Here is a 72089-nt window from a genome sequence, read left to right as displayed (position 1 = left end):
AATTATGTATATATCTATTAGTTTATGATTAAGCGTGTTTCTTTAAAGCAACACACCTAATCTAAGAAGGTGAAAAAGGAAATTATACTAAAATAAATCGTGGAGTTTGTCAATCAAAGTTGGTGTAGATTTTACATTGATAAGATTTTACAAGATATTGCAAGCCTGGTGCAGAGATTAAATAAACTGCATGGCTTGCACATAATTTTTTATTTGGCTTATTCGTGATAGGATAAAATTGGAATCTTTTGGAATGTGAGCTCTTCTGAAACTACTGCAAATATAAAAGAATGACTAATCCTTTTGGTGGTGTCAACTACGAAGATTTTATGTTTGAGGAATTACTTAATAGTATCTTTCATTTTATGCACATTCACACACAAAAAAGGTTCTGTCTAGTATAGGATTTATTTCAAGAGATTCTATATACATGTTTGTCCTAATCCGCAAGATGTGACGTCATGGGATTTAACCAAGCAGTTTATGAGAATTGCAGTGAGCATTGTGAAGAAAAATAAATTGGGAGGGAACTAGGCTTTTTGACCCTTTTGCTCCTCATTAATTAATTAATAACCAATTTGTCCCTCCCCCAGAACTATCCATCATCCTGCTCCCCTTTAGTCGATTAAGATGAATTTTTAATCGATTAAATGGTCAAAATACAGAAAAAATGATGACCAAAATTTAATCGACTAAAAATCCCTTTTAGTCGATTAAATTTCTGGGAGGTTTAATCGACTACAATTGTTATTTAGTCGATTAAATCGCGACAGAAACCCTATATTTTTCCCTTTCTCGGTCTCATTTCAAATATTAACGTTTTGTAAACCAATATCTCTCTTGTTTGTCATCTGTGATCCTTCCAATCACGATTACATTTCATCCTACCATCTCTAAAGCCTTAATATTGTGAAATCATTGTCATTCCACTTATATTCTCATTTGTTGCCCCCAAAATCCGAACCCAAACCCACAAAATCCAAACCCCACCCCCAAACTCGTGTGAAAGATGAGCTCAAGTCCAAACATGTATGTTACAATGATCTATTATGATGGAAAGCATTATGAAGGCCCCAATGGTGTTCAATTTGAAGGAAAAACGAAAATGTTGAAAATCAAACGAGGCACTACATACAATGAGCTGAAGGGGAGAATTCACCAAACGGGGCACGTTTGCAAACGTTGGTTTAGGCTAACCAAAACTTGGTGAAATCATTTTAAAGACCTATTAGTGATTGTTCTGAGTTGCTATGGACGATTGTGACCTGTTGTGCTATTATTTGAACCAAATTGATCAAGTTCATACAAAAGTACAATTTATCTCATTTGTTCAACATTGAAAAGGGCATAATTAATGATAAATAAATCCGATAACGAAACAACAACTTCATTACATCAAATAGTTCGGGAACCAAAGGAAATACAAACCCTAAACCCTACATCAAATAGGAAATAAAGGAAATACATGACATCAATACAAAAAAACATGAACTAAAAACCTAAACCCTAAATCTAATCCTCATCCTCTTCGAACTCTGTCTCCTCGTCTTCCTCATCTGACACATGAGGATCCTCCTCTGCTGCCTCTTCAACCTCCTGTCCTCGTGCAAGCTCCAGACGAGCAAGCCTATCTTCCACACCCTTGAACCTTCCCTGTATGTGTCTAAACCTTTCATTTCCTTTCTGGATGTGACTCTTCCTCCATTTTTTATGTTTCAGCGCCATCTTTCCTATCTTCTTCAGTGTGGCGTTTATGCCCTTCATGACATCACGCAATGAAAACCCACCCTCAGGCTCAGCTATATCCTGCAAGTCAGCCTCATCATCGTTCTCATCATCATCCTCCACCTCGGGCTCAACCATGGGTGCATCTGGGCCAACATCAGGAACCTCAACCTCAACCGTACCTGAGAACTGCCACACACCCGCCCTGTTCTTTGAGATCTTGCACTGCTCCAGTAGACGCTTTCCGAATTTGCAATTATAGCCTGTGGTCTTCTTCAACTGCTCAGTGTCCATGGGAACATCAAAGTGAACCAATATCCTCTGTACCAGACAGGCGAATGGAAGTGCACCCTTATGTTTGGCCTTATACATCATCCAACAGATATAGTGTCTCCAGTTTACCATAACACTATGTCAGATAGCCCACATGATAGGAATGTCATGTTCCAGCACCCTGGAATGATTGAAAGCTCGCAGAAACAGTATGTGGGTGATGACATAGTGTAATATACGGGCCTTTACACTAAGCAACCCCACCGTGTAGTGAATGGTCCGCCCACGTCCGATATGAGGCCTCCTCCACAACATCAACTCGGGCATATCCAGGAAGTGATACACCGCTATCTGCGTCATACTCCACAGTCTGCTCAGCATCAAAGTCATAGCCCAGTATCTCCAACCATACCAGAGTCGTCATGATGATGTCCACACCGCAGACCCTCGACCTCAACTCACCCTGTACGTAGCTGAGGTTATGGTAGAAGGCCTGCACCATCAGCTCTGAATACGGACACAGCATCTCAGCCAACACCCTCAGATGTGCTGCCTCCAACATTGCCACAATCTGAAATCCCTCCGTATTCGAGTTCTTGGGAGAAGCCATAGATGAGAGAAAGAGAGAAAGAAGAAAGAGAGAGACTGTGAGAATTGTATTATGTAATCTGATTGTACAATATGCACTCTATCACTATATATAGAGTGATGATCTAACTAACTGAATACAATGATAACTGACAGCTAACAGATCTGTAACAGACTTGATAGGAAAAGGATCTGATACATGCAAGCACATTTAAAGAAACTACAGCTACATATCTAATACACCCCCGCAAACTCAGGGGTCTTGAGTCACTGAATCAAGAACACTGAGTTTGGCTCTTAAATTTGCAAAATGGCCAGAAGGAGGAGGCTTGGTCAGAGTATCTGCCAGCTGATCTGAGGCAGGAATATGATTGATAATAATCTCATGTGCAAGAACTCTATCTCGAACAAAAAATATGTCTAGTTCCATGTGCTTTGTGCGGGCATGCAGAACAGGATTATGAGAGAGAGCCACAGTGCTAAGGTTATCACAGAAAACATGTGGAGTATCAAATGCGACTTGTAATTCGCAAAGAAGAGACTTAATCCACAAGATTTCAGCACAAGTAAGTGCTAAACTTCTATATTCAGCTTTAGTTGTGGACCTTGCTACAAGAGTTTGCTTTTTGGACCACCAAGAGACAAGATTAGGACCCAAGAAGAGAGCTGCTCCTGAAGTAGAACGCCTGTCATCAGGGTCACTTGCCCAATCTGCATCACAATATGCAGTGAGAGTAAGAGGAAGCTGAGGATTTGCCTTTTGAAGAACAAGGCCGAAGGTAATAGTCCCTTTTAAGTATCTTAAAATTCTCTTCATAATTTTCCAGTGGTCATCTAAAGGCTGGCCTATGAATTGGCAAAACTTATTGACAGCATAACTAATTTCAGGGCGAGTGATGGTTGCATATTGAAGAGCACCCACAACTGATCTGTAGAAATGAGGATCAGAAAAATAGTGTGAACCAAACCTTGAGAGTTTACAGTGAGAAGGCATGGGAGAAGAAATTCCTTTTGCATCAAACATATCAGCTCTAGTAAGCAAATCACGTATATATTTGGATTGGGACAGCACCAAGCCACCAGAAAAATGAGGCTTAACCTCAACACCAAGAAAGTAATCAAGATTGCCAAGATCCTTTAGTGCAAACTGAGAATGAAGCTGCTGAATCAGTTGCTGAATATAAGAAGCATTAGTACCAGTCACAATGATGTCATCAACATATACAAGAATGTAAGTGCAGTGAGAAGATGTTTTGGAAATGAACAAGGAAGGGTCACAACAGCTTGATTGGAAGCCAAACTGTACTAAAGCACCCTTTAGTTTGTCAAACCATGCTCTAGGAGCCTGTTTAAGCCCATACAATGCTTTATTGAGCTTGCAAACTAAGCTCTTATCAGAATTTTCAAACCCAGGGGGCTGTGACATGTAGACATCTTCTTGTAAATCACCATTGAGAAATGCATTATTAATATCCAACTGTCGAATTCACCAGGAGTGAGTGAGAGCAAGAGTGAGCTTTATTCGAATGGTGACAAGTCTGACTACAGGTGAAAAGGTTTCATTGTAGTCAAATCCTTCTTGTCGATGAAATCCCTTAGCCACAAGTCTAGCCTTGTATTCATTCACAGAACCATCAGGATTTTCTTTAACTCTAAATACCCATTTGCAGCCAATTGACTTCCTGTTGGGAGGCAGAGACACAAGAGTCCATGTATTGTTAGTCATTAAAGCATTATACTCAGCTTGCATGGCCTCAAACCAAGAGGGACTGGTTAGTGCTTGTTTCACAGTAGATGGTTCAATATGAGCAAGGAGAGCAATGGATCTGGTTGTTGTCTTTGATCTGGTCTGAATAGAGTGTGTAGGTGAAATTACTTGTAAGGAGTTTGGGGGAATATATTCAGAGACTGAGGAAGAAGAAGAAGAAGAAGTGGAGGAGGGATCAGAAGAGGACTGCACTGTTTGTGCAGAAAGAGGGTTGTGAAAAGAAGAAGAGGAATCAGATTGAGAGTGGAACTGCAAAGGAGAGCTCGGTAAAGATGACTGAGACTGTACAGGTGACAAAGTATGAGTACTAGTAGAAGAATGAGGAGACACAAGAGGAATTTGAGCAGAAACTGGAATGATTGGAGGAGTGGGATTAATTTTGGTGTCAGTCCAAGAATGATAAGGAAATTTATATTCATTGAATAATACATCCTTGGAGATATAGACTCTGCCTTCTTTACTTAAACAGATATAACCTTTGTGATTTGTGGAGTAGCCAAGAAACAAGCATTCTTGAGAACGAAACTCAAGTTTGTATCTGTTGTAAGGCCTCAAAAAGGGAAAACATGCACACCCAAAGGTTTTAAGAAACTGATAGTCTGGTTTTTGCTATACAATTTTGTGCAAGGAACATCAAAATGTAAAGATGCAGTGGGTAGTCTGTTTATTAGATATACTGCTGAAAGAAAGGCATAATCCCAGAATTTTAGTGGTAAGGAGGCATGAGACAATAATGTCAGGCCCGTTTCAACAATATGACGATGTTTACGCTCAACAACACCATTTTGGTGATGAGTGTGTGGACATGCAACTCTATGAGTAATGCCATTGAGTTTAAGATAATGAGAAAAGGATCTGAATTCCCCACCCCAATCTGTTTGTAAAGCCTTAATAGGTAGCTGAAATTGAGTTGTTACCAATGAGTGAAATTGTTTAAATGTAGGAAAAGCATCAGACTTTTGTTTCAGTAAATAAATCCAAGTGTATCTGGTATGGGCATCAACAATTGACAGGTAATAAGTGTATCCCATGGTTGATGTAAAAGGAGCTGGTCCCCAAAGGTCACTATAAAGTAGAGCAAAGGGGGTATCATATTCAGACAAAGAGGGATATGAGGGGAGTCTATGTGCCTTACCAAGACAACAAGATGAACAAAATTCACTGACAATTTTATTTGAAGCAAGAATGTTACAAGAGTGAAGCACCTTTGTCAAAGTTACATGATTAGAATTTCCTAGACGGCAATGCCATAAGAAAAATGCAGAATCTGAAGGCATACATGATTGTCTATCACTATTACAAGACTGATCAGTATGATTGACAGTTTTATTGACACTATGAACATGATTACATTGTGAAATAGCACCAGAAGAAGGGTTGTCTGAGCTAGAAGTTGTGGATGGCAGAGTGCAAGGAGCAGATTTCAAAGGAAGTGAGATGTCTGAGAACTTGTACAGACCATCATCTCCAAGCACTCCTCGAAGAAGGATGTTATGAGATACCTGTGATTTGACAAAACAAACATTGGGATGAAATTCAAAGTAAACACAATTATCTTTGGCAAATTGACTAACATTCATAAGGTTTTTCATGATGGAAGGAACTAACAAAAGGTTTTTAAGATGCAATCTTGTATTAGAGTCACAAGGTGACATAAAACTTGAAGAACCAATTGCTTTAATGTTCAAACCTTGCCTATTACCAATGATGACCTGATCAGAACCACTTAGTTGTTGACTCTAAATCAAGTTCATTGGGTTTGCAGTAACATGATGTGAAGCACCTGAGTCTGGATACCACTCAATAGCTGGAGAAGAGACTGGAGTTGGAAGCAATCCTGGTTGTACAGTCGTCATAGCTTGAGGTACAGTAGTAACAGGTCGAACATACTGATAATTTCGCCGCTGGACTTGTGGAGTATGATTTTGAGCAAAGAATTGACCATTTGACGAACTCTGTGGAGGTGGAAGTGTGGGTATGAAGTCTTCATCAAAACGATGCCAGTAAGATCTCACATCGTGACCGTATCTGTAACAGAGCTGACAATGAACGTTTTGTCTATTCCCACGGCCTCTAACTCTATTGTTTCTTCCAATATATCGTCATCGTCCTCTGTTGAAGTCATTAGAACGAAGAGTATTTACAAAACCAATCTGTTCAGGGACCTTACCAGTGCTCTGTTCCTGATTCGCTAAAATAGGGGCAAACAGAGGAGTTGTCTCAGCAGTGTTGCTCTGTTTTTGAGCTACATTCACAGTGACAGAGTCAAGAAGGGATTCACTCTGTTTCAACAACATTTGTTCATGTGTCATCAACTCTATAGCCAGATCCTCAATGGAGTAAGGATTTTCTCTTCCATGAACGGTGGTTACAAAAGCTTTGTACTTGACTGGAAGTCCTTCTAGTATGTAATCTGTTCTATCTTCATTTGTGACTGGATTTCCTATAGCCTTCAACGAATCACATAGGCTTTTGATTCGAGACAAGTATTCTTTTGCAGATCTGTTACCTTTTCTGATGGTTCTTAGTTCTGAGCGCAATTGACGAGATCTAGATTTCATCACTCCATGAAAGAGCTCGTGTATTTTATCCCAAGCTTCGTATGCATATTTGACTCCAAGAATTTCGTTGACAACAGATTCTGAGATTGTTGATAGGAGCCAAGACAACAACATTGAATCTTGTGTAATCCATTGCACATACTCTGGATTTTGGATCTCGTTCTCACGATCTTCTTCAGATGCGAACTGTATTGGAATCTTTGGATTCACCAGATGACGATGAAGTTGGTGTGAAGTGATAATAGGTTCGATTATTTGATTCCAGAATAGATAGTTGTTTTCGGTGAGCTTCACAGTGATTTGATGATTGAATAGAAGTGGTGCACGATTCTCCATTTGTGTTGAATCTTTGTTCGACCTAGAAGATGCTGGAATGCTATTTTCTGTTGAAGCGTTGTTGCTGATGTTCGATGCGTAAGACATAGTGGAGCACGAAAATGGATCAGGCCCTCAGAAAGAGAGCTCTGATACCATATTTGAGTTCTTGAGAGAAGCCATAGATGAGAGAAAGAGAGAGAGAGAAGAAAGAGAGAGAATGTGAGAATTGTATTATGTAATCTGATTGTACTATATGCACTCTATCACTATATATAGAGTGATGATCTAACTAACTGAATACAATGATAACTGACAGCTAACAGATCTGTAACAGACTTGATAGGAAAAGGATTTGATACATGCAAGCACATTTAAAGAAGCTATAGCTACATATCTAATACTCCGCCATAAAAAATGCCTTATCAAATGATTTTGGAAGACATAAGGGTCGGTTCAGATGGTCACGTACAAATGCAGCGTGAACCGAGGGGTCATCCTCAAACAAGTATCCAAATGGGAGGTCGACAGTATCAGGCTCTTCGTCTTGTGGCCTTGATGAAGAAGGCCGGTCTTGTCATTGCTTCGTGCGTCTCTCACCTTCGGCATTGCTTGATCTTCTACGGCCAGCCATTTTAACAAGCTTACCTACAATGCAAGTGGAAACAATATCAATAAACAATATCAATAACTCAATATCAATAACTCAAAAATCAAAAGCATTAAAAGGGCAAAAAATTTCGAATCCCTATTGTTTATCTTGATGAAACAATATCAATAACTCAAGACAAAAAAAATAAAACAACGTTCTACCATAAAACAGAAAAAAAAAAAAAACAGAAACAATATTATTTAAAGGAAAAAAAAAAAAAAAAAACATAAAACAGAATGCAAGTGCCAAAACGTTACCTACCCACACAGTTTCACAAGGTGCAGCGATTTGATGGTGCAATCGACAGGCCAGGGGGAGGGGTTTGGGTCGGTTCTGGATGAGGTGAGAATTTGGGGGTTTGGAGCTACCCTTAATCGACTAGGGTTTGAAATAACCCCCTCTGTGAAATGGGTTTTTTTTTTTTAAATTATTTTGTCGCAATTTAATCGACTAAATAACAATTGTAGTCGATTAAACCACCCCGAAATTTAATCGACTAAGAGGGATTTTTAGTCGATTAAATTTCAATCATCATTTTTTCTGTATTTTGACCATTTAGTCGATTAAAAATTTATCTTAATCGACTAAAGGGGTGCAGGATGGTGGATAGTTTGGGGGTAGGGGCAAATTGGTTATTAATTAATTAATGAGGAGCAAAAGGGTCAAAAGGCCGAGGGAACTAACCTTGGATATTTTCAACGAAATAATGCTTAATATGTGAGTGTGATAGTCGATTAACAGTTGATTGACTTCTGTGTGTCTGAATGTAATATTTTTGGATCAAAGAATTCATGATAGTCAGGTTTTACCTCACCGTTGTTATCTGTTGTGTTTCTTTTTCTTTTTTCTTTTTATCTCTCTCCACTTTTTCCACTCATTAAAATCTGAAACTGCACGATTCATACAATTTCTAATTATTTGGATTTCTGCAATTAGTCAATTTTGAATATAGTTGGCTGGTATGGTCTCATTGTCAACCTTTAGAAAATGGTTTCCATTTGGTTCTAAGAATATTGTTTGCGCCTGTCATTGTTTGATTGATGATTGATCTTAGCAGAGTCTTCTCTGTTGGCTTGTTTTGTGTAAAGCATAAAAGTAAGTTTTCATTCTTCCAATTAAGCTTCCTGAAAATTCCTGTTCTCACCTAGTGGAACTGAATTATGAGCAAAATATTTAAAAATATTGCTGTTTAAGACAGAATATTTTTCCGTTCTTCAACATGTTTTGCAACTATGCTTACCTGCTTTGTGATCTTATTTAGTGCGTGCAATGGCATGTCAACTGCAACTACATTGCTACTGGCTCCAGTGACAAAACAGTTCGACTATGGGATGTGCAGAGTGGGAAGTGTGTCCGGGTTTTCGTAGGTCACAGGGGTATGATTTTGGCTTTGGCAATGTCTCCTGATGGTCGCTATATGGCATCTGGTGATGAAGATGGCACAATCATGATGTGGGACCTCTCTAGTGGCCGCTGTCTCACACCTTTGATTGGTCACACGTCATGTGTCTGGTCACTCGGTTTCAGGTGATCTCCCCCAGCAGTCGAAAATCAAAATATAGCTTAATTCATCATAAGGAAATTAAAGGTCTTTGAGGTTGCCTATCACCGTCTTAACACTACTTATTTATTATTGTTGGATGTATCAGCTGTGAAGGTTCTGTTCTAGCATCTGGATCTGCAGATTGCACTGTAAAATTATGGGATGTGAATACGAGCATTAAAGTTCCAAGGACTGAAGAAAAGTAAGTTTTTCTAATATGACAATACATAATTGTCTCTACAGGAATTTCTGTTCATATGGTAGGACTGACTGAATAACTTTTTACTTCGTTAGCAGAAGTGGGAATACTAACAGACTCAGATCGCTGAAAACCCTGCCAACCAAGTCTACACCAGTTTACTCTTTGCGGGTAAGTTCTCTGATTCTTTAGTGCGTGGTTACTTGTTTGTCATGGATAATGTAGATATATCTCTGAGTATTCAATCATATTATGTGATACTTGTATTCTGTTCTTGGAAGCAGTTTTCTCGAAGGAATCTTCTTTTTGCAGCTGGAGCTCTTGCAAAAAGTGGCTAATTTATTCTGAGTATGTCTACAAATATTAGATCGAAGTCTGAGGGCCTAAAAAACAATGTGCACCATCTCTATCAAAACTATGTACATGTTATTTACACAGGCCTGTAAATTTTGCTATAGTAAAATTACCGAACTGGAGAATTACGATCGTATTGACTTTGTTTCTTCTCCATTATTTTTGGATCCCAACAGATTTTCTGTATGAGTTTTTTTATTGCCGCAGTTATAAATATTAAAACGCCCATGTGCGTGTCATGTAATATTTGATTGTAAGAAAAAAAATTTTTATATAAAAGCAGGCCCTGCCGTGATTGGTTGCAATAATAACATTGGGAGGTTAAGAAGTTTGGAAATAAACCATAAATTCAAACCAGTTTCTTATACCTCTTCTCGATCTGTATGATGATGACATGGATACCATACTGTCTTAACTCACGATGATCGGTATATTTCTTGATTGTTAAATGTAGCAGAATGGTAGAGCTGTTAAAAAGGATTATGGTGTATAGGTTATGAAGCACCGACACTTCAAAAATCTCTCTGTGTCATGTTTGACACTTTTCGACACTCCTCGGCATTTCAACGCGCGTTGTAAAAACTCGACAAAAGGTTGTGTTGTGTTGTGTTGCATTTTTAGTTCTAACTATTAGATTCGTTGGATTACTATTATCATTTTATTGAATTTAATATAAATATTTGTGATATCTTATATTTTTTTGTAAAATTAATGTGTATTATAAGTTTAACTTTATTTTTATTTTTAAATTATTGAATATTAAATATAATATATGCAACATAAATTAAAAATATTATTCAATATCAAAGTGTGTCCTAACGTGTCGAAATTTAATATTTTTTAGAATTAAAGTGTCTGAGTGTCGTGTCCCATGTCGGTATCGGTGCTACATAGTCTATACGTTAGCCCTAAAGACACATATTTACCCTTAATCTCCAGATTTACGTTGTGATAGAAATTTTTAAAATATATAGTACTATTTAATCACATGACAGTTATGTTATGTCACTTCAAAACTACGTCGTTTTAAGAGTTAGGAGAATTAATAAAAGATGTTTTGATATTTTTTTTGTTTATTTATTATTTAATTTTATGAAAATATTTTTAATTAATTCCTCTCACTCCTGAAATGACGTAATTTTAGAGTGACATGACATAACCTTATATCATGTGACATGACAAATGATAAACTCAATATATATATATATATATATATATATATATATGTGTGTGTGTGTGTGTGTATGGGTATATATAATAAATATATATTTTAACAATTTAATAAGAATTTATTTTTAGAAAAAAAATTGTTTCATTTTATGATTATTTTTATATAATATTTCAAATTATATATATATATATATATATATATGTATGTAATACTTGAAGGGATAGGATATTGTGACACACAAATAATGTTACGCACAATCTTACGACCACATCTTAACCGTTGATTTCCGCCAATCAACGGTTATTATTTATTGCGAATTAATAATTAATTAATGAATTTGATTTGAAAAATGATAACCGTTGATTGGCGAAAATCAACGGTTAAGATGTGGTCGTAACATTGTGCGTAACATTATTTGTGTGTCACAATATCCTATCCCATTCTTGAAAATGCACTTGTATCAAAATTTAAATAATTTAAAAAAGATAAATTTATATTATAATATCAATTTAGATTCTATGAATCATATAAATTTGAATCAATATATCTGACAGGTTAAACAAATGTTATTTGATTACCAAAAAAAAAACAAATGTTATTAATTTGTCAAATAATCAATAATTAATAAAATGCAAGTAGGGGTATAAATAGGCTAAACGACCAATAAGAGGCCTGTTATTTGGCCTCCGTTGGGTCAAGCCATGACTAATATGTATTTAATAAAATAAATTAGGCTCGGGCCTCGAAGAAAATTTGTTTAGCAAAATATGGCCTATACTTACTTGTACAAAGTCTAGCCCATTAGTCTCTAGGTCGGCAAATATCATATTTTTATTTTAATTCGCCAATCCCTAAAATAGACTACGTAATGTACTTTATCCGCTGGGTTATGGGTAGGTGGACATTTTACCAGAGGTTTATATAAAAAAAAAATTATATTGTTTTTTCTAACTCTTAATAGATATAAAAGGCCTGATAAGCTTAAACAGACTAATAAACTTAAATTAAACTTTTTATTTTTGAAATATAGATCAGGTTAAGCTCATACTCTAGCTTATACTAGATTAATATGCCAAGTCAAGATTAAAATATTTTACATAAATCTGATATATTTAGACCAAAGCTTAGTCTGACCCAACTCATTTATACCTCTAGGTGCGAGGATAATTCGTAAGGGAATAATCTAATTTAACGTATCATATTATGTGATGAATCTTAATTATTCAATAAAAAAGTAATGGTCACAATTTTATTGTCAATCTATAAAATAAAAAAAATTCAAATTAATTGCTAATTATTGATTTGTTGTTAAATAATTGAGATTTTGATATTTTGAATGGATATTTGAATTAATTGCTAATAATTGATTTGTTACTTTTAAATCTTTCTCTTTTCCTATTAAACAAAATGATAAACGCTCAGTCGCTCAGCATTTGTTTTCAAGATATTTTAACTAGATATTCAAATTAATTGCTAATCATTGATTTGTTATTAAATAGTTGAGATTTTCATGTGAAAAAAATATTTGTCCTTTTAAATGAGAGGGCGATTATACTTACTATTATTTTAGCCTTAATACTGTTACTTAATTCTTGATTGATTACTATTGGATCAAATTGAAATCAATGATTTAAAAATGAGAAAAATTAACTATTGTTAATTTCAAATTGATCCAACGATAACGAACGAGATATTAATAGTAAGGTTAAAATGATAGTACATATAACATTTCCATATATATATATATATATATATATATATATATATATATATATATATATATATTATTTCATTACAAAAATCAAATTATGAAAACTAATATTTTATATAAAATATTTTTTAAAAATATTAAATAATTATATATTTAAATAATTTTTAATAATCCAATAAAAGAGAGAAATTTTTTGAGATTGTAACTTTAAATGTCTATCAAGAGGTAACCCTAACCCATAGAGTTGAGATTGTAACTTTAAATGATCAAGAGGTTAACCCTAACCCATAAGAGTTTTTTTTGGAGCTTTGGCCTAGCAAGATTTTTAGCCCTTACCCACGAAGACCTTAACCTAATGGGGCGGGTTGGCGGTTCTCACTGCAGCCATACATTACACAATCCTCATAAACGATACTTCAGATATGCTTCTTTCTGGTCTTGTGTTCTCTGCAAATTGAAAATTCGAGACACGCCTGAGGAATTCTCCAAAAGTCGAAGCATTTGAATACCCACGAATGGTTCCCACGATGAACAAACTCCATTCTAAATTGCCAAAATCCAAAACTGAAATACTCCACAAACATAAAGAATGAGAAAGTGATGTTTTTAAATTACTTGCAAACAACACATTGCATACAAGGCAAATAACCATGTTAATTACTACATGAGTTAGCCACTTTATAAAAATCCAACCATATCTCAATTTTTCTACAGAAGGTTGAAATGTTTCCACAAACCTGAAGTAATTGTTTTTCTCTGCCTTTTCTAGCATTTCCAATCATTAAGATTTTTTGTCAGCTACCATGGCAATCCAGGGGCGGTTTTTGCTTTCTCTTCATCAACTAACTGAACTAGTAGCACAGGCACAAACATAACATAATTCAGCAAAACATAAAATGCACAATCTGCTCAATCCTTATTTTGGGTGCATCCAATACCTCATCCTAAATCTGTATGAAAAATTACTAACGAACCCTAAATTAAATGTCATTTCAGAGTAACTATATCTATAAGTCAATGCAAGTCCAAAACAAAATTATTAAATGTTCAAGGCAGATGGAATGCATTCTTGATGATTTGGACAGAAAAAAAGAGTAATCATAGCTCTAAAAGCACCCAAATGAAACTTATTAAAACATTGTATCATAATCAACAACTCAAGCACCTCTTCTACATTATGTGCTACTACGTACATGATCTGATCCTCCTATTTCCTTCTGCAACTTTAACCTGCAGACAGTAATCAACCAAGAACAAAAATATTAATAATAATAACAATAATAATAGGTATGATCATTACAAACGATCGCAAGAACAAGAATCATGAAAGTGATTATGGAAATGATGATCAATTGATACATTTTCTCACATTGAAAATGTATCAATTGTGAAGTTATTATCATGAAAGTGTTAATGGAAGATTATAATTTTGAATGATCTCATTCATTCTTTATATTTGTCATTTCTGTAGTACTTTTGACGTAAAAAAAGTTATTTTTCCGGGAGTGAGAATAAATTTTGTGATATTAGTTTTTAATTTTAAGAATGTATTTATTCCCCATCAAATGGTACCAGCACTTGTCTCTTCCTGGTTTTCATTGTTCAAATGACAGGAAATTCGAGCTTGGAGCAGTTCAATGGCAACATAAGTGAAGATTGGGAATAAACACTGGTCACTGAGGGAAGAGGAAGAACGACTAGCAGGAGCAGTTCTAAGTCCAAGACTAGTTGAAAGACTATGAAATGTCATCACGGTGAAGAAATGAGGGAAGAACGGCTAGGAAGGGCAGTTCTAAGTCCAAGAATAGTTGAAAGAGAATGCAATGACATCACAGTAAAGAAATTGGACACATCAGGTTTGATCTTATGAAACTTGAATTTTGTATTTTCTGAATGAATGAACTACAATAAGCTAACTCCTAAAATATATAGGAGTGCATGAAAGCTGAACATACAAAGAAGAAAAGAAATATAAGCAAACTGACTTCACAGACTCTGAATAACAGAACTAACAAATAAAAAACTGCCTAACAAGAAATGGTTGGACTCTTCTCCATGTCCACTTGTTCAAGCTATTGACCGTTTGTGTGAATATCAGCATGTGAATTTTGAATAGACTACGTTAACACCCCCCCGCAAGTGGGACGATGGATGTCTTAAAGTCCCAACTAGGAGATGATGGAATGGAAGGGAGTAGGAAACAAGGGCTTCGTGAATACATCTGCAAGTCGCCCATAAGAGAAAACTGGAAGGAGATGAATGAGATTTGTACCAATTTTCTCACGAACAATATGACAATCTATTTCCACATGTTTAGTACGCTCAAGAAACGTAGGATTGTGAGCAAGGTAAATAGCTAAAGAGTTATCACAAAAAACTGAAGCAGGTTGGTCCAAAGGAAGATGAAGGTCGCAAAGTAAATAAGCAACCCATTGTAGTTTGCAAGTGAGGCTGGCCAATATCTGCCCTATATTCTGCCTCGCAAGAGAAACAAGACACGGTGGTCTTTTTTTTATTTCTAGGAGACCAATGCATTACCAAGGAAGACACAATGACATGTAACTAACCTCTGAGTGTCTGCGCAACATGCCCAATCGAAGTTTGAATAACCAGAAAACTTTAGGAATTCTCAGCAAGAAAGAATAAACTAGTCCCTGACGAATTTTTTATGTAACATAACACAAGGTGTGTTGCATCAAGGTGAACATTTGTGGGGGCAGATACAAATTGACTCATTGTTGGACCGGAAAGCAAATATCTGGTCTTTTAATTGTTAAGTACAAAAGGCAACCAACTAAGCTCCGATGAGAAGAAACATTGGACAAAGGCAACCCAGAAGAGCGACTGAGCTTGAGAGATGAATCCATGGGAGTTGAAACAGGCTTGGTAGCAAGCATTCCACTATCAGAGAGGAGCTCAAGGGTGTACTTGCATTGAATTAACAATTCTTAGAACGTGAAATCTCAAGACCAAGAAACAATATAAGGGACCCGAGATTTTTGATACGAAACTACTGATCAAGAAAAGATTTGACACGCTTTATCTCTGACATGTCATTACCAGCGAGGACAATGTTGTCCACATACACTAGTAGTGCAACGGAGAAAGAGTCACGGTGAAGTATATAAAAAGAGAATAATCTGTTGAAGACTAAACACGTCCCAAAGAACACAAAGCTAAAGTAAGCTGAGCGTGCCATTGACGACTTCCTTGTTTAAGTCCATAGAGGGACTGAAAGAAAAAGATGGCTAAATAATCACACGAGGAAGGGTGAATTGTGAGTTACTTCTTTTGTAAGAAACAATGAAAAACACAACCCTTTTGTTTCAATTTCAACCAAAGACAAAATTCAGAGAGTATAAACATTTTCCAAAGACAAAACAAAATCAAAACATATCATATAACATATAATTCAGAAATTAAACAGCGGAATCAAAATTAGAAGGGAAAAGTGATCAAAATCAATGTAATTCAATACCTTTTTCAAGAAAATATTCAAAAACGAAATCAAACAGGAAACTAATGATTCCCATACCTTAAACAGAATCAATATAACATTTATAATCCAGAAAATAAGTTATAAGTATTGAAATCATAGAGATAAGATAAAAAAGAATCACACCGGGATATATCCTGGTTCAGTCTCTAACCACTTGAGAACTACATCCAGACTGAGGTCGATCGTTCCACTATCATCAAGCTTCCAAGAGGTGCTTGAAGAAACCTTTTTACAATCGAAATTTTACAAGTCTATGATCACACCTTAATCACACTCAACTTAAGCTCATAGGATCACTCCAATTGTCTCACCAACAATTACAGCAACACAAATCGTTGAAACAGATGTAGGGCAGCCTCCCCATATTCAGAATTCTCAAAAAGATCAGAAAAAAAAAGAAACGAGAGAGTAATTGAGATTTTTCTCAAGGATATGCAAAACTAGCTTAAATCGGGTTAATTCTTGAATTTCTGAGTTCTAGTGCTTTTCTGTGATTAAACTTAGTTCAGAACTCCTAAAAAGTGTTTATATATGACCCTTATCGAGTTACTAGCTGTTTATAGCTGTTGTATATCTAATTATGTCATTAACTTCGTGTTTAAATAACTTTGTATAAGTTGTAATCGATTATGCCTCGACATATAATCAGTTAAACCTTCATGGCTTCATGTAATGCATTAAAGTAATCGATTCATGTAATCTATTACAAGATTATGTGGTAACCGATTAAACCAGCACAAATGATTACTTTCTTTGCTGTTTTTCGATTCTAATCACTTCTAAATGTTTTCTAATGACTTCTAACATGTGTATGATCATGTCTCACACTTATATAACAACTTTCCATGTGTGTATGATCTTGTATGCATGATCAATGTGTGTGTCACTAATGCACGAGTTTATGACTTATTAATGCAATCCTCAAGATAAAGTTCAATAAACTCATTTCTACAAGTTCTATGACTTAAAATATCTATTACAACAATGTAAGTCTAAGCCTTCATTAATCTTCAGTTTTCTTCGTACTTTGAGCCTTCTAGTAGCTTGTATGACTTGAAAACATTGACTTCAAGTTTGACTTTACACATTTGAGTAGCCTAATCATTTTTGTACTTTGCTTTGGTCTTCTTAGAGAATTTGGAACTTGTTGTTATGCCTTTCAATGTGTTTATCCATGTTGAGCTATTTGGTGTTTTATAATCATCAAAACTTCACTTTCTTGGTCTTGGTGACCTATGGTTCAACAGGGACTTCAATAATTTATAGACCTGACTCGGCTTTTCATTTAAATCCCCATGCAAGAAGGCGTTATTAACATATAGTTGCTCAAGAACCATTGATAATAAGTTTCGAAGAATAGTTAACTTCGCCACTAGAGAAAAGGTGTCGAAGTAAGCAATTCCTTCAACCTAAGTATAGCCTTTTACAACTAAGCGCGCCTTATGTCTTTTAATAGATCCATCAAGATTGAACTTAATTTTATAAACTCCATTATGCCTTATGTTTTGGTATTTAGGTTAGTAAGAGTCATAAGTCAGAATATGGTGTAAGGAGTAATGAATATAAGAGGATATACTTTGGGTAAGATTGCAATGAAAGTCACGAAGGTATGAAGGTGGATTTCTTTATCTAGATAATCAATGAGGTAAGGGATTAGATGTGTTACGGGAAGGTTGTGAGGGTGGATCTGTAACAGGTTGATTTGAAGATGTGTCAGTGATAGGAATATTTAACACAGGTTGAGTGAGAGGATGTGTTGTTGTATCACGATAAGATGGATAGGTGGTGGTTTCAGGAAATATGGTAATAGAAGTGTGGCATGGATTGGTTGAATGAGTAAGTTTAGAAAAAAGAAAAGTAAGTTCATAGAATATAGTGTTTCGAGAAACAAAAAAATTTCTAGAAAAAAGGTCATATAAGACATACCCATTTGTACCTTCTTGGTTACCAAGGTAAGCGCATTTGCGAGCTCTGAGGGGAAGTTTATGTCTGGTGAAGGCAATGTAAATGCATAAGAAAAGCAGCCAAAGATGCTTATATCACTAAGAATATGAGCCTTCTAGTAAAGCATCACATATAGGCAATTGTGACGTAGTAATGGAGTAGGGAGCCTGTTGATCAAAAAGACAGAATGAATAACAACATAACACCAGATAGACTTTGGCAGATTAGCTTAAAAGGCAAGTGCTCGAGTCATTTTTAATATATGCTGGTGTTTGCGCTCCACCAACCCATTTTGCTGTTGGGTTTCCACACAACTAGTTTGAAGTATACCCTTGTTCGCATAAAACTCATACATCATGAACTCTTTCCCATTATCAATTTGAACGGTTTTTAAAGTTGTGTCAAACTGATCTTCAACAAATGAAACAAATCTTGTAGGTGCTTTTGGGTCTCACTCTTTTGTGTCATTAATTTAACCCACGTAAAACGAGTAAAGTCATCAACAAGAGTTAAAAATTATTTATGCCCATGAATACATGCAAGAGTTCAAAACCTCTAGTAGTCTATGACTTACTTGAAGGACCAAAAGTCATTTTTGTTTAGCAAAGTGACAAATGTCACATGATTTTACATGTACATCAGGAATGAAAGGAAAATGAACATAAATCTTCTTTAAAATGGTCTATGATGTGTGCCCTAAACGAAGGTGCCACAACAAAGGATCACAATCCTCATTACATTATGAACTAAAAGTATGTACAAGTTGTAAATCTCGAATAGTGCAAAAGAAATACGAACAGTACTAGAATACAATGCAGATACATGAGAGCCATTTGGTAAATTAACAAGAATAGGTTTAATCTTGTTAATGGATGAAAACATATAAGGCAAATAAATGATCTGATTTGTAGCACCTGTATCTAAAAGCCAATGAATCAAAATCGTACCTGCAAAAGAGAAAGGCACTTCACTTGACTTCAAGGCTTGTGCCATGTTAGTAGCATGTGCAGCCTTTGATTGCTGCATGTAATTCATCAAATTCTTGATATTGCTCCTTCGAGATTGACACTCCTGGATATGGAATTTCTATACTATTTTCCTCTGTTGCTTGAACCACGTAATTTGCTTTGTGGTTTTGTTAAGGATTCTTGGATCTAAAATTTTGAAGTAGCATGTGTCAATAATATGATTCATTTTCTTACAATGGGTGCAAAATTTGTTACTTGTACCTTGTCCTTTGCCTGCATTCGTTCACCTTCTCCCTCTATACGAAGAGCTACGATCTCGAAAGTTTCCTGATGAACTTGAAAAAATCTTGGTTTCATTATTGCCTCTATCATGTGGCTCTGACGGGAATTGCCTTTCTAATTGCACAACTAAAGAAAAAGGCTTGTTTACATCTGCAAGAGGATTCATCAGCATAATTTGAGAACAAACGTGCGAAAATTCTTCATTGAGTCCTCTCAAAAATCTTATTACATAATCACCATCTCTGTACTCGCACATCTAAGTTAGAGTGCTGCAAGTGCATCCAGGAAGTGGTATCAGATTGCTCAACTCGTCCCATAACGTTTTCAAGTTTGTGAAGTAATTGGTTACAGATCTATCACCTTGGTTCATCTTGTATATTTCCTCCTGCAAATTTGATATCCTAAACATGTCAGATTGAGAAAATTTGTCATGTAAATCATTCCAAACCTCATACGCCTTGTCTATCCAAAGTATGGATTGAACTATATTGTTTGCTATTGAACGATGAAGCCATCCCTACACCATTGTGTTGCACCTTTCCCATGTTGGGAATGTCGGGTCTGTTTCCAATGGAGAAGTAATGCTGTCATTAACAAATGCTAGCTTGTTTTTCAATCTGAGAGCCACTGTCATTGCTTGTGACCATTATGGTAATTTCTTTTATTCAACAATGGTGATACAAGAACCAACGAAGGAGATTTGTTATGATGAAGAAAGAAAGGATCAGAAAGTTGATTTTGATATGCCTAGTTGAGAGTAGCAAGAAAGAAGAAGATCAATAAATGGAAGGTATCAGCGGAAGAGAAATATACCAGAGCCCTCAAGAGAGATATGATATCATCTTATGAAAATTGAATTTTTTTTATTTTCTGAATGAATGAATTACAATGATCTGACTCCTAAAAGATATAGGAGTGCATGAAAGCTAAACGTACAAAGAAGAAAAGAAAAATAAGCAAATTGACTTAACAGACTCTGAATAACAAAACTAACAAATTGGAAACTGCCTAACAAGAAATGGTTGGACTCTTCTCCATTTCCACATGTTCAAGCTGTTGACCGTTAATCATGTGAATTTTTAATATGATATGTTAACAATTGATATGGCATAATTGTTAAATTAATCATTGAGATTATATTTCTCCAGTAGAAGAGGAACCGTTTTGCGCCCAACAGTAGAAATAGTCACTCTCTAAGTTGTTTTTCTCTTGGATAGCCATAGTCCAAAATAAAAAAGGCTTCAAACAGATAGGAAAAAGGGAGACGAGCCGAACGAGACCTTTTCGAACCATAACAGAGCACTGTAGGGAGGCGCGTGGCTTGCATGCGTTGTATGGTGGCTGCGCTTGGGGCGGACGCTCCGTCCTTTCTTTGTCGCGTGCGAGCGCGTGGCTCAGCAGAATCTGGTGGTCTTTCTTGGAACTTGTAGATCGGCTCCTGTTTCAAAAGGTGTGGGTCTTGCCGAAAATATTGCCAAAAAGTATTTTCGATGCTACTGACGGTGGCTAACGGCAGTGGTGGAAGGCTGGGATTCGGCCGAATTTTGCTCTTGGGACTTTGTAGGAAGCGGAAAACAACCTTAACAATGGCTTGGAGTTGAGTTTTCCAGCGATGTGCCGCCAGTTTGACGATGGTTGTGGTGGCTGAGTATTCTCAGGACCAACCTGCTCTTGATACCATATTGAGAGATGTAAGACAAAAGCTTTTCTGATTTGATACAATTTGATTTACACTGAAAGAGTATATTTATACAAGAGTAAATGAGAAAAAAATGGAAACAAATTCAAATCCCTATTAAAGAAAAAAATAAATCTTTAATTAATAGGCTATAAATCAGGGATATGATTGCATCCCAAATAAAAACAGAAAGATTCTAATCCTGATTTTCTGCATAATATTGGCATCACAGTCAATGGTTTGGCTAAGCCAGCCTTGATTGATTTCTGAATATTTGAATATGGTGGTTGGTATTTGGGTATATTCCTAATCTATGTTATAGGACCAAGACTTAAGTCTTGATTGAAAATCTCATTAATACTCGAAAAAGCTTCCACTTGAAAGGGAAAATATGTTATATACTTGAGAAGAACATTTTGCGATCACCTACGATGATTACACAATAAATGCACTCTTGGAACGTGTCAAAATAATTACACCTAGAAAAACATGAACATATAGACTAAGCATATGTCAAGTGATCATGGGAAACTCAAACCAAAGGCCTTCATCACTAAATTAAAAACCACAATAAATGAACTTAGCATTACATCTCATTCCAAAACATTAAGCTTAAGAGTCTTTTTACTTATATGGTTCTTAATCCATTCTTAATAAATATAGCACTTCATCACTCATACTTGAATCCCCAACATAATTACCACTATTTACCTCTCAAGCTATGCATCCATCCTTTTACTAACCTGTAAATTGTTCTTGTGAAAAGTGAAAAGTTTCAACCAAGTAACTAGTAGACAAAGATTCTAAACATTAGCTTTTAAACATAAGTAAAAAGAACAATAGACAATCGAATTTACAACTATAGCCTTATTAATCACCATTTGACTGTCTAAATATAAGAAGCGGTCAATGATGATGTATTATACAACATGATTTTTTTCCAACAAGGCATAGATAATATAATTTGCACAATGACTACCTGCCAGCATAAATTCATAAGATGAAGCAGGTATATAAAAGAAAACATAAAGACGTGGACTCATAATTAAAATACTCACTAGGAGCTTCAAAAGAAGATTCAGTTGAGGCCCTTAATTAGCCAACCAGGGAAAATATCAAAATACTACAAAACCCAGTACCTATTGAGTTGGAGCTTGAAACAAAAGCTAATAATATGACACAAGCAAACTATAAACAAAATAATATCAACTGACATGCCTAATACTCAACTGACATAAAGACGTGGACACAGTAAAAATACTTACTAGGAGCTTCAAAAGAAGATTCAGTTGAAGCCCTTAACTACCCAACCAGGAAAAAAAACTACAAAACCCATTACCTATTGAATTGGATATTGAAACAGAAATTAATAATATGACACAAGCAAACTATAAACCAAAAATTGATCAACTGATATGCCTAATACTCAATTAAATGATCCAACATGGATTGAAAATGAAAAAGGACACAATTTCAAGGGAAACTCTTTGGAAGATCAAAACACAATATTTACCAGTTATAACTTTCTTAAGTCGATTTTGAAATGAAAATGAATCAAATAACTGATATGTTAATTAACTTTTTTGTTGAATTTACACGCTTCCACATAGAATGTTGAAAATATACAAGTCAGAATGCATTCAAGTGTAATCCATATGTAAAACAGTTATTTGTGAGTATAAAGTTCTGTATTTTATACCAAATACAAGACATGGAATCATAATGTTCGAATCAATTTTCACTAGGTCCAAAAGTTATACAATGTAAAAGGTTGCATGAATTTACTTGGGTGGCACAGTAAAACTTGCTTAACTGAGCTGTTGGGAACAAGTAGTTTGGACTTTAAGACCAATAAAAATATTATTAGATGCATGAAGAGCAATCTATAACCTACAAAACAATACTCTTCTTCTGTGAATGATATGTTTTTCTTTGAAACATTGATGAGGGGGGAAATAAGTACTAAATCAATTGATTGTTGTATATGAACAATGCTTACAGGAGTCATCACCATATATTCATTTTTCCAAAGGCTTTTTCAAACCAAATTGAAAGACAAAAGATAAGTATGAAAAGATATCCATTAATTGACAATACATTTATAAACAAGTAAGTCGGATATAGGAATTGCAAATATTATGAAGTAAATAAGTGTCCCTCAATGCCCTAGACTTGTTAGTCTCTGATTCATTTGTCAACCTAAAATCATTTGCAAAATAATATAAAGTTAATTTAGCATTTAGTAACATGAAACTTCTGACTCATACAGATATTTGAAAGAAACATAAGTCATACTCTCATTTTAGACTCTTTATAAATAAAGGTATAATCATGATACATCTAATCATATATAGAAAGGGTTTGTCTATTCTTAGGAGAGAGCATATCTTATGCTAAGACACAAAATGATGGGACCCACCACTAAAAAAAAGAAAAAAGAAAATAGCAGCACACTTATCGAACTGTCTATGGCATACGATAGTAGTCTCCTACAACATGAGACTACTATTTCCCATATAGAAAAGGATGGTGCATATTCTTCAGATCATAAACTTTGAATTGAACCTGAAGAGCTCCTCCCATAATAAACTAAAATTGTAAGCATATCCCCCAGATACTTCTCCTTTTTCCAATACATCTACAGTCTTTTAAGTTGTCTTCTTGCTTACGGGAGTGTAGATATTGTCTCCATCAAAGGATAACCATAAGACATGTGAAAAGGACAGCTGACACATTATTTAGAGATAAAGCTCCAGAAAAACAAATTATAAGGCTATTAAATAAGCATTAATAGAAACTTCAAATTCCAATTTGAATTTAATAACTGCAAAACCTTTGTTGTATTAAAAATGATTATTCGTAATTTAAATATATAATAATTAATTATCACAGAAGTGCTGTAAAACCAACCGAAATATATATATATATATATATATATATAGACCCAAAAATAATTTTTTTAAATTAGCAATATGTAGACACAGAAAAAAATAGTCTCCAATAAACTCAATATAAAAAGGAAATAATTGAATTCATTGTTAACCTTCATAATTGAATTTACATTTTAAAGCACGGCAGGAATATGGTGTTAGATTGTTTTAAAAGGTAACGACTAAGCTTACCAAAGAGAGAGATGGAGGGGGGAAGAGAGGCAAAGACATGTTAAATTGGAAACCTTTACAATAAAAAATTGATGCTGCCTGCATGATTCACAATAAAAAACATGTTAGTCCCAAATTCCCAATTCATTTATGATTCAACAAGGAACTACAACGAGGCACAGTCTAAACTATTTCTGATATATAATAGAAAAAGGAAAGGGGGGAGGAAGATCAGAGGAGTGGAAACACTGAAAAAACCAAACAAAACCACTCCCCCATCAAAGTTACCATATGGGGTGAGGGCAATCCTTCCTTGTACACTTACCCTCGTATGCTTTACCTTGTATATTTGCTTACCGGTAAGCAAATATATTTGTAAAGAGGTTGTTGGATTCGAACCTATGACCTTCTAGAAACACCAAAAACACTTAACAAAATCATAATGGTATATAGAAGGTTATCTGCGAAGAAATAAGAATGGTCCAAGCCTATGCTTATATATATCTGCATCAAACTCAAAAAGAAAAATTAGGATAAATTAAGCTTGAGTAGAATATCAACCGTTATCACGACCAAGGTTTTTATTTCCACATTAGATCATACGATATGATTAAAAAGAAAAAGAAAAAAGAATGTAATACGATTGGTCAAGAAAATCCCTGAATTAGTGAAGTGAGAGGAAGAGCAAATATTAGAGGTCGGAGGAAAAAAATGATGCTTAAACTCTCAAACAATTTGTAGTGTTAGACTCAGCACAAACAACCCTACAGTTAATTTAATAGGTTTTATCAGATAAAACCAATGAAACCGTAAAAAAACCCATTTGAAATTCCAAATGTCCGAGAAACTAGAAGGGAACAAACAGTACCACTTACCGAGTAAGGGAACCTTGTGCGCATGCGCGAGAATTATAAAATATGGAAAGGGATGAATATCAAATGAGGAAGATGATGATTGCTAGGGAGCTAGCAACTAGCAACGACGAGAAGAAAATTTGTGAGGACCATACTATATGATGACGTGAATCATCCCATGCTATGCTATATATGCATTTATATTTCATTCTGCGAGGCTGGGGACCTAGGGTCATCAAAAGTCACGCTTTTCATTTAATAATTGATAATATTAAATTGAATCCTGAGTAGTGGCTAAAATATAATATAATCAAGCTATTAGGATTGTTTTAGATTGATCTAGTTATAAGATTTGGATAATTTTTATTAGATTATGTATGTTCAATTTTTATATAAAAATATATATAATATAATCAATATGAGAATAAAAATTCAAACATTAGTAAAAGATGAAAATGGGAAAACATACAAGCGTCGAAGCGCCACAGTGCCTTTCACTGTTCCATAAATGATATGTAACCTGTTGCAGTCGGTATTCTTCATCAGCTCCATCATTGTGTCCAGAGAGAAAGAGAGAGCGGGTTGAAGGTGGGTTTGTGATTGGGATTGGAACAAGCAGAGCCACATAGTGTTTCCCGGCAATGGAAACTGACAGAAAGAGAAGTGAGCACGCAAAAGCAATAGTATATAGCTATACCAAGTGCCTCTGTGTGCTCACTCTCTTCTGTCAATTTCTATGTTCCAACAAAAAATAGAAACATATGAGTAAATACTAATAAGATAGCTACCCAAATTTGGAAACCTCACAAAAAAATTATGTGCTTTTGAAAAAATCAGAAAGGGGAAAAAAAATTCATAATTGATTCAGATCTGAAGGAAAAGAGAGATAGCTGGAAAACAAAATAAAAGAAAAGTCTGTGATCCACCCATAATCTTCTTGGGGACTGAGCCACAACTTAATTATTTGAAGATTGTATTAGGGTTTACTACCTAACAAGAAACCAAGAAAAAAGGAGAAAGAGAAAAAAAAAAAGAAAAAAAGAAATTCGAAAATACAAATTTAAGAAAAGAAAAAAATGAAAGAAAGATAAAGACCACAACCACAAACACAAACACCAAGTCCAACCAGAACCTTGTTTAAAATTCTCTCTCTCTCTTTCTTTCGTCATTCATTGTGGCGGAGGTGGAATAGAGAGGCTGGCACCATCTTACTCATCATGCAACATGTAGAGATGCAAGATCCCCTCCATCAGGAAGGGAAAAGAGAATGAAAGGAAGGGTTGCATGACCCTTTGAGGGGTTAAGACCCATTTCAACCCCAAATGGAGATGGAGCACAGACAGAGACCCTTAAATAGTTGAATGCCACACACAAAATGGGTGGGGATGACTCTTAAAGAAACTTTTTAACCTTTGTTTTTTATTTGCGCACTTAATATATAATGACTATGAGCAAATTATCATTAACACTTATTATCACCACGCCACTCTCTCTCTCTTAGACACACAGACAAAATATGAATATGATGTTTTAGGAGAAGACAGAGAACACGAACGACATAATAAAAGTGAAGAAGAGAAAATAAATGTGTGTGTGCGCCTGTAGTGGGGGAGGAGTGTGCCAAGAGGATTTCACGGCTGTGATTTGGACATGATCCGTGAATGAGTGAGTTATGACCGTTGATGGAAAAGGGATATTCTGTGCCGTTGGATCCACGATGGGTGTGGAGACCACGTCACTGTGGATGTTGTCTTTATCGGGAATTGTGGTGATGAGACATAAGGACTGCGTCGTTTAGGGGAGACAACGATTGGGATAACCGCGAGCACATGTACAGTAACATTTCCCAAACATCATCTCGCCCTATTCTTCTGTATTTGTATTAGCAGTTTTATATTTCTCTTCCGTGGCTAGTCTATTAGATTTCAAGATAATCTCATCTATTTATTCTTTAATGAAGTGAGGATCGAATTTGTTACACTTGATCACGGAAGTTCTAATATCATGTAAAGAATAATTTTCAATTCAAAAGTTTATAAGTTGTTAGATGAGGTTACATTAATAATTTTATATTTTTGTAATACTTTGCACTTTCACTTTGTATTAATTATGGGTGTTCGCGGTCTGGATTGGATCAATTTTGGAAGCAAAAATCATCTGATCCAATCCTTTCGTTTGATCATGTAATCATCCTTTAGATTGTTTTTCAAATCCAATCAGATCTGATCCAATCCAATTTTTTTCGATTTGGATTAGATCGGTTTTCGGTTTTTAAAAATCCTAAAATTTATTTCATGATTATTGTGCAAGTAACATCTTTTGTACATATTGGCTTCGTAAAAAAAATTGAAATGCAAAAGCATCAGTAAACGATAATATAGTTTTTGTTTGGGGCAATGCGATATGAAGCTCTACACAGATAAAATTTTGTTGATAAGTTGTGACTAAGTTTTTTCTTGGGTTTAGTTGATGGGTTAATGGATCTTGGGATTAGAAATTTTTGGACTGTGATTGGGAAGGACCAAAGTAAGAAGAGGGAAATTAATATATTGGATCGGATTGGATTGGATCGATTTTCATTAACCAATCCGAAAACTGATCCAATCCAATTAAAATTTGCGGTTTTTTTTCAGTTTTCGATTTTTCGGTTTGGTCACCGTGGTTTGAATCAGTTTGGATCGGTTGATGATCACCCCTAGTATTAATCTTACCCTCTGCTCTACACTATTTCAGAGTGTGTTTTAAAACTCCGCCAGCCCAGGGTCATCCCTGTCGGGTCACTAACCTCCTCTCTCTGAAGGTTGGGGTCAGCAGCAGTTAGACTTTATATGCACATTGACCTCTCTGACCCCCCGAAACCTAACAGTTGAACCCGTGAATTAGGGGTGTTCGCGGTCTGGATTGGATCGGTTTTGGAAGCAAAACTCATCCGATCCAATCCCTTCGGTTTAATCATGTAAACATCCATTCGGTTTAGATTTTTTTTCAAATCCGATCCGATCCAATCCAATTTTTTTCGGTTTGGATTGGATCGGTTTTCGGTTTTTTGAATATCCTAAAATTAGTTTCATAATTATTGTGCAAATAACATCTTTTGTATATATTGGCTTTATAAATATATTTTTTTTGAAATACAAAAATATCATTAAACAATACTATAGTTGATGAGACGTGACTAAGTTTTTTCTTAGTTTTAGTTTATGAGTTAATGGGTCTTGAGTTTAGAAATTTTTGGGCTATGATTGGAGAAAGGACAAGTAGATAGAGGATAATTAATATATTGGATCGGTTTGGATTGGATCGGTTTTCATCAACCCATCCGAAAACCGATCCAATCCAATTAAAATTTGCGGTTTTTTTCGGTTTTCGATTTTTCGGTTTTCGGTTTATTCAGTTATCGGTTTTTCGGTTCAGTTTTCGCGGTTTGAATCGGTTTGGATCGGTTGATGAACACCCCTACCGTGAATCCCGAATCAGAACGGGTCACTGCATTCTTTTTTTAAAAAAAAAATTACACACAAAAGTACGTTGTTTGGTGTGTAAAAAAACAAAAACTCGTTCTTGCTTAGATCTAGAACTATATCTGAAATCTGAATCCTTCTTCTTCTTCTCTTCCGATCTTCTCTCCCAGACCCAGACCCAGTATCCCTGATCCGGTGATCTCCTCGTCGCGGTGGTGATTCCTTATATCCTCTTTATTCTTCTCTCTCCCTCTCCTCCACTGTGCTAGTTCTTCTCTAGCTACCCCCCTCCCACCGTTGATTCGTCGCGTCATCGCCTCTCCTCCGCCATTTTCTCTTGGGTAAGAGATCTTCTTTGATATGTTGTTGTAGGTGGGTGAGAAGGACAATGAGGGCCTAAGGTTGATGATATAACTTTTCATTAACTCTGTTGGAATATATGTTTTATACTTTGATAGTTTGATACTTTGATTATCTTGTGTAATATTGACTTGTGGACATAATTGGTTGAATTATGTTAAGTATATTTTGAATCTTTGATGATTGGTGGTTTGATTTTTTAAAATTTTTCATATAGGATATATATTTATATTTTTTTAATGTATAAAATTGGGTCAGCGAAGTGACCCTGTGACCCCTAACCTCGGCTGAGTCGATGGTCGAGCGGAGTTTTTAAACCCTATTTCAAACAATGTATGTAACCAATATTATTGATATTTAAATTAAAGAAAAGCATTTGTCATATTAAATTAGACAATTTTGTGTCATTTTATATGAAATGACATCGATTTTGTCTTTTTTTTTTACTTCCCTAATTTCACAGATTAAAGAGAATGAAAAAACTATCAAATATACATCAAAATGACGTTGTTTCCTCTGAAATGACACAAAATTATGTCATTTAAAATGACAATCACTTTTTCAAATAAATTATAATAGTTTTTATTTGTATATATAGACCACGGTTCAACTTATGTTTAATGAGAATAAATTCATGTCAATTGTATAAAATTTATGAGGTAAATATATCTCTACATATATATAGGGGTGGCAATTTGGGTTGATCCGTCCCGACCCGCCAAAAATTGGGCAGGGCGGGTTGGCCCGCCGTTGAATATGGGTTGAAAAATTGAACTCATCCCGTTTTATGGTGGGTTGGCGGGTCAACCCACCAACCCGCCAATTAAAAAATATTAATTAAAATTTAAAATAAAATTATATTTTGTGAATTTTTCTATTATTATTTTATCTTCTTTCACACTTCTCTTAATTTTTTTCAGTCTCAATCTTAAATGTATACTAATTTGTCAAACATTCTTTAGGAACTCATTTGCCTCCATGTATAGATAACATTTGTCATAAATAAAATTGTTATTCTTTATCTTTTATAGAAAGTATTAAGATAAAAAAAATTGGATATCACAAAAAGTTAATGACAAATGAAATACTACCAAATTGTAAAAAATATATATATATAACTCGACGAGTCAACCCGCCCCGCGGCGGGTTGAACCCATTTTGATCTACTTCTAGGCGGGGCGGGTTGAAGTGGGTTGGTGGGTTGAAAATCTCAACCCAAACTGCCCCGTTTTGGCGGGTTGACGGGTTGACCCGCCGAGCTCACCCATATTGCCACCTCTACATATATACAAAAGTGTGTGGGGCTTATGTTTTCTCTTTTCTCATCATATGGGTCCCACACACTTTTATGTGTATTTAGAAAATAAATTTACCTCATCATTAAACCCAAAATTTATATATATGTTTTGACTTCAAATGATACTTAGTAATAATGATTATTGCACATATAATTCGAATTTTTTCGATGTTGGGGTCAGTATGAAATTAGGGTAAAGAATATAATTAAATTAGATTAATAGATAATCATTAACAGTTATAAACAAAGATATTAAGGTTAGATACCAGAAATTGGATCAGGAATAGTTAATACGATATTGAGATAAATTAAGAATGAGAATTTTAATAACAAATTTTATAAATGAAAAAGATGAAATGATCATTATTAATATATTGACACAATGTATAAATAAATTGATAACATTCACCCGTTTATAGGAGGAGCTCTCCCAAAATAATTTTTTCATTGTAGGGGCACCATTTTTTCACCTCATGTTAAAAGACACATAAGAGGATTCATTCATATTCATATGAATAACACAGTTAATAAATGTGGATAATTATGCGTCACGTGAGTTTATAGTAATAATTGATAATTAATGTGCACATAAAATTTAAATTACTTGTATATGTTATAAAATTATGTATAACTTCAATTTTGAATATGAATTTTGTAACTGTTAGCACTAATGATGCAATTATCCCCAACTATGATTTCGTAACCACCACGCTAATTGAGCATTAACTCCTTCATTCATGTTGTAATCCTATATAAGTTACACATGTTGCTTGGATGGAAAAACTCTCCAAAATTAGAATTCTATCATATTTCTCTTTATCTTCTCTCTTTTTCTCTCACTTTATATTGTAAGATGTCTTCATTTTGTTTTAATATTTTATGTGGATCTTTTTAAGGCAAGGGGCCAACTCCATCACTCGCAAAGGTCCTTTTTAACATAAAACAAAGGCAATAAAATTACTATTTTCATATATAACGAAAATTAAGAGAGATATATGCACATAAACCTCATTAGTATTGTTTTAGAATCTGATTGGCATATTTTGTTTTTAAGCTAAAAACTACTTTTAAGTTAAAGTTAAAAAAAGAGCTTAAAAAATAAAGCTAAAAACTGTTTGATAATTTTATAAAGTTGTTCCCTGTGTTTTGAAAGGAGAGAGATAAAATGATTTGTTATTAAGGTAAATTATAAAAACAAATGATAAAATTCATAAATAAAAGTTTAAAATATGGGTATAATTGAAAAATAAATATGAGAAAAGGAATAGTCATGGCCGTTGAAGCGAACAAATGTTAATAGGAGAAAAGGAGAATTACATGTATAGTGGTAGATAGAATGCTGGGGTTGAAGGGAATAGTCATGGCCGTTGTGGTAGCGTGTTGTGTATTATTCGCATTACCTTAAACTTAACATGATTCTAAAATTTAGTCTAAAAAAAGCATCTTGGCGACGACATGGGAATTGTTGACGGTGACAGAGCACTGGACAGATTGACAATTTCAGAGGGGAGACGGTGGAAGAGGATGAAGGATGAGGGAAGAGGGTGATGGCAAGGATGGAGGGTTTGAGGCACCCAAAGAAAGAGGGATATAACCGGTAAAATAAGAGTTACACTCTTGATATCCTATCCTATCAAATTGTAACCCAACTCCTCCTTAGGATTTGTTACGAGACTCCCAATAGGATAAGGTGAACCAATATGATAAGTTTATCATATCATGTTGGCTCACCAAACAACTAATAAAGATAGGATGTGGTAGTATATCCTATCCTCCTCTCCTTATCATGCGCATCAAACGAGCCCTTAATGTATTTGTGATCCCTTACATTCTCTTATAACTATGATGTAGGATATTTTTATTATCAAATATTCCTACTACCAATCTATTACATTTTTCAGCCATTGGATCTCACTTTTCAACAGACAATTTCTGAAAAGTTTTTGGAGAGAGAGAAAAATAACTTTTTATATACTACCGCTAGTACATAATTATATTAGATTGGTAGTAGAAACATTTGATAATAAGAATATCCTATCTCTATAACTATTAGTATTTATTTATTTATTTGTATATCCAAATTTCATCATTTGTCCCCTCAAAAATTTCTAGCAACTTCCACCACACTACCAAATTTATATAACACCAGAAATATGTTTTATTTTGCATAAAATTAATATTAACCTATTCAACAATGAAACTAAAATTGCTAGGCTGAGAAATCAAATAACATGCTATAGCAAACACATGCCGGCCGGCAATCCATTAACTTTTAATCATTGACTAAAATGGCAGTCAATTTATGTAGTGTTGAAAACAAGTTGATGATTACAAAGTGAGCATGTACTAACTAAAAATTGGCGTGCAAGTTGATTCTCTGCAGATATTAAAAAAATCAAGATCTATCATTTTATATGAGTACCATATGCGAAGGTAATTTCCATGTGATAGGATTATAATATTTATTATTTTTATCTATAATTAGTATAAAAGGTACACATCATCATTTGACTATGTTGATATTTCAGGCCTTCAGGATCTTTTAATAATACAATAATATATTATAATAATTAAACGTTAAATTTTAAAAATATATCAAATTAATCTTTTTTAGTCTTTTAGAATAAAAAATATTTAGATAAATACGATTCACTAATTATCGAACTCGTTGAAAATTATAAGTATACTTAATCATTAAATTGAAAGAGATTGCTTTTTTTTTTTTTGGAAGACTTGAAAGAGATTGTTGTTATGGATTATAACTTATTTAGGAGTAATTACCATATACGAAAGATTTTATTGTTGATATTTCTTTTCTTTTTTTTGATTTTATCATATAACTTAAATTTTTATTATTGTTGATCTTTAAGATAGTGCAAATATATCATTTGAATTAGTAAATGGAATAATTAATTAATGATTGAATATGCATAAATATTTAATTAAATAAGTTTGATAATTAAATTAATATGAAGTGAGGTAGGTATAACCGTACAAGTGTATTTAAATCAAATTATTCCAGGTTTTGTGGTAATTGGGACAGATGTGTATGTACGTCACGTGAGGCAAGAAACGCGTACTATGTGCACTCAGAAAAGTATGGTTGGCATTTGGAGTAAAATTGAGGTGCCGTCCCTTTACTATTATTATGCCGTAGATGGCAGGCACAGTCACAGGCACAGGCAGGGACCGTTTCTTTCTTTAATATTTATCTTTATACTTAGTTTTTTAATCCAAACCCTATCATTTTCTTTTTCTCTTTTCGCATTATCTTAGAGAAAAATGTATAAAATATAGTAATACATCTAATATTATTCTCAATAAAAATAGAATATAATTCTCGTAAAATTCAAATTAAGAAAAAATAAAATAAAAAACAAACGAACAAGATACATTAATATTCTTCATTAAATTTATAGTGACTTAATTTTACTTTAAATGATATTTAATTCTACATTAAGGTTTTATTTATTTGTAATCTTTATGATATTCGGCTTTGCTTAATAAATTTAAAAAAATGATAAAATTATATAAAATTACATAAAAGAAAAAGGGTTGACAAGTTGTCGCCAAAAGACAATGTATCCGTTAACAAAACAACACGCAAAAAATAAATTAAAACATTAGAAAAAAGAGTGCAAACAATTAAAAAAAAAAAAACAAAGCACAAAAAACGGGGGGGGGGGGGGGGGGGGGGGGGGGGGGGGGGGAAGAAAAGAAGTTGAGGTGACTTTTTCTCCTCTCCTCGTTATTTCTTTTCATTTTTTTTGGTGGAGTTTGGTATAAGAAAAAAATTTGGATTCTCAAAAAATTGAGATTGATAATTTTATTTACCCATATTTAATACAAGGATTGTGAAAATTTTCTTAAAAATCTTATTTTTCCAATATTTTGATTTCTGAACAATTTTTAAACCAAAATATCATCCAATAGTAATATTCTTGTATTCCCAATATTTTTTACCCCCATGCTAGTGGCGTGGTAACAGCATCACTAGAGACAAGTCCATATTGCTGCCTCTTCTTCCCACCCTAATAGCGCGGTAGTGGGAAGGCTAACGCCAAGTTCATTTTATTGCTTTTTTCTTCCCGCACTAAAAGCATACAGTAGTGCAATTGAGGCAATTCAGTTTTCTCAACATTCTTAGTAATATTTTGTTCTGCCAAATAGCTTTTTTTTCTCACATTTTCAGTAAATTCATTTTTTGAACATATTTTTGGTAATCAAGATTCTCAATCATAAAAAAATTTCTCCTCTACCAAATATTCCCTTAGTTTATTCATTCATTATTTACATTTTATGCGTTTATTGCGTGGGTAATATTTCTTACACACAAAACATCTTTCTTATTACCGCTCACAAAAACTTCGGTCGTATAACATAAGAAAAATGAATTAATATTATATAAAATAAAAGATGATAAAAAGATATAAAGAATTTATTTAATATTTAAATTAAAAAATCGTTCACTTTCTCCCACCATAATTTATGTTTCTCACACTATAAAACACAAAATTTTTAACTCAACTAACATAATTCTATGTCTTTTAAAAAGACAAACAATAATTCCAATTTTTATTTACAATTGACTAATATAAAGAAGAGGTGTTTTCATTCTTTTATTTAATTTTATTAAAAAGTTAAAAAAAAAGCATATAAATAAATAAAGGGTAAAGGATTTCTGCAGTCAATGGAGAAAAGTTATATCCAGTGAGCTCAAAACGACGTCGTTTTGAGACAAAAATCAAGGTATTTTTGTAATTCTAATATATTGCATGGTTATATTAGTCTTTATCAGTATAGTTTTTTAATCTTATAACATCAAAATGACGTCGTTTGGAGCTCACTAGAGATAACTTTATCTCCAGTGACTGGAGAAATATTTTTTCCATAAGTAAAAACTACATTCAAATTAGGGGTATTCACAGTCTGGATTGGACGATTTTGAAGCAAAAATTATCTGATCCAATCCCTTTGAGTTGATCATTTAATCATCCATTCGATTTGGATTTTTTTTTTCAAATATGATCGAATCCAATTTTATTCGTTTTGGATTGGATCGATTTTTGATTTTTCGAAAAGCCTAAAGTTTCAACCAAATAAATCACTAGCTATATCAAAATGAAGTCATGCAAAGGTACAAACCATGAGAAAATCCAACTCTTCGAACTAAAACAAATCTTAAAATTGATGAAGAGTTAAATAGAGTAATAGACAATAAAGAACTAAAAGAAGGTAGTTTGCTATAAATAACATCTAAGATTCCAAATCTAAAAAACAACAAGATTCCAAGTCAAAAATAATAAATACATAATACATTGATCAGTTTGGATTGGATCGGTTTTCACCAATCAAACTGAAAATCGATCTAATTCAATTAAAATATGCGATTTTTTTTGGAGTTTTCGATTTTTTGATTTTTTTGATTTTCGATTATTATTATTTTGGTTCGGTCGCCGTGGTTTGGATCAGTTAATGAACACCCCTAATTCAAATACATGGTAGATATGCTTCTCTTTCCTTCCTTACTTTTTAAAAATGATAAATTGGGAAAATTTTGGAGTCTGCCAAAAAATATTCCTTCTAAATTTTTTTTCTTCTCATTGATATAGTTTTACAATATAAGATATATGGATTTTTCGCTTTCAATCATTTACTTGACTTTGGACTGTTAAAAGCATGCAAAATGAAGACCAGAAAAACAGTGGATGCCAGTACCCGGGGATAAGGTTGATGAGAAAGGGAGAACAAAAAACAACGAACAGTGATTAAATTTTTGTGGCGTGTAAATAGTTAATATTAAATTATGATATAATTGATTGATTAATAGTGTAATACACCAGTACTTGGATAAAAACTCAGAGATAAGAAGGGTCGAGTGGGGCTGTTAACATATATCAAGTTTCAAGACATGATGTATGCACTTGATGAGAGCTTTCAAATATAAGAAACAAAAGTCAATTTTTATTAAGTAATAAGAGATGGGAGAACGCAAAATAAAAAAGAAAAGAAATTTTTGAGATTTGGAGCCTAGAGCGTGTGAGGAGGTTTAACAGAGTTTATAAATTTTTTAACAGAATTGTTGATTTAGAATAAGGGTTTAAATTGTCTCCTTTTATAGAATTATATCTTATGTTAGTGAGGCATAAAAAATTATGTCATTCTTTTTTATTTTTTTTATTTTTAAAAAATGGTGGGATCTACATAATTTGTTTCTCTGAATGAGACAAGCTATTTTATATTAAAGGAGATTAATAAATCCCTTGAAATAATTATAAAGTACCAGAGATTAATTGAAACAATTAAAGTACAAGTGATAATTTAAAACATGGTAAAAGTTTATGGGGATAACTTATATTTTAGCTTTCTTTTTTCATAAAAAGGAGCATGTAAAACATGAGCGTAGAAATGTAAAAAAAAATAAAAAATTGAGCGTAGAAAATTATGAGTAAAAGTACTTTTTTATTGTGAAACTTTTTAAGTCAGAATAATAATACTTTTATATTGATATAACTTTTTTAGAAATATATATGGTGAAACAATCTTTAATAAAGTTTTATTTTTATTTATAAAATTTTATAATTTAACTCTGCATAATGTCCGATCCAGACTTATATATTACATTAGTTTGGTTCTGAATTAGCTATAGTTGCATAACGATTCTATTATCTTTCTTTTTTAAAAGAAACATTTTTTTATTTTTATTCCTGGCTAAGAGGAGTTTTTGAAAGAAAAAAAATTATGTTTAATTTCCTAAATTATTTTTACATTCAATTAAAGAGAGCATATATAATAAAAGGTATTTTTAATGAGTAGTGTGTATTTAAAATTGATAACATATTTTATAATATTTGTATTTAATAAATAGTGTGTCAGGAAATAAAGAAAAAAATTATTCTGACAACCAGTTTATTCTCTAAAAGAGATAAATAAAACGATTTTATCAAGCATTGTTTTTTATTTATTTTTGTTCTCATACTAAAAATAAAGGAAAAAATATTTCTGAAAACAATTATGTCCAAAATTAACTTTATCAAGTTAATTAAATTAAGATAAGTTACTCCAAACTCAATCTCACCCTAGATCACAATGAGATTGGAGAGTACGTAATACATATTAAGTTTTTGAAATATTCAAGTGTTATGGAGTCTCACATGGTTGGTATATAGGTTAAGTGAAAATTATATAAATGGAAGGATCTATAAACTCAATGTTTTAAGATTTTGGATTAAGAAGTGGTGTTGACCCCTTGTTATGGGTTTGCGCTTAGGCCCATTTAATGTGTAGATACATGATAGTCTCCTTTATTTTGTGTTCCCCTGGACATTACCCTGTTATCAGAGTCAGGTTGGGTCCAACCTAACTAAGTGTTTGGTTAGATGCGAGTTGATTATTTGGGCCTTGGGTACTCAAAGAGACTTCCGTTGAAGGGAACATACTAATGTGGGGTTTCAAACCTGAGGGGGGGGGGGAATATTGAGGTATACAAGTGTGATGTAGTCTCACATTGGTTGGTAACATGTTAAGTGAAAATCATATAAGTCGGAGGACTCATGAACCAAATGCTTTAAAGATTTGGGTTGAGAAATGGTGTCAAACCACTTACTACAATTGGATGTAGTTTAGCCTATTGGTGGTAGGCCCCCACCATGGGCTCCCCCTGGCCCACCTAACAATGATATCAAAGTTTTGTTGGGCTCTAGCTAGCTAGGTATTTGGCTAAAGGCGGGTTGAGTACTTGGCTTTGATGTACTCGAAGAGACTTCCATTTAGGGAGAGCATACTAATATGAGGTTTCACACTTAAGAGTATATTATTGGGATATATTGAAGTGTGATAGAGTCTCACACTGGTTGCTAATTAGCTAAGTGAATATATTAAAGTAGGAGGACCTATGAACCCAATGCTTTAGGATTTTAGGTTAATATATGATGTCAAACCCCTTGTTGTGGAATTGGCGGTTAGACTCATTTGATGTGTGGATATTTTGGGTTAAGATGTGGTGTCAAACTCTTTGTTATGAGTTTGTTGCTTAGGCTCATTTGATGCGTGGATGAGAGCATCCCTTATTGTGGGATCCCCTGCAAGCCCTGCCGAACAAGTGATATTAGAGTTAGGTTGGGTTCAGGCTAGTTAGGTGTTCGGCTAAAGGCGAGTTGAGTACTTAGATCTGGAGTACTTGAAGAGACTTTCGTTGAGGGAGAACATACTAATGTGAGGTGTAAGTCTTAAAAAGTAGCTAATTTTAATGCACTTACATTTGACCTATTGCGTATGGCCAATGATGTCAAACTCGAGTTTCTACGTAGAAACAGAAATGGGTGGTAGAAACGTAAATCGTAGAAACGACACAAAACGTAAAGTTTCTACTTTCTACTACTTAAGGTCAATATACAAAATTATATATACATGCATGTAAAAAAAGTATCACATAATGAACATGTGTGTTGAGCCACTTATCTATCTAAAAATGATTTTTTTTTTTTTGTTTATAACCAAGTATCAAAATTATAAACTGTGATAACTAACAAGTAATGGATAACAAAACTGCTCTAACTGCTTCATACACTCTGCAGATTTTGGATCATCACTCATCAAGATATTATTCCACTTCTTTCAATGCACACAATGATCCAAAAATACAAAACGATTCTCATAGCATAACTTATAATAGAATTGCAGCTTTATAAAACATAATTATAAAAGACATATATCCAAACAAGAAGATATCAAGATATTGTGCATATGATTTGGGGGAAACGAAAACTGGGTTTTTTTTAATTTCTTTTTTTGTAAATCTTTTTTTTTTTTAATTCCTTTTAAGTAAAAACGGTCAAAACGGTAAAAAGGTAAGTTTTTACCGTTTTTACACGATGTTTTTATCAGTTTTTATCAAGGACAATTTTTACTTGCGTTTTAACACGCACCACTCTAGTAAAAATGGAAAAACGTAAGTTTTTACGTTTTTACACTAGTTTTTGACAACAATGCATATGACTCAACCATTGATTCAAGAAGCTCGTAGTCAACCAGAATTGTGGCCCAATAAGTATGACCCAATTGTTAAAAGAAGTAGTAATTTGAAATATAACAAACTATGATCAATTGATCAAGTCCAAATGAAGCACCAAATATGATTATGATTTATTTGACAAGAAAATGAAAGCAACACATTTGGAATAATTTGAGATCTAATATTTGAGACGTGTTTTGAATAATTTAATTTTATATATGTATTTATTTTTAGAAGTTAATTAACGTTATGTTTTTTTCAAGAATTTTTCTTATTTTTAGGATTTTAAATTTTGGATCAATTTGTAATTTTATATATGACCTTTATTGTAAGAGTTGAATTTTATTATTTTGTTAATAGAAATTGAAAACCATATATTTATTCTTTTGTGAAATCCTAACTTTATGTTTAGTCAATTTTCTATGCTCTTTCGGCATCAAACCTCCTAAACATGAAATATGTGAGATTATTTTAATAAACATTTTCATAATTAAAAGATTTTCCAATAATTATCTTTTATATTATTTGAACTTATCCACTCCTTTGAAAGATATCTCGTTTATGATGATAATCATCATTGTTTTCAATATGATTTGATTTGAAATAGGGGGTGTCGTCCACAATTTGTCTTTGTTTTAATTGAAAAGTAACAATTAAATGGGAGAAATGTACTGGACATATATATTTCATTATTCAGAGTCACTCTCAATTTGTTTTTGTATTTTTTCTGTAAAATTAATTTTAATCTCGGCAAATCTTGATCTCTTTGTATTTGACTATTACATTTTTAATTAGAAAATTTGTTTCGTTCTATTTTAGAACAAAAACATATTCATTCTCATTTGGTTTATGTAGAATTATTTTCGAATAGTGAAACTTTTAAAACGCGGGAAAAAATGTAACCAGAATGGTAAATTATAATAACAAAATGTAATTATTATGGTACTTCTTAAGGTTTTTATTATAAACTGACATGTTAATTTTCCACTTTGAAATGTTATGATTATAAGGAATATATTTTGGAGCTGCCATTTGGCCCCCACTAGGGAGGCCTCGTCCCTGCATCTCCCCAAGGGATAAAATTTCTTCTTATGGCGCCTCATTCATCTTCTCCATCGAATTGCATACTCTCCCTTACTCAGCTACTTTTTGAGCCTATGCACACCCAAATCATTCATTAGAGTTTTGATTCTCCGAATCATTGTTCTATTAGACTCCAGTCACTAGGGTTATGCAAAATTTGTACAAAATAACTAACGAACTGAATTATATTTTTTTAAATCAATTTTAAGAATTGAATTGATTTTATAAATCAATTCAAAAAATTGAGTCGAACCAAAAGAAACGGTTTTAAAAACCAGTTTAAAACTGATTCAGATGTTCAAAACTGGTTTACATTCCCGAACCGATAGTAATTGATTTTAAAATATAATCAATTCTAAACTATTTTTGAACCGGTTCAGTTAAATAAAACAGTTCGGTTATTTAAATTGATTCAATTTAATTCAGGAAAAAAATTAGTTGGAATCAATTGTTTTAAGGAATCCGAGTGTGAACGATTGAGTGAAAAAATCTCATATTGATTAAAAAGGGACTAAATGAATACTATATAAGTGGAAGAACTCATGCACCTAGTACCTTAAGATTTTGGGTTTGATTGTAGTATTCCAAGTCTACTTAATATTGCTTCTCACTTGGTCCATGGTTGGCGTCTCTCCCTGCGCGCAGAGCCAACATCAATTACACACTCTTATCTATCACATAGAGATACCCCTTTGAGAAAAATCAATTTTTTTTTTTTTTTTGAGTAGACAAAATGACCATGGGCCCAAAACACAAGAAAAACTAACACAAAAGACTAACAAGGAATACTAAGGACACACTCCCTCCCCACAAAGACAAGATCCCTAATATTTATGAAGAAATTGGCCAACCAATCTGCACACATGTTCTTTTCTCTGTATGCGTTGCAAAGAAATCTTCTAATTTTTTTTATTTTTTCTAGTCCATATTCATATACGAGCAACAAGTTGGAGCTCATGGGCTTCACAATTAGAAGTAATTTTAATTTTTTTTAGCAGAAAGTAATTATTTTAAAATCTTCACCACTGTCTAAAACAAGGTTTTGTAGTACTGCAATCAATACTCATGCATGTAAAACAAGTTTACAAGGAATATAGAAAAATAAAATTATAGTTAAACTATACAAGGTGGCTATGTGTAATCAATTGTCTCAATGATCAATGTTTAAAATTAAAACTAAGACACAAAGATTTCAAAGAAACTATATTATAGAGAAGACTGGTCAAATACTTTTGCTACTATATATAATTATAAATCTACTAACTACTATTTTATTTTTAATATGTACTCTACCCTCCGTTTCAATAATTATTAATTACTTTTGAATGTAAGCTAAGGAAAACGTACTGTAAAATATAAGGAGTTGTCATGTAGCCTTCGCAAAAGGAATCCAATACAAGTGGGAATGCAATAGTCGTGAGTCGTGACACGTTTACATCCATACACTACGAGGTGGGGTGAGGAGATGCAACTTGCAAACCCATGTGCGCGCATAGCGTTCAGTGATTTCAATGTCCCTGAAAAAACGAGAAAAAAAAAAAAAAACGATGGCAATTTGCTATGGTTAAAAAACTTTAAAAAAATATTAATTAAAAATAAAAAACGTTTAATATTTTAATAAAGGTGAGTTATATTTATTAAGTATTTTTATATTTTTTATAATTATAAGATTAAATTTAAATCAATGCTTTTTACTGATTCATAATTGAGGAAAATTTTAAATTGATTCGATGATAATAAAAAATCGTAACAATAACCTGATGGTAGTTATAACCAGATTTATTTTAATAATCCTTACATGATTAAAACAATTTAATATATTATCAAATGTTTCTTAGAGTATATATATCATTTTTTTTTTTTTGGATTACAAAAGTTTAGGCACCGGTAATTCCACCAGGATCAGGGAAGACCTCCCAATTTCTTTGAGGATTTTCAGGAGAGATTACATATCACCCACCAAAGAAGACCTCACATCGGCCAGCGCGGTTCGAACCGCCATCCTTTTGGGACAGCAGTGTACCCGTAACCAACTGTGACAAAACTCTTTGGCAGAGTATATATATAGTTAAAACATTGATTAATTAACAAAACCCAAAGATATTGGGTTAACAAATTACATATCACATAAATTTGCCAAGATTTATTCCATATGTGCACTAAATCTTAGATGACTTGCATACTAAAAAAAAAATCTCAGGTGACTTCTCTAACTCCATACTTTATGTAAAACAATACCACTTATTTACAAGAAAATAGTTAATATCTTATAATATCAGTTTACAAAATTAAAAAAAAATGAAATGATAAGTAAGTTAAAATCAAGGGTTATATTTATCTCATTCAACATGAGATAAATCAAATTTCTACACACACATAATAAAGGTGAATCTCACCTCTGTTTTTTCTTTCTCCAATTATTTATGGGTTCCTTTTATAATTTTGTTTCACTAATATAAGAGGATTCACTCTCAACATAAGATAATTATCTCCAACAACATAAGATAATTATTTCTAATAACATAATAAAAACATTTCCTTAAAATCAATGATTCAATAGGTATAAAAAGCTTGAACCCTTAAGAAAACACTTATCCGAAATGTTAGTCCTAAAAGGCATTCGTGGTCGTCGATATGGAATTTGTTGGAGGATAATACCATAACGGTCCATGTTCAAATGATGGTAGATGAAAAAGGACAAATGTTAGGCCTAATATACTTAAAATAAAATATTGTTAATTTATCAACGACTTGCAAGATAATAATAAAAATAAACTAATTTATAAATTACATATACAATCAGGTCTTGATATAAGATAAAAGGGATAATAATAAAATTTTGCTAATTTATCAATTGTTTACTTATATATATAGTAATCTGTACATGGGTTAAATTTGAAATTTTTAACCGATTGTGATTACAAATTGGTCTCACATTGGTTGGTTGTATGTGCAACTAATGTGGAGTTTATAAAGCCTTGTCTTCTTCCACCCTTTGGGCTAGATTTTGGGGTGGTGTATCCCAAGGTTCTTTACATGGTATCAGAGTCTCGCTGCCCTCCACTTTCTCTTGTGGCGTTTCTTAGCACAGGTAGGCTGGGTCTGTTGCATTGTCCACTCTTCAAGCTCAATAGGCTCTTGTGTGAGGGAGCGGCCTTTATAAGGCATTGGGCACTTCCACCCTTTGATCTAGCTTTTAGAGTGGTGTATCCCAAAATTCTTTACTAATATCATATTATTTCAATAATGATTCAGCCGATCCATAACTACACTTTTGTAAAGATGAGGACAGATTAAGTTCAATATTAATTAAAAAAATTATAATAATATATAAGTGTTGAAATAAAAAAAACTTTAATTGTAATTAAAAGATTGTAACAAAAATTTTTACGTGCATGTTATAAAACATTCTCTATTTTTTTTTTTCACTTAACTTTCGCAAAAGTTGATTTAACTTAAAAATTTTAATTTTTTTAGATAAACCATAGATATCATTCATAGGAAGGTAATTTTATTCAAGTCAAGAACATCCACGTCATGGTGGGATTAGTTCTCCCAAAGAAATTTTTTTGTATTCACAACGTTAACTTTTAAATTACTGTTAATAAAAATTTAACAATTTTCACCCTACCTCCTTGAATTTTTTTTTAAACAGCAATATTATGTAAAATAAATAATAAGTTTGAGGGGTACATTCAAAAAGTGTTAAATTACAACAGACTAACATATAAAATGCACAATAACTATGTTATCAAAAAAAAAATGCACAATAACTAAGGTTAAAGTTAACTAAATAACAAACATTTTTAATTTAAAGTAAAATTAAAAAAAAGTTGCTTAAAAAGATATAAAATCATAAGAATGTAAAATATATCTTATTTAATAAAAGTGTTTTACTTCTCTTATGTGGAATGAAAGAAGTTATTTTATATTATGAGATAAATAAAATAGGGTTCACCAATTTTATTTTATTTTAAAAAAAAGACACATATTTTTATGTAAGTATAACATAAGATATAAATCTCATGTAAGATAAGATATAAATTTCTCTTACTAAAAATATATAGATCTAAAAAAGGAGAGAAATCGTCGGGAATGGTGTTTTTTTTTTTTTTTTTAAGAAAAATTGACGGACAGAGGACGACATGCATGTGCTGATCATTATTTTCCACGAAATCCGGAATATTGGCAACTCATATCATTTTATCTATACGTACTAGTATTGCACCGATGTTTGCGCTGCCATCACACTAAATTAGATTACAAAGTACAAACAAAGAATAGTCAACATAACATTACCAGTCGAATCATCTCATATATATTATTTAATATGATATGTAAAAATATTTTAATCATAAATAAATTAACGGTGATAATTTAATATTTTTATTATTATAATTAATTCACTTATGTATGATTAAAATTTTCTGATATTATATAATCATGTTAAATAACACATAATAGATGAACTCCGTTTTCCTTTTATGTTTTCTTTTATATACTTGGCATGATCTTTGATTGTTTATTTTAGATGATTGGTGGAATTAATAAAAAATGGACACCGTAATCGAAATAAATATTCATGATTTGATGACTTAAAAAATATATATATATATATAGTGCAACTTTAAAACAATATTATTTTGGTATTTAAGAAAAAAATATATATTTTAATAAAATTTAAAAAATAAAAAATAAAAATTTTAAAATACCCTTCCCAAATCCCAAAACAATATTATTTATTTTTTTGGTGGACAAAACAATATCATTTTAAAGTTGTAGAAAAAATACTTTTCCCAAACTTAAAAGATATATTTGTGGCAAAGATGGCAGTTATCCATCATTCTTTTCAAATTCATATGAAAAATGCCGTATAGATATTTTCACGTTAAAATGTGAAATATTTGTATTTATTTTTCTTTATTAATATTAATAAGATGTAATTAGATCTCACGTATTTAATGCATGTAAAAACAAAGATAAATATAAAAATTTCATATGACCAAGTAAATTTTTAACATTAAATGATACACTACCATAACATCCGTCAAAATAAGTAAAGTAGATATCTCAAAAGATAAAAATACCTTTTAAATTGGAATATCTATTTATTTATGTCAAAATACATTTCCTATTTTTACAGATAATTTTTAATTTTTTTATTATATCTATTTATTTAGGAAAAAAGAAATAGAGAGTTTGTATTGAAGTATATTTTTCTTGTTTTATTATTCAAAAAGAAAAAAAATAGTGTAAAGAGTTAAATTATAAGCTTTGGCTGCTCAGTGCCCGTTTGGATGGGCTTTTATTTCTAAAAAAGTTGATTTTTTTTTAAATAAATTTTTTTTTGAGAAATTTTAGATGTTTGGATAACAACTTTTTAAAAAAGAAAATTTTAAAATAAGAGTTAAAATGCTACTTTTTTTCTATAGACAGTAGTTGGTTGCTTTTGAAAAAAGCAGAAATTAAAAGACAATATAATTTTTTTTTTAGAAAAAAGATAATATAAATTTTTAAAATTCAATTTTAACCTTATCTTATCATACCTATTTTATCTCTCCTTATCTCACGATCATGCTATTTTATCTCTCCTTTATTGTAATTTTATATATAAAAGTGCTTTTTTATTTTATTTTAACATCAAAACAACTTTTTTATGTAAAAGTGATTTTCAGATCATACATCCAAACGTAAAATAACTTTACCTTTTAAAAAAAGTTATTTTAAAAAAAGCAATGCATAAAAAGTTATTTTTTTAAAAGCTCATCCAAACGGGCCCTTAGCATACCTGTTAACTCATTTATATTTGGATTTTGTTTAAAATATTAAATTTAACATGATAAACCTGATAATTATATTATAATTATAATCTAATTAGAAAAAACTTGTATAATGTACCCCAAAAAACACTTGTATAATTATAATCATGGAAATGGATCCTCTCATGTGTAATTTAACATGATCATGTCATGTGGGAGGATCTTAACCATTAATAATTAAATCAACGATGATGTAACTTCCTATCCTTATATTTTTTCTCTCTCCTCTCTTATCACCATTAAATCACCCATGTATGGTTATGATTGTCTCACATGACATGGTCATGTTAATTAGCACATGAGAGGATCTACTCCCTATAATCATACTCTTTTAATGATGGAAAATTATACTCTTATTTACACGAGATTCATCTCCCATGTTATACTCACATCAAAAGATGTGCCTTTCTTTTTCTTTCTTTCCTTTTTTAAAAAATTGGTTGGCCCCACTTTATTTATCTCACAATATAAGATAATTTTTCTCATAGTACATAAGAGAAGTAAAACTCTTTAATGATATAGAAAATAATTATTTATTCAAACATATATTAGTAATATTTCAAATTTATCTAATTAAATTACATCCATTTAGTGTTACATTTTACATCCTCCTGTGTTATTTTTTAAAACGAGAAAATCAGTTTGTAATAAAATAAGCACAACTTTACATCCATTCTATGTCGAATATACAATATTTAATTTTATTTTTGAAATTAAACTTCAATAGCTTATACCAAAAAGTGGAAGTTTAATCTGGAATGAAATGGAATATCGTAATTGCTGATCAAACTTCATTTTTGGGGATAGGGCTGTCATGTCCTAGTCAGTATAGCCATAGGTTTGGATTACGCCTTGCGCGTGTTACTACTCAAGTTGCTGGAGTAATTATCAAACTTTTAAAGTTCCGTAATTTAATAAAATTTCATGCTAGAAAAATTATGACATTAATCTCAAGTGACTTATTTGCGCGATTTGCGAGCGGAAGTTGAATCAGTTGATAGCTGGTGCTGAGTCCCAGAATCCCAGAAGCTTTTGCTTTCCGACAAAACACTATTTTTAAATTTAGATGTTCAGCAAAAAAAAAATTATACTGAATGATCCCATCAATGGGGAAAGATCGATCTTGTCACATACATACATGGCTATTCCACATTTTATATCGTTGATCATCATGGTTTAAAATAAATTTAAGTATATTTCAATTTTGTGTATTAGAAAAGAAACCATTATATAAATTTAAGTTAGGATTAAATAAGACTAATTAAACAATGGAAAAAATATTTCTGCAGTTACTGCATATAAGTTATCTGCATTTTTTCCAAAACGACGTCGTTTTGGTATTGAAATCTTAAAAAATTATAAATATAAAGACTATTATAACCCTGAAATAAATTAAAATTACAAAAACACCATAATTTCCCCCCAAAACAACGTGGTATTAGGCTTAGTGCAGAAAAAATGAACCCTTAAACAATGGGAAAAATATTTCTGCAGTTACTGCAAATAAGTTATCTGCATTTTTTCCAAAACGACATCGTTTTGGTATTGAAATTTAAAAAAATTATAAATATAAAGACTATTATAACTCTGAAATAAATTAAAATTACAAAAACACCATGATTTTCTCCCCAAAACGACGTCGTATTGGGTTTACTGCAGATAACTTATATGCAGTAACTGCAAAAAAAATGAACCCTTAAGCAATGGGAAAAATATGTCTGTAATTACTGCAAATAAGTTATCTGTATTTTTTCTAAAACGACGTCGTTTTGGTATTGAAATCTTAAAAAATTATAAATATAAAGACTATTATAACCCTAAAATAAATTAAAATTACAAAAACACCATGATTTTCTCTCCAAAACGACGTCGTATAATCATATTGGACTTACTGCAGATAATTTATATGCGCAATAAATGCAGAAAAAAGTTAAACAATATATATTTCGCTTAATTGTCAACCAAATGCTTCTTTCTGATTCATCATGCATGCACAATGAATCATAATTAATGTCTAACAGAAAGAGAGTATGCAGCTAGAAAAGAAAAAGTGGAGTTTGCAAATTAATTCAAAAAGTATAAAATGAGTAGTGATCGTTGATAATACTTTTGCCTTTTGCAGGAGGACAAAAGGCAAGGTCACTTTTGCTTCATAAATCATATCTTCAATTGGTTTTTAGCCTCTTCTGTAAAGAGACACGACAGGTAACTTTCGCAGTAATGTTTGACCGATATAAAGTGAAGAAAAGGCTAATAAACAATAAACAATAAACAACAATAATAAGGAGAGAAAAGAAAGTAGAAAGTAGAGGATGCTCTGACCTTCAACCTGCCAAATTAGAAGTTAATAATCAATTATCAAACGCAGCTCTAAAGATTTGGAGTTCTGACAACCAACAAATTAAGAAAAGATAACCTCCACAAGGGGGGAAAAAACCTCATAGACTTCGGAAAGAAAGGAAAGGGGATGGAACAAAATTTGACCCTAGGATATCAAATAGATACTTAAAAAATTACGATTGATTCCATATAAGTTATCAGCTCCTTGACAAAGAAGACTTGACTTTCTAGTTTTTGTCTCTGGTTGAAATGCATAGAATAAAACATGACGAACCTTTTCTTTCGTGTGGAGTTTGTGAAAGATTTAAACCATCGTTAAATTTTAAAACTGAAGCTGCAATGACTTGCATCACAAAATATTTAATTTCAGGCAACTGATTTTACGAGACTAATTTCGGATGCGAGACGAGTCAAGAAGTAAGATTTTATGCTCCTCCTAAAGGTGATATTGTTGGGAATCGAACCGAGATTTTTTCACCACCTACTCAACTCTCCTACACCATCTATACCACCATTTGGTTGATGTTCCTTCTTCTAAAATCATATTTAGTCACTTACTAAGGGAAAATCATGGGACAATGTTATCTCTAGCATTCTTAAAACTTTTTAAAACGATATCCTTTTAGGTTTAGGGAAAAAAAAACATATGGTGTTTAGAAAATTTTGAAGTCTCTTATGTAACATAATTTTTTTAAAATATTTTGTATTTTCTTTTTTTGCTAAATAAAAAATAACTTTATTTCGTAAGAGTTGCGGCCTGTTATTTAGTTTCTCATTTGAATGAGTAAACTTTTTATGCCTTATTACTTTTAAAGGATTTTTCATAAAAATTAAAGCTATTTTGCATTTAAATGTAATACATGATATATACATTTAACTAATGATAAATACATTTAACTAAAAAAATTATTTAAATGTTAAAATTAAAAAGCGCTTTTTATGTATACAATTACTATAAAAGAAATTATATGAAAACAAATCATGGAAGTAAATTTTAATAATGACGTCTCGCAACAGTTGCAGCTAGGAATTGATAAAAGTCAGGACAAATTTTATTTTTGAAGAAAAAAAAAAATCAGTTTTTGTCTTGTTTCTTTTAGAACCCAAAAAATAATTGCTAAAAAAAACATGATTTTGATTATTTTTTTAAACGTTATTTTTTGAAAAGCTGATATCGAAACACTTATTTATAGCTAAAGTATATTTTTAAAAAATAAAACACCCTAACTCCATAAATTGTGACGAGGAAAAACAAAACCGAACAAACAAATATGAAACCTCTAAAAGGTCAGGCACCTCTTAAATTTTGCGTACTTTTATTTCGAGGGGTACTAGGCCTCACTGAGCCCTCATACCAGTTGTTGAGCATAGAGAATCCTCACTTTAAGGATGGGATATTCAAACTCTTATGCTGAGTACATTAAAATATTTCCAGTTCGGCTAGCTACAAACCATGTTCTTACCTGATGCAAGTAGTAGATGTTGCAAAACTGAACCCAGAAAACTAAAGCTTCTCTATGTCGCTGATTTTCATTTACCCGCTAACGTTGAACACTCAAGCATGCAAACTAAATAAACCGAACAAATATTAGGTTATTCTCAAGTTAGTGCCTTAACTTTAATAGCTCAACCACATCAATTATGCTGTAAGTATTATCTCAACAATAAACACGGCTTAACTTATCAATGTACAAACTCTGATAAACCTGTCAGAATCGGGGAGTGCCAAAGCAATCTTCCAATGAAGGCTGCTAACCAAATGTTCTCAGCTGTTGCATTCAAAAAAAAACATCCATCCAAAATATGAAGAACAAGAACTAAGTATCCTAACCCATACTACAACTAAACTAACTTAACTAAGGATATCAATGCTAGCAACAACGAGATAATTACCACAAATGAACAGATACCTACACGGCTTTGAGATTCACTTGAGGACTCAGGCCGGCGAAAGAAATATTTAAATGCTGTAAGGAAGAGTACTATGATAAGCAGAAGACAAGCACGCAGTTAAGGTATAAACAGCAAGAATAATATCCACTTAGCTTCTCCTACGCTTCTTTCCACTCTTGGTCTCGCTTCCTTGTCCCTTCGATGAACTTGCCTTCTTGCCCTTTGTATCTTCTACCTTTCTTGCTGAAACATCTGAGTTCTCATTCTCTGAATCTTCTCTCTTCAATATACCGGATTTCACCTTGCCAGTACCATTGACATTGGACTTTCCACCACTTTTGGGGGGTTTTCCCTTGGAAGCAGCAGTCTTAGGGGTTTCTTGCATGGATTTTCCGCTCTTGGGGGTTTCTTGCTTAGACTTGGCAGAAAGTTTTGACGTGCTAATATCTTCATTCTTTGATTTGCTTGTCTTGGAACTATTAGTGTTCTTTGATTTGCTAGACACTTTTTGTGCTGCAGCAATAGATTTACTGCTACCACTTTTGGGAGTGCTGTCCTTAGATTTTCCACTAACTTCATCCTCGGATTTGTTAATAGTCTTGGAATCTTTGGATTTGCTGCCATCTTTGGACTTATGGCTAGACTTCATGGACGAGCCCTTTGATCTACAGGACGCTGCTGCTCCACCACTAGAAATTAAGTAAAAAAAATTAGATATCAAACAAAGGGTGGCACAGAAATTTATTTCTTGATATTCACAAACCTTCTGGAAGAAGCATCCGTCTTTCCTTTCTTAGTTGATTCACCAGCAGTTTTCCCTTTCTTCTTTGGGTGCCTGAATAGGAACATAGAACAGTACAATGTAAATAAGGCCAAATAAGGAAACAGCTAGAAAGCACACCATGTTTCCCACAGCACCAAAGAGAATCACAATATACAGAAATAAATAGAGACATCCAATTGAATACTTGATGGCAGAGGGGAACATGAAACAATATACTAACACATTCTTTTCACTTGATAAAAAAAAAATTATTACCATTTTCCAACACAGCACATATCTCAATTGCTTTACAAAGAATTCAGATGGTCATGCCCTACAATGTGGCACTTTCCATCCAGATACCAGTTAACCAAAAAACTACAAGATGAGTAGATCAGATTGTCAAAAATGTTTTCTTCTTATCAAAAGATATTAACAGTTTCTTGACTTTTTTTTAATATATTTTAGCACTCAATACAATTTATCACCAAATTTACCTAAAAATACTGTTAAAATATTAGATATGATATGATTAGATTTGATTAGATATGATTGGATTCTGTCTTATCCGTAAATAGTCTGACTGTATTAGGATTAGGTTTGGATTAGGTTTGGGCCTTACACTTAAGCCCATTAGGGTCTCTATATATTGTAACTCCTTGACACAGATCAATACACAACGTATTCTTTTACATTTAACTTGGTATCAGAGCTCTTTCGTTCTAGGAACCCTCGCTTCCTCTCAGAAACCTTGTTTTTTTTGCTTTAAAAACCTAAGCCCACTGCTTAGGAGTCCTCTTCCTTGCCGTGCGTCCTTCCGGCAAGCCTTCTAGGGCTGTAAACAGCCTCTGAGTGATTTTTCCAAACGCGTCAGCACCTCCGACGGCCACCGGAACCACCGCCCGCCGTCAGAATCACTGTTCAGGCAACCAGAGACTTTTTCCGGCGACTTTTCCGACCAAACTTCACGCGATCAGGACCTTTTCTTCCCGGCGACCAGGTCTGTGGTGGTCCGGTCAGCAACGCATCTCCCACGCGCCGTCACGCGCCACCTGTCTTCACTGCGCGTGGGCTTCACGCGCCACCTTCTGCCGGCGCGTGAGCACTATTCCGGCGGCTTTTTCCGGCCGGTCTTGGACAGAGAAGCTCGCCTTCTCCTCCCCTTTCTGGATCTGTGATTGTTTCTCTGTGGGTCTGACCTTAGACGCGTGGTTCTTCTTGATTGGATATCGTTTGCCTTCGTTTACGGCTTTTATATTTTATCTTTAAATGGCAGCAGCATCTCCTGATCTCTCGGAGGTTAACTCTCCTTCTATTGTTGCAAATATAGCTCAGTCAGACAAAGCATCATTTGGTTCAGGTTCGGACTGTGCTGCACTCCAAACCCCTCTCAGGAAGGCTTCTCCTCAGTCTCAGCCTTATACTGGTAATCTCGTTGCTTGTGTTTCTCATTCTACATCACTTGGCACTTGGATATTTGACTCCGGTGCTACCGATCATCTCTGTGGTAATAAGGAACTCTTTACATCTCTTACTTATTCTGATCATTTACCGTCTTTTACCCTTGCGGATGGAACCAAAGCCCCAGTTTGTGGGATTGGACAAGCTCGTCCGACCTCTACCTTGGCCCTGACATCTGTCTATTACATTCCTGGCATCCCTTATAACTTAATTTCTATTAGTAAGTTGATCCACTCCCTCACTTGCACCATTACTTTCTCTAACCATTCTGTTTCTGTGCAGGATCCGGGTACGGGGAAAATGATTGGAGTGGGTCGTGAGTCACGGGGGCTTTATTATCTGGATGTGCCTCGTCCTTCAGTAGCATGCTCTCTCACAGAATCTCCACAACTTATCCACAGTCGCCTTGGTCATCCAAGTCTTTCAAAGTTGCAGAAAATGGTTCCTCTTTTGTCCGGTCTTCAGTCTTTAGATTGTGTGTCATGTCAACAAGGGAAGCATACACGCTCCTCTTTTTCCAGTCGAGTCAATAAACGAGCTGATGCCCCTTTCTCTCTTGTTCATTCAGATATCTGGGGTCCAAGTCGTACCTTGTCTGTCTTAGGTTTTCGGTATTTCGTTACCTTTATTGATGATTTTTCCCGTTGCACTTGGACCTATTTAATGAAAAATCGTTCTGAGTTATTTTCCATTTATAAAAAGTTTTCTACTGAGATCCATACTCAATTCGGTTTTTCTATTCGTATTCTACGTAGTGATAATGCTAAGGAATATGTTTCTATTGATTTTTCTAATTTATTGGCCACACAAGGTACTTTACATCACACTACTTGTCCTCACACTCCACAACAAAATGGGGTGGCTGAACGTAAAAACAGACATCTCATTGAAACTGCCCGTACCCTTCTTATTCATATGCAGGTTCCTCTTCACTTCTGGGCAGATGCTGTACTCATCTCTTGTTTTCTCATCAATCGCATGCCTTCATCTGTGCTCCACAATGACATTCCTCATAATCTATTGCTTCCAGATGTTCCTCTTTATCCTCTAACTCCACATGTCTTTGGTTGTACTTGTTTTGTTCATGATCTCACTCCTGGTAAGGATAAGTTAACATCCAAAGCCTTTCAGTGTATCTTTCTTGGTTATTCTCGTCTTCAAAAGGGTTATTGTTGTTATTCTCCCGACCTTAAGCGTTACTTAGTTTCCGCTGATGTCACTTTTCTTGATCAACAACCCTTTAATTCTATCCCATCTCAGATGTCACAGGTTGATCATGTACTTCCTGTCCCTTTTCTTGACTTGTCTTTGCCAGCTGCAGGTGCTTCTATTCCAGATGAGCAACCTATTGCTTCTATACCTGAGGACCGTCCACTTCTCACCTATCAGCGTCGCAAAACTGTGCCTCCTGTCGACTCGACTCTTGCTGACTCATCGCCCACTGCTGTTGCTTCTTCCCCTCCGGATCCTTCATCAGAGACTCTTCCCATTGCTCAAAGAAAAGGTACACGTACTACTCGTAACCCTTATCCTCTTTATACCTTTTTGAGTTATGACCGTCTTTCTTCACCTCATTTCACCTTTGTTTCTAGTCTTTCTTCTATTTCTATTCCTAAGACCACAGGTGAAGCACTTTCCCATCCAGGGTGGCGCCAAGCAATGCTTGATGAGATGACTGCACTTCATTCCAATGGCACTTGGGACCTTGTTTCTGCTCCTCCAGAGAAGTCTATAGTTGGTTGTCGCTGGATTTTTACTGTGAAAGTTGGACCTGATGGCCATATTGATCGTCTCAAGGCACGTTTAGTTGCCAAGGGTTTTACTCAAATCTTTGGCCTTGATTATAGCGATACATTTTCTCCGGTCGCTAAGATGGCGTCAGTCCGCCTCTTTCTTGCCCTTGCTGCTGTTCGTCACTGGCCACTCCTTCAACTTGACATCAAAAATGCCTTTCTTCATGGTGATTTACAAGAAGAAGTTTACATGGAGCAACCACCTGGTTTTGTTGCTCAGGGGGAGTCTGGAAAGGTGTGTCGTCTTCGGAAATCCTTATATGGTCTCAAGCAGTCTCCTCGAGCATGGTTCAGTCGTTTCAGTTCTGCTGTTCAGGCGTTTGGCTTAATCCGCAGTAAAGTTGACCATTCTGTGTTTTATAGGATTACATCTCCTGATAAGTGTATCTATTTGTTAGTCTATGTTGACGACATCATTCTCACCGGAAGTGATCAAGACGGAATTCGTCAGTTAAAACAGCATTTGTTTAGTACATTTCAAACAAAGGACCTTGGGAAGTTGCGTTACTTCTTGGGAATTGAGGTGGCGCAATCAAGACAGGGCATTTCTATCTGTCAAAGGAAATATGCTTTGGATATCCTAGAAGAAACTGGTATGTTGGGGAGTAAACCAGTTGATACACCTATGGATCCTAATGTCAAGTTATTACCCGGACAGGGGGAGTCGTTATCTGATCCTGGACGTTATCGGAGGCTAATTGGGAAGCTCAATTATCTTACTGTGACTAGGCCAGATATTTCTTTCGCTGTCAGTACGGCCAGTCAGTTCCTTGATTCCCCTTGTGATTCACATTGGGATGCTGCTGTGAGGATCCTCCGATACATCAAAGGAGCACCAGGAAAAGGTTTGTTGTATTCGGATCAGGGAAATACAGAAATTTGTGGTTACTCAGATGCCGATTGGGCAGGATCACCCTCGGACAGACGCTCTACTTCTGGTTATTGTGTCTTCTTCGGAGGAAACTTAATCTCATGGAAAAGCAAGAAACAACCTATTGTTTCCCGATCTAGTGCAGAAGCTGAGTATCGTGCAATGGCAAATACTACCTGTGAGTTGATCTGGTTAAAGCAGTTGATTCAGGAGCTTCATCTTTGTGAACAGAAACAACTCATGACACTCATCTGTGATAATCAAGCTGCGCTACATATATCCTCTAATCCTGTTTTTCATGAGAGGACCAAACATATAGAGATTGATTGTCACTTCATTCGGGAAAAGATTCAGTCAGGAGAAATCAAGACAGCTTTTGTCAACTCGTCTAATCAACTAGCAGATGTTTTCACTAAAGCTCTTAGAGGTCCTCGGGTTGAATACATTTGTAACAAGCTTGGTGCTCATAATATATACGCACCAGCTTGAGGGGGAGTGTTAGAATATTAGATATGATATGATTAGATTTGATTAGATATGATTGGATTCTGTCTTATCCGTAAATAGTCTGACTGTATTCTGACTGTATTAGGATTAGGTTTGGATTAGGTTTGGGCCTTACACTTAAGCCCATTAGGGTCTCTATATATTGTAACTCCTTGACACAGATCAATACACAACGTATTCTTTTACATTTAACTAATACAAACGACAACTACATACTCTGGTTTTGCGATAGCTTTAATAATTAAGGCATTGATAGACAATTGGAATGGCTATGACATCAAAATATACAGTATGGCAACAACTATCCTGGATTAGCCAGAAACAGAAGAAAAAAAAATCGCTCAGAACTAAGCCATAAGAAAAATCATATCAAAAAATTTATTTTCAAATTCAACTTGAGGCACAGACAAATCATCATTCAGAAAATACACATTTGCAAATAAAGTATGTTGAGATTATGGGGACATGGTATCATTCATTCATACAATGCATCCAACAAATCAGTAACAAGCAGAAACAACAGCGACGACACACCAACCAGGTCAAGAACACATGCAGATATACTTTACACAAGTGGGCAACATAGCACAATATATATAACTATATATACACCAGACAAACACATGCAAAATAATATAGGATAATTTTCTAAAATTTAACCAAAAGATGTATCTATAACAAATCATATCAACAATATGCAGCACATACATATCAGTCGAAGCATCAAGACTTGCACGATCATTTCCTTCTTCCTGTCCACAGAAATAATTGCCATTAATTTAGATGTAGAGAAATTTTAATGTAAAAAAAACAAGGCAGAGACCTACCCCATCTGTATCCGAGTCAGATTCAATGACCTTCCATTTTTCCTTCCCAAGATTTAATATTTCTTCATCACCATCATCATACGAGACCTACAATAGAAAACAACTGTTGGAAGAAAATAAATAGAAGGAGTATTTGGAAAAGCTTTGGGAAAAAAAAAATACTTTTAAGATATATCTTGTTTAGAACTTTCTTTATAAGCTACTTTTTCTAGCTCATGAATAAAGCACTAAAATTGATTTTTCCATTTGTTTGGGACTTTGCTCTCTTTTTTTCCAAAAAACTTTCCCAATTTTAGGTTTGTTTTTTAATTAAAAAAGCTTAAACAAACAGGCACATAATAGTAGTACTAGTAATTTACTTTTTTGGCCATTTAAAACTATACCTTCAAGTAAGGGATTAAGCCATCTTGATTTTGTGATAAATAGTTAAAGATGCAACAATTACTATTTAAAGGGGCAAAGCAGTACAACAGAACAAAGAACACAAGTTTTTTCCAGGGATGGGAGGGAGAGGGTAGAGATATGACTTAAACTGCAGAATCACCTTGTGCTTCTTTTTGGAAGAATCAAAAGAATCAACGAAACCTTTGTAAAACCTGTAAAAGATTATGTAAGTGTCAACGCAAACAGATAATATATATTTTTATTCCACCAAAATAAAAAGGCAAACTAAGAGCATAAATAGAATATGCATGGGTGAACCCAAACCCACAAAAGAGGATACACCCTGGTTTAATTCAAAATATATACTCTCACACTATTTCACATCAAAGCTTTCTCTGGAATTTTACAGAGGGCAACTGTTGCAGTTTATGAAAAGTAATCCGGTGTAACTGTGATAAGGATAGTTCAACATACACACTGTTGAAATAAATTAAGAAAAAACACGAAATAAGCCAGGAAGGAAAATCTTGTGCTCAAACCATCAAGACCATGATAACTTCACCAAAAAGGTTTATAACAACTGTAATCCACACGTTGCAAATATAATGAAATCAAATTCCAGATTAACAGGCCTAAAAACAGGTGATCCATATATACCAAACAGCTCTTGCAAACATGTGGCAAAAAATAGAGATTAATATTGACAAGTAAACGTGAAACATCATATAGAATTCCCTGCCCCTTGTTAACAAAAATTTCCAGTGACAGCATGTCAAAAATGAAGAAATGCTAAGTACTTACTCACGATCCTTAGGCCACCAAACTTTAACCCGTAAACCAACAAGGTTTTGACCATATTCCTTGGTGTCAGACTCCTGATACAATAGCCACATAGTTAGCAATCAAGGTGAGAATAAAATGAAAATTCAGTAATTAGCAAAACATAGCCAGAACTCCATGTGATTTGAAACTATTATTAAACAATATAATACAGAACATTAACATGTAACATAAGAAAAAAATCAACCCACTAAAGACTTGAATAATCACTTGCTATTTCCTGCCCAATAATAAAGGGGGCAGAACCTAGAAGAAAGACAATATTGCACAGTAACAGCAGGAAATAGAACATAGATTTGTAATATTCCACCAAATCAGTTGTGCATTTAAAAAGAAATCCAACAGATTTGGTCCATTACAAACCAAAAAGCTACCAAAAAAAAATTTCCCCAAAGAAAAGTGCTCTAATGAATACATCATGAAATTTTCATTTTATAATATAAAAATTTAGACTCAAACAGGGTAGATACATTTTCTTTTCCTGGAGTGCGTTTCCTCTTGGCATTGGTCTTGGGAGTTTCCTCTGAATTTTCATCTTGAGTTGATTTTGTACCAGATCTTAGAGAAGACAGTATTTCCTAAATAATTAACAAAGATTCCATTAATCATTTACTGTTAGAAAAGAATAAAGCAAAACAAAACCATGTTATAATATTAACAAAAAAACAGCAAAGAAACAGGCACCATAGAAAGCACAAAAGTACCTTATTTACATCAATACCAGAAGTTTTTGCTACACTTGTTTCAGAGTTACCTTTCCCCCGCCCTGACTTTTTCTTGTCCTCTGGCAGCCTTAAAGAGGACCCACCACCAACCCTGTCATTTTCATCTAATTTCTTGACCGAGTGCTTTTTAGCATCTTTGTCACTTGCATCCCCATTTCCTTTTTTGACTGAATCTTCCACAGTAGTTTTTTTCACATCAGAGTTCTGACCAAGTGTCTTTTTCACTGACCGCCTGGCAAGTTTGGCTTCTGAATCACTTGTTCCTTCAGACTCCTTCTTTGAAACATCCTCTCCAGCCCCTTCTTTTGCAGGACCATCTTTTGTTTTTGCTCGTCCAAGTTTCTTGGAATGATTTAAGTTGTGGAGGCTCTCAGTCGGTGAAGGAGAAACAACAGCATCGGATTCAACATCTCGTGCTTTTGGTGATGAAATCTTATCATCATTCTCTTTGTCATTCTCTGAAGGTCCTGCTGCTCCAACAGAATGGTCCTCGAGAGGGGAACTGGGAACTTCCTTGATGTTACTTTCAGAATCAAGCACTTTGTGAGCTTCCTTCTCATTAGTAACAATTTGAACCAAAGAAGGTTCTGCCATTGAAGAGTGTGATTTCCTTCCTCGCCTCTTGCGGCCTTGTTTTGGCTTTTGTTCACTATTGTCAACTTTTCCAGCTTCCAAATCTTTGAGCTCCTCATGATCAGATATATTCATACCTTTGGAGTGATCAGAATAATCAGCATCTTCTTGTTTTTTAATGGGCTTGGAATCTGCTAAAGCATTTTCTTCTCCAACACATGCAACACCATTGCTCATGACCGATTTGGGAGATCTATCCCCAACATGATTATCTTGGTGAGAAGGTTCCGCTTCCCTTGCATCCTCTTTAATCCCCTGATCAAACCAGAATTAACATATTCCAGTGTTCAATTGTGAAAGATAAAATTCAGAACCAGAACAGACGAATAAAAACAAATGCACAAGAGAGGGGAACATACTTGCGTTGATGACTCCTCCAGTGACTGTTTTGCTGATTCGCTCTTATCTTCCTGAAGAAGATCAAGATGACCAAAAGAAGATCATGAAATATTTCAAATATTAACTGACAAAAGACGAAAGTAAAACTTATCAAATGCTCACTAGTAACACATACATCATTTTTCTCCAAGCTATCAGATGTATCTTGGCATATTGAAGCAAGTACGTTACTATAATCATCCACAGATATACCCAAGGTTTTCACTGCTAGCACTAAGTAGGGTTTAAGCTTGGTTGCACAACTTTCAAGAACCCTCTCCCCCAATTTCTGAGCAATTGGAAAAACTTCCTGTATCACAGTGATAAAAATATGAACACTGAAACAAGGTTCAAGTTCAAAACCACAATCTATTTAGAAGAATGAAATCAAAACTGTCAAACTCCAACCTTATTGTCTTTCTTAACACTGGCCAGGAGTGGAGAAAGTAAGTCCAGGGATATATCTTCACTTTCCTCTAGAACAAGGGTCATAATTGTTTCCATGGATGAAAAAACATTCTCTGGATGATGTTCCCTGAAAGTTTCCAATGAAGCTGGTTAGAACCACGTCCTCACAATAATTGTCAGCAACTGTCTAAAGAAATGCTTTTGTATATATATACTGAAAATATGGAAGAAAGTAATCACATAAGTTACTACATGTTTACAAGGTATTAAGCCGAAAAAACATAATAAGATAGTTCACACAGACTGTGCTGTGAAAAGATCAGATCATGTTTGAAGTAGAAACATAAATGACAAAGTATCTGAAGCCTATTACCTTATTGCTTTCAAGAAATGCTGAAACATCTCCAAAATCAGAGCATCACATTCAAGGTCCAGCATTACCACGCACGATCTGACTTTTGCAACAGTTTCAAGAATTGAGGTCCTCTTAGCATATGATCGGCTGGACTTATCATGTAGATTTTCAAACGAAGATACAGTTAATTGAAAGATCTCCTGCACGAAAAATGTCACCAGTAAATTCAACTGATGATATAAAGCACAAACACACCATTTTGGTGCCATGTTCGCGTATCAGACATGTGTACAACATAAATAATTGTGTGACATACTGATGACATGCGCCCGACATGCATCAGTACGAGTCCAACTTAAAATCATTTTTTTGGCTCAAACGCAACCCCTTAAAAAAAATTTGGGGGCGGGGGGCGGGGGTACTTGTGCATGGCTAGTTCTACTATGAAAATTTCATTTGGGAAATTTTTGGTAAAATAATAGAACTGATGCTCCATTTTTTGGGAGGGTCTTAAAAAATAGCAACTATTGGCACATATAATGAATATTTTTCTTTATATATAGGAAACAACCTCTTTGAAAAAATATAAGGGTAAAGCTACTGCAATCAACCCTCACCCTTACCCTCGCAAAGTAGGGGAGCCTTGTGCACTAAGGTTTGCCAACACAAACACGCATATATATGTTGTATCTATGTCCTACAATTTATAGAATTTGATAAGGTTGTCAAATCAAAATTCAAATCATGAATCACCAAGCTAATTTTTGAATTGTAAATCATATCAAATCATAAGATTCAAAGAGACAATGAAAAATAGCTTGAAATATATCATATAAATGATGAATAATGCTCAATGTACTAATTTTAAACTAGGAACTAGGAATTAACAAAACAACTTAGCCATGAGTCTCAAAAAACAAAATCATGAATCATGTCATAATTAAGTTACAAAAAATGATTGCATGAAACTTATGCTTCAAAAGAACAAAATCAAAGCAATGACATAGCCAAATAAGGTGCACATAGAGTGAGTGACTGATTGTGGCAAACCTCTGTTTCAGAAGAAAGAAAACAAGGCAATGGAATAGCCAAATAAAATGCCTAGAGCGAGTGAGTGAGTGAATAACTCTCTGTGACGCCCTAGTTTCAATGGAATAATCAAATAGGGTGCATTCAATAGCATTCCTGTAGTTCTTTTTTATTTAAGAACTTAAGCTTATTTGACTTAATAATTTCTTTTATGAGAATTGATGAAAGAATCATGCATGTATCGCACAATTCAGAGCCATCTTTGATTAATCACATGATACAAATCACTAACATGGCAAATAGTATCGAATTGTGCGATTCTAACAACTATGGATTTTGGTATGTCCGTGTTAGTGTCCGTGCTTCATAGAATTGAAGTCTTTTGTAAAGAGCATGATAATAGTCAGGTCCATTGAAATTGTAGTAGATAAAAATTGTGCATACCTTCATTTGATCATCATCATAAGGAGCATCAGGTGCAGTGATTCTTGTTATTTCACTGATGCAAGAGGCAACTGCAACTTTGACATCAGCATCTGAATGCCTTAAAAGTTTTTCCGAAATTAATGCTTTCAATGATGGAGAGAGTGCATTTTGCATAGAGTTCGTAGGTGATTGCTCAACCTTTGATAGGCAACTCTCAACTTGCTGCAGTGCAAAGAAAAAAAATACGAGATCACAAAAAAATGTTCAAAACTTTGATCAACCATTAAGCTCGGAGTATGTTCTGAGACTTGCAAATCTTTTATTAGAGAATAATTTTTCAGCTTCACCTCACTTCATACCCATGCTGTACTTTAAATTTTTTAGATAATAGAATGGTGAACTTGGCCTATCTTACAGTTGCCTAAATTCAGAGACATCAAACCTTAACAATTCTCCATCATCTGTGAAGCTAAAAAAGGAGCCTAGGTGAAGAAAGGAAGTTAAACAATGCTTGTCTTTCACACATCTTGGTAATGCATGAGGCTAATTTATAATATGTTAGCAAGAAACAGCAATATACAACACCAACAAAACAAGGAGGACAGCTAAAGTATATAGAGAATACAACCAGTTATGTAAACGTGAAGTTTATAACTTCTCCAAAAATGATATATTGCTCACAAAAAAAAATTCATCAGAAAAACTAGTATCACGAGCCCCAAAGATTTCTATGAACACCCCCTGATGTACCATAGCCAATAATAATCCATATTTTGCAAACATAAAATCTTTATTTAATAAGTATCCTTTTCTAAAATTGTATTTGCAAAAAGTCAAACAGTGGAATCAATACACGATAAATGTGCTGCAACAATAGTCTAATTTATAACTCATCAATCCAAAAGATATTAATATGCTATTAAATTTCCCACTTATTAAACCTGGGGAATGAACATGACTGTATCACATTTTTTCCAAGAAACTAGATACATTTTCTACAATCAAAATATTTTTATATTGAAGTTTATTGCAGAACAGACCTAATTTATAAGGGGACTAGAATGCTCTTTAGAGATAATTGACATTTTCTTGTTTTAGTTTCTCCTAAAGAATTCCTTATACTACACTTTTGTATCCTTTTAACAAAAAGAAAAATGTGGCATAAAGTTCATTTCCAACAAATGTAGTTGCATCTTAGATACCACTGGCCAGCTGTTGGAAGATAGATAATCCACAAGCATCGAGTTTTGTTTTATAAAATGGAATTCAATCAAAATGACCACATCCACCTAGTAATAAAATGTTCTAAATTAGGGATAAACAATGCAGTTCCAAAGTTATTAATCAGACTAAAAACTTAATTTCTACAGCTTGCTTCTGGAAATCAAAATGAAAGCATCTATTCCCCTCAATTGAGGAGGTCAGTGATTTTATTTTATTTTTTTGCTCTCCATTCCAAATATCTAGATTCAGAATTGAATAATAATCACATTTACATCACTCATGACTATCACAGTTTTCAAAGACAAGGAAGTGCATGGTTCTTCTACAAACATTGCCCATACCAACATGCCTTTTCCAAAGAGGTTACATAAAATGTTTACCTCTTCCTCTAATTATATACTTCTATCTATCAGTCCAACCCAATCCTGAAAGCAATCATGGGTTTTTTCTATTTAAAAGTCATTTCTTCTGTACATGATCACTAATTCTGACAATTGATAAAAACTGATCGAAGTCAGTATCAGGACCAAATTCAGTTTTCTCCACTTTCATAACATGTTTGAGACATCCCTAAGCAAACAATCAAGAAGATCGATGCTGATACAATTAACAATTAAAACCCCATTCAATTTAAGCATGCAGCGGAGAAAATAAAATATATGATTATATTGTATAAGAACTTTTATTATAACTTAACAAATGCTATAACACTTATACCATTATCGCTAGACCGATTAAGGTGATAGTAGTAACAATTAGGTATTAAACATTCCAATTACTTATCTTTTTCTACCAAAGCCTTGCGAAGACATCACAACCTAGCAATTTCATCTGCAATTTTACGATTTCTGGGCTCCACTCCACTGATTGATATAATATACATTAAACGAGGAGATAAGCTAATAGAAATGATCAAGGTATGGCAACAACAGAGACAGCAATGGCATTCACCAACATCCTAACGACCACAAAATATATCAAAGAAAATAAATGACACCGAGAAGAAACTCGAAAATCACGAGCAAAATGTTAAAATACTCATTTGATAGAAGAGAGGAAAGAGTGTGATTACATCTAAAAGTGAGAGGAGCTCCTCCACCGACGACGGAGGATCTATGAGCTTGTTACCAGCTTCAAGAAGTTGCTCTTCTAGCTCTTTATCGGCCATTGGTTATGCTGTATCAGCGTCTCTTCCTCCAGATCTTCCACAGACTCACACCATTGAAGCTCTATAATCGCTCCAATCGAAGCCGATTTAAGGCCCAACAGTGGTTTTCCGATGAAAAACAATTAGGGTTTTTTATTTCTTTCTTTTCCTCCGATACAAACCGATAATTAGGGGGGAAATAGAGAGAGAAGTAAAAGTGAGTTTTTCGGAAAATTTAGGAGACGAAAATTCCTGATAAGTGCTATCCTATCCTCCTATAATACTAGTCCAGGAATATAATACATCGCTATAGGTGTATATATCCAAAAGAAATGAAGTATATAACTATATGTAACTAAAAAATGACATTTAATTTGAGTTAAGTTAAATTTTGTGTACTTTAGTGAAAAAAAAAAACAAATCTACTTAGTTTGTGCTGTTGAAATTTAATTTAGACACTTCAAAGGATAATCTAGTTCTGCTCGGCTCGAATTCCGCGGGTTCGTGAATTTGACTTAAATTTGGGAATCCGCCTTAATTTAGGGGAAATTTTTTTAATGGACAATGCTTACATGAGATAGCATTTTAGCTAGGTTCACAGCTAAAAAAAATAAAAATATTGATTCAAATTTTGACAAGTGTATAATATAAGATAAGTTTTTTCACGTAACTAGTGCATTACTCGTGCGATGCACGGAGTAAAAAGATCAAATTGTCTATAACCGTCTTTGATTAATCTCAAAATGAAAGACTGTGACACTATTATATTAGTGTATTACTCGTGCGATGCACGGGGAGAAAAATAAATTGATTTGTCTTTCTCGTAAAAATTAACGCAAATCATAAAAATATATCACTGCATTTTATGCAATTAAGATAATTAATAGTCTTTTGAATTATCACATTTAACTTCAACTATGAAGTGTTTATTGAAAAATTAAACGTACTAACTCAAATAATATGATTAATAATTACCCATGCAAAAAATAGTGAGAACAATTAATAGGCTTAACAATTACCCCTGCTATAAATTAGTGGGAACAATTAATAGGGTTAACAATTTTAATGTAGAAAGTAGTGAGACATTTATACAGTTGTCTGCCACTAACAAATTTTAAAAAATAATGATAATTTGAATTTGAATTTTTTCTAAAAGTGGAAAAAAAAATAAGTTATTTGTAATGTTCGCACAAAGTGAAGAATGCATGAGAAATTGACATGTCATCAAACTTGCCAACAAATAGTTTTGCTTTATAATAGATATAGATATGATAAAAGTATTTCACTTCTTTAATATAATCCTTCCTAAAAAAGAAAAGTTTCTTTTCATTTTAACTTGTACTTTCTTTTGTGATTCCTTTTAACTTCCGAAGATTTTCATGCGCTTTGCGTGAAGCGAAATGCCTTTCTCATGGTTGTGTTTTTTTTTACTTAGTTTATCTTTTTTTAAAGGTAAATTTTAATATGATCGGTTGATATGAAAATTTTGTATAGAGTTTACCTATTTTTTAATTCATTTCATGATTTTTTTAGCAAAAACTAACACAATAAATGTTTTATATTAGGTGTCAATTTATTTACATGAGACATTTGTGTTAAGTTACTTTGAGGTTATTCATGATGTATATATATTTTTTTTGTAATCATATTATGATGTATTAATTTACATAATCAACGAGATATTTTTAGGTTTTACAATTTATTCATATTGTGCGATCTGTAAAATTAGTAGTTCATGTTCGTGTCAAAACTTTGGACACAAAACTATAGTAGTTCATGTATTTATATTTGTGTCTTAGTTTGACCAGACACAAATACAGTTTGTTGACATTAATTGTTACCCTACACCATTCTTATTATCTGAAGCCGTAATTGAAAATGTTTTATTTTATTTACTTATAAAAATATAAATTTCAATTTTTTTTTCACTTTTGTCATAAGTAATTTTGTGGGAAAGTATATGCTATAATCGTGGACAAAGTTAAATGTAACTAAACTCTTGGCAAAAATAATGCTTGTCACAGGTTGGGCGCATTACCCTGGCTCAATCAGTTATATCTGTCATTCCCTACTTCCAAATACAGAGTTGCAAGATCCCATACGCTATTTGCATGTAGATTGAGAAAGTTCAAAGGATTTTTATTTGGGGTGATAAGGTTAACAAGAAAAGTCATAACCTAATCAGCTGGAGCACCATCACTTTGCCAAATAATAATGGTGGTTTGGGTTTAAAGCTTCTTTATATTATGAATGATGTCTTTTTAGCTAAGAGGGCTTGGAAGTTTTTTGTTGAGCCTGGCAATCTCCGGGCACAGATCCTTCAGGTGAAGTATGTGGACAAAAATAGCAGACATGGTTCTTTTATGCGTCGAGGTGGTGAGTCACCCCTTTAGAAGAACTTATGTGGGGTGTGGAAGGAGATGGAATGTAGACTTGTGTTGGAGCTTGGGGATGGGGAAAATATTAGCTTCTGGCAGGATAAGTGGGTTATTCCAAAACACTCCCAGCAAGACCGAGCCATTAGGTGGGATAATAGTATTAATGTTGAGTGTAAGGTTGTTGATATGCTAACCTTAGAAAGAGAATGGAATTATGAATATTTTGCACATTAGCTTCCTACTGATATGATGGGTATCATTCGAGGTACCCTCCCTCCTAGAGACTCAGATGGTCTGGATTGAAAAACTTGGGAGTTAGTTGACACAAATACCATATCGGTTAAGGGTATTAATGGCTCTCTTATGGGTCAAACATTTATTGAGAGCATCATAAGCAATTTGTGGTCCACTTTGTGGAAATGGTGTGGCCCACAAAAGACTAAAATTCTAACGTGGAAACTAATGCACAACATACTTTTTACCAAATGTAGGCTGACACAATAGGGTGACACGAATTATATTTGCCCAGTTTGCAAGAAGGAAAAAGAGACCATAATCCATGCAGTTAGGGATTGTGACGCAGCAAAATCCTTATGACTTAGACTTGTGCCCACTAATGGTTATGCAAACTTTTTTTGTGGTGAATTAAATCAATGGATTGTTTCAATTTTGTTTTGAAAGATGTGGAAGTCGTTGGATATGATTGGTTATCTTATTTCTTCATAACATATTATAAGCTTTGGTCTTGGTGGAGTGAGGTTCATCATGGGGGTCGAGGGATCATAGGAGTTGTCAAAAAGAGTCTTATCCGGAATCTTGTTAAGGAAATGGGTAAAGTGGCTAAAAATCAAATCAACAGAGGTGCAGAGAAGAGAAGTGTGATCATCAATGTAGCTTTGCAATTTCCTTGTGCTGGATTCATGAAGTTAAATACAGACGGAGCTTCAAGAAATAACCCTAGTTTAGCTGCTCGTGGAGGCGTGATGCATGATGCCCAAGGAAAATGGCTAGGGTGGTTTGCTTCTAGACTTGGAATTTGTAACTATTTCACGGTAAAGTTGTGGGGAGTATTGAGGGGGCATGAGATAGCTTGGAACGTTGGCTATCGAAATGTGATTTTATTGGAAGTGATTCATCTAGTGTGGTCACTGTGCTCACCAAACATGGTGCAACAGTTCGAGAGGATCATTTGATATTTCCCATAATTTTGTTTTGTGAGGGAAACACCAAGTGAGAATACCACCGAGTGGGCAGTATTTTCAGATTCCCATTCGGTGGGAAAACTTTCAGACAAAAATAATTTATCTTTCACATTGCTATGCTCTTTCTCTCTCTTCTTTCTCTTTTTGAACAGAAACATTGCTTCACGACATCCTCACCACCACCTTCGATGCTTCTCTTTCTAATGCTTGTTCAAGGTATGAGAATTTTTATTTTATTTTTTTCGTAAATAAGTAGGGCAAAAAGCCCAAAAAACAAACGAAATTAAACTACAAATGACATTTGATCACTCATATTTATACTATCTGTAGGAAATCTTAGATTTATGCGGAAGCGGTTTAAGACCTAGTACATTGGTATGCTTATCGAATCATCCTTGTTTCACAATTACCTCTCGGTGCGCAGGTCTCGTGTAGAATCTTCCCTTGTAGGATTCCTCTTCACGAACAGCTCACCTCAGCGCCGCAGCACGAACAACCTCCTTGAAGCTGGACTGTGGCAGATCTTCCAAACTATCTCTCGAGGAGGAAGGGGAAGTGTGTGGGCACTGATTAGATTCTGAGCTTGCCTCTTTCTCACAAAAAAGACCTTTGAGGCTGATGACTTAAGAGGTACTATTTATATGGGTTCCAAGAAACCCTAGCTCATTGGGCTCTAGGTTCCTTGGGCTCTTCTCATACTAATAACCCATTTGGGCTTTAGTAAAAGAGCAAACCCAACAATCTCCCACTTGCTCTTTTGGATCCAAACTTGAGTCGTAAAACCCAAGATCATGTAACCCATAAGTCATCATCTATCCGAAAAATACCCCATCCCTTGTCTCAAGCTAGCTTGGGGATCTACCATATGTTATTAATCAAGGCTCCTGATAATCAACGAATGATTATTTAATTCGGTGCTACTCCACTAAAAGCCCAAACTTGAACTCCAAGATTAACAACACTTATAACATTAATCTGCATCGCCCCTTTGTAGAATGTCTATAATTGATTGACAAGTTTTCTGTAACTCAATCAATTATTTATTCCCTTGACATGATAGTTTCTCTGATGGATTCCATGCACTGGCCAGTGTCTTTAATATCCAAGTACCGAAACATATCAAGGGGACATATCCTACAAATTCCATGTTGTTTATCTCATAAATACCGATAATCAAATAATCTCACTCCCAAAATACCGAGTTATTGGTCGTCAATAGATCGAACCTCACCCGTTGGTAAATCAAAGAATGAAAACTATTTGATTACCTATTTATAATAAACTCAGGATTAAGAGCAATCACATAACTATAGTTAACTGGAGATTTGATACCTTATGACAGAAAAACAACCTTAATCAAATCTCTCCTTGATCCTTTCAATGTGAATGTTAATTCACACCAATATTTTACAATGATTCGGACAAAATCATTTCATAAAATATTGCAACCTGAATAAAGTGCTCAACTTTATTTAACGGCTGTGACTCCATTCATTAATTGTGAGAACCTATGATCATGTCCTCCATGAACATATCCATATGATCATATACTCCACAATTTGATCCGGACCTTTATGTTTGTAAATAGTGCGCAAAATAAATAAATAAAACCTTATTTATGAAATTCAGAAAATTATTTTATTGTTTCATCGTCTTACTCCAAGAGCACAATGAAACCAATAACTCCCACTTGTTTAATGCAAGTCTGGGATCCTCCTAAGACCCAAAGAAGTAACATGCATCTCGAACACAAGTTCAGGCAAACTCTTAGTAACTGGGTCTGTAAGATCCACCTCTAATGCTATCTGAGTTTAGTGAAAAACTCATAGCTCGAGGTTGATTTTCTTGAGTCAATATCCACTTGAAATAACTGAATTTTTTGAAAACTCAGCTTTTCAAGACTCCCACTAGAATATACCAGCATATAATCTCTCGTTCTCCAAAGATACTTGAGTACGTGCTTAACAATAATCTAGTATTCCTCTAGGTTCAAAATGGTACTATCTCACTACTCCCACTACGTGACAGATGTCTGGTTTAACGCCCAACATGATATGCGTGAGTCTACCTTTGCCAAAGCATAAGATATTTTGCTCATGCATTCTTCCTTCTTAGAAGTCTTTGGTCACTCCTTAGGAAGATGAATTTCACATTTGAGAATTATAATTCTTCTCTTAGAATTCTCATGTTGAATTTTGGGTTTTGTCAATGTAAGTAGCCTGAGGTGATGCCAACAACTTATTCTTCCGGCCTCATAAGAGTTTTATACCAAGAATATAATTGGCTTCCTCAGTACTTCCATACCAAAACACTAACTTAGCCAACTCTTTATGCTTGGTATTACCTCCACATTGTTTCTAATAAGGAGCATATCATCTACATAAAGTACCAGAAAAGCTGCTGTCTTCCGTTGTATCCTTTACATACAAATACACATCATTCATCAAGGTTCTCTCAAAATCAAAATTTTGATAACCTGATCAAAACTGATGTTTCAAGACCTGGATGCTTGCTTAAGTCTATGAAATAAACTTTCACAACTTGCATACCGTGTGTTCCTACTCATTTGTTATAAACCCTTTTGGTTGTTGTATGTAGATATCCTGACATCCAACTCCCAAAATGAAATCTCGTAATTGAGACTTATAGCAACTAAGAGAATCTGGATAGACTCAAGCATGGCGTCTAGCAAAAAATGCCTTCAAGCTAGCTTTGAAGGTTTTCACCTTTCTGTCCATCCTCTCTTTGCCTTTTATGTCCACATGCACCTTGTGGGTTTTACCCCTCTTGGTGTCTTTACTCGGACCGAACGGAGTTGAAATACAAGTATTTCATCTCATTGTTCATAGCTTGAGCAACACTTGATCAACAACACCTTCTAGTGCATTATCGTAACTAGTAGGATCAATATCACTCAACAAGAGACAACTTGAGAGTTAACAAGGTTCTCTCCCACTACGAATGTACTACACTAGACCTTGTGTATTTATAGGTAAAACAAAGAGTGGGTCAAATGATGGATCTTCAATTTCTTGAGGATCCGCTTATCCTTGATATTGTTCCTTTACATGTGATACTAATATTTATACTAGTTTCACTTATATATTATCATGTTGAATTTCCAATCATGGTTCTCTTGTTTGTTCACTTAGAGATATATCTATCCCCTCTTGAACAATCAAGGGAACAATGGATGAAGCTTCTAGAGATTCTGGAAATTCTTGATCTGAGATAAATCTCATCAAAAATAACCTAACTTAAGAGCTTATAATTTCTTATCTAGTCCTCCTTTAAGAAAATCATGTGAGTGCTCACTTAGATTATCTTGTCCTTAAGACTAAATAAGAAATCATCCCTAGTTCTCTTAGGGTAGCCAAAAGATATGCACTCTTCCATACAAGATTCCATCTTATTTGACTGCTGTTGTAGGACGTGTGCCGTAGCACCCTAAATCCGAATAGGGTTCGATCTAGGCTTGCACCCCTTTCATAATTCTTTAGGTGTCTTTACAACAAACTTTGACGGAACCAAGTTAAGAAAATAGATTTCCTTCTCTTAGACATCTCCCTTGAACAACATTGGCAAAGATGAATAACTGAACATGATCTTCACCAAGTCTATAAATGTTTTATTTTTGCATACTGCAACTTCATTCAACTAACGCATTCTTAGAGTTGACAGTTACGAAAACTATCCCCTCTTAAATCAGGTAAGACCTGAAATTACCAGACAGGTAGCCAAACACTTTAGTAGACCATAGTGTTTTGATTTGAACACCTACATGCTTTTCTGCCTCAGACTTAAACCTCTTGGAAATTTCCAAAAGCTTTAGACTTATAGCGCACTTGGTGCATCTGTCCAAATCCAGAGTAAATATTCATATAATGAAGTACTCATCACCTCTTCTGGTTTGAACGCTAAGTGGTCCACATACTTTAGTATGTACCAGTTCCAATTGAATAGTTGCGCAAACCTTTTTGGCCCTTGTAGGATTGCTTGGCCACTTTACCTTCCAAATAGGACTAACATGTAGCTGTTAGTTAAAATATTCTTGAACTTTCAGTCTCTCTTTTAACTAAAACATATTTTCTACTTGAGATAATGTGACTCAATCACAAAGGCCAAAGTTATGTTTCATTTGAAACTTTTATTTCTTTGGTGAAAGTTCTTGTTCATCATCATTTCCATTCAACATAACAAATTTAAAAAAGGTATAGGACATAGGTAATAAAGACTATTTAAACAATGTACCAGAACAAAACAAGACGAAGATGAACTTCGAAATG

The 72089-nt window shown here is 33.9% G+C and overlaps 2 protein-coding genes and 1 long non-coding RNA gene across 9 annotated transcripts in view; 1 reads left to right on the top strand and 2 right to left on the bottom strand.

The window, feature by feature from the left end:
• Window positions 1-10262, top strand: part of LOC133308631 (transcription initiation factor TFIID subunit 5-like) — an 18963-nt gene extending 8701 nt beyond the window's left edge. For 2 of the 3 annotated variants that reach the window (XM_061509274.1, XM_061509272.1), the window contains exons 16-19: window positions 9144-9409; window positions 9532-9627; window positions 9723-9795; window positions 9909-10262. In XM_061509274.1, the coding sequence (XP_061365258.1) occupies window positions 9144-9409; window positions 9532-9627; window positions 9723-9795; window positions 9909-9962 (489 nt within the window). In that variant the 3' untranslated portion in view covers window positions 9963-10262. Of the gene's footprint in view, window positions 1-9143; window positions 9410-9531; window positions 9628-9719; window positions 9796-9908 lie in introns of all 3 variants that reach the window. The other variant, XM_061509271.1, reaches the window with a different exon arrangement.
• Window positions 10263-13061: 2799 nt separating this feature from the next.
• Window positions 13062-26492, bottom strand: LOC133308638 (uncharacterized). Of its 5 annotated transcripts, XR_009751192.1 has the most exons (8): window positions 25656-26492; window positions 24354-24431; window positions 19791-23917; window positions 19533-19703; window positions 19251-19457; window positions 14026-14090; window positions 13598-13706; window positions 13062-13424 (listed from the first exon to the last, which is right to left on the bottom strand). It is a non-coding gene; the product is annotated as an uncharacterized LOC133308638 (long non-coding RNA). The 5 variants fall into 5 exon arrangements; XR_009751191.1 differs by having other exon boundaries at window positions 13598-13711; window positions 19533-23917; XR_009751189.1 differs by having other exon boundaries at window positions 19533-23917.
• Window positions 26493-50086: 23594 nt separating this feature from the next.
• LOC133308623 (sister chromatid cohesion protein PDS5 homolog C-like) lies at window positions 50087-64490 on the bottom strand. Its single transcript, XM_061509262.1, has 14 exons — window positions 64149-64490; window positions 61871-62074; window positions 60416-60597; window positions 60043-60169; window positions 59771-59944; window positions 59616-59666; window positions 58603-59511; window positions 58369-58476; window positions 57860-57933; window positions 57219-57270; window positions 56675-56761; window positions 56556-56599; window positions 51216-51287; window positions 50087-51141 (listed from the first exon to the last, which is right to left on the bottom strand). Exons 1-14 carry the CDS (start codon window positions 64242-64244, stop codon window positions 50601-50603), a joined length of 2721 nt encoding a protein of 906 aa, XP_061365246.1. The 5' UTR covers window positions 64245-64490; the 3' UTR covers window positions 50087-50600.
• Between the last annotated feature and the right edge of the window lie 7599 nt (window positions 64491-72089).

This window comes from Gastrolobium bilobum, unplaced genomic scaffold, assembly GCF_033153095.1.
Source record: "Gastrolobium bilobum isolate Gb01-03AN ecotype WA unplaced genomic scaffold, APGP_CSIRO_Gbil_v1 utg814, whole genome shotgun sequence".
NCBI classification, from domain to species: domain Eukaryota; kingdom Viridiplantae; phylum Streptophyta; class Magnoliopsida; order Fabales; family Fabaceae; genus Gastrolobium; species Gastrolobium bilobum.
This window is presented reverse-complemented; position numbering and strand designations above follow the sequence as displayed.

Coding starts and splice junctions, on each gene's coding strand:
- LOC133308623 (XM_061509262.1), bottom strand. CDS start 64,244: ATGGCCGATAAAGAGCTAGAAGAGCAACTTCTTGAAGCTGGTAACAAG. Junction 59,667..59,770: donor ATAGCTTGGAGAAAAATGAT/GTATGTGTTACT, acceptor GATCTTCTTCAG/GAAGATAAGAGCGAATCAGC. Junction 51,288..56,555: donor CTTGATGCTTCGACTGATAT/GTATGTGCTGCA, acceptor GTTCCTATTCAG/GCACCCAAAGAAGAAAGGGA.